At 46.1% G+C, this 55,798-nt stretch overlaps 2 protein-coding genes and 1 long non-coding RNA gene across 11 annotated transcripts; 2 read left to right on the forward strand and 1 right to left on the reverse strand.

Moving 5' to 3' along the window:
- Positions 1-12,136: 12,136 nt before the first annotated feature.
- On the forward strand, positions 12,137-13,607 carry LOC138224605 (uncharacterized). The gene is made up of 2 exons (XR_011183077.1): positions 12,137-13,234; positions 13,363-13,607. It is a non-coding gene; the product is annotated as an uncharacterized lncRNA (long non-coding RNA).
- A 2,840-nt stretch (positions 13,608-16,447) lies between these two features.
- Positions 16,448-32,375, forward strand: LOC138224602 (CD209 antigen-like protein E). Of its 4 annotated transcripts, XM_069182549.1 has the most exons (9): positions 16,448-16,842; positions 17,541-17,824; positions 19,729-19,815; positions 23,075-23,233; positions 25,162-25,310; positions 26,363-26,475; positions 27,697-28,408; positions 28,575-31,030; positions 31,201-32,375. In XM_069182549.1, the coding sequence occupies exons 2-7, from the start codon at positions 17,722-17,724 to the stop codon at positions 27,842-27,844; spliced, it is 759 nt and encodes a 252-aa protein (XP_069038650.1). In that variant the 5' UTR covers positions 16,448-16,842; positions 17,541-17,721; the 3' UTR covers positions 27,845-28,408; positions 28,575-31,030; positions 31,201-32,375. The 4 variants fall into 4 exon arrangements, with proteins under 4 accessions (XP_069038650.1, XP_069038649.1, XP_069038652.1 ...); XM_069182548.1 differs by lacking the exons at positions 16,448-16,842; positions 17,541-17,824; positions 19,729-19,815 and adding exons at positions 20,032-20,663; positions 21,461-21,550; XM_069182551.1 differs by lacking the exons at positions 16,448-16,842; positions 17,541-17,824; positions 19,729-19,815 and adding an exon at positions 20,032-20,663.
- A 6,533-nt stretch (positions 32,376-38,908) lies between these two features.
- On the reverse strand, positions 38,909-51,524 carry LOC138224809 (C-type lectin domain family 1 member A-like). Of its 6 annotated transcripts, none has more exons than XM_069182884.1 (7): positions 51,394-51,524; positions 50,701-50,888; positions 48,074-48,160; positions 44,424-44,624; positions 42,283-42,431; positions 41,152-41,264; positions 38,909-39,926 (listed from the first exon to the last, which is right to left on the reverse strand). In XM_069182884.1, exons 2-7 carry the CDS (start codon positions 50,801-50,803, stop codon positions 39,782-39,784), a joined length of 798 nt encoding a protein of 265 aa, XP_069038985.1. In that variant the 5' UTR covers positions 50,804-50,888; positions 51,394-51,524; the 3' UTR covers positions 38,909-39,781. The 6 variants fall into 6 exon arrangements, 5 of the variants coding, with proteins under 5 accessions (XP_069038985.1, XP_069038984.1, XP_069038983.1 ...); XR_011183244.1 differs by lacking the exons at positions 48,074-48,160; positions 50,701-50,888; positions 51,394-51,524 and adding exons at positions 40,373-40,454; positions 46,264-46,353; positions 47,208-47,636 and having other exon boundaries at positions 39,871-39,926; XM_069182883.1 differs by lacking the exon at positions 51,394-51,524 and having other exon boundaries at positions 50,701-51,100.
- Between the last annotated feature and the right edge of the window lie 4,274 nt (positions 51,525-55,798).

A 55,798-nucleotide genomic window follows, 5' to 3' on the forward strand; every position in this document is an offset into this window, starting at 1 on the left:
CAGCTGCCCTGGGGACGACTGGAGAAGCAGCAGGAAGGTCAACAACTCCTCCTCCCTCTAGAGACCCAGCCAGCGGCTCTTCCCTGGGGAGGCTGAGCCCCCTCTGCTTGGCCAGGAGAAGCCTCTGGGATGCCCTCTGCTGGGCTGACAGCTCTGGCCTCTGCAGACAGTCCTTCCTCTCCTTCTCCAGGGGTGCTGGGCAGGACCCCACTGGGCCTCTGGGGCACCACTGTCCACCCTCCTCTCTGGGACACAGAGATACTCCCACACCACTTCTAGACACTGGGCTCTGAGCTCCCCACTGCACTGGAGACCCTGGGCTCCCAGCAGACTCCTTCCTCTCCCCCTGCTGACCCTGACCTGGGACAGGCCAGCCCCTCAACAGCCCTGAGCTCAGGGTCCTGCAGGCTGGAGCCAGTCCTGTCCAGAGCACCAGCAGCTGCCACACCAGCTGGGCTCCTGGTGCAGAGAGACCCCCACACCAGTCCCACCAGCAGCAGGGTGACTGGGCCACAGCCCCACACTCACCTGCAGGGCTCCTGTCTCCTCCCTCTCAGACAGGCTGGGCTCCAGCACGCTGCTGGCTCTCTGCTTCAGGCCCGACTCCCTCTCCTGAGCCCCTGTGGGTCAGCTGTCCAGTCACAGGGCTCCAGGCTGCAGTATTGCACATGACCACTAGAGGCACTGTCCCACTGCACCACCACACAGGGTGGATCCTGGCTCTGGAAAAGGACAATTCTAAATCATAACTTATTGCAACTCGCTATACGATCGTTTTAAAATGGGATATTTCGATATCGGCGGTTACTCTGGATATTATATTAACTACATTTACTGCATCTTTAATTATGGACATTTATTATAAACGGTCTTAAATTGTTTGGTTAATTCTATTATAATTTTATTATAAAGCATGTTATTAACTGTCATTATTGTGACTCGTCCTTCAAAAATACAATTTACGTTTGAATATGTGGACTTCGGGATGTTTTTGGATATTAAAGTGAAAACGTAAGAAAGCCCGCAGTGTCAGTGAATTCGAAGTAAAATAACAATAAAATAAAGCCTATTGATCGGGCTACAGCAGGGGGTGTCGATTCCGATAACTGTCCGCCGGCGGCGGTGGTGATACACGAGTCTATGGAGGGCTGGTTTACAGTGCAGTAGTGAGGGTCTGGTGTGTATTAAACACCCGGGTCATGTGACTGGGGGTCTGTACTCTCTGTTTATGAATAAGAAGATCCACAGCCAATCAGATCCCTGGATTGAGCCCAGCGATGTTGCGATTGGTCACTGGGAATTATTGCTGATTGGCAGTAAATTTTCCCAATTATAGACGAGACTTGGTCCAGTTGCCCAATAAACGCCGAGTTCTATGAGAGGGGCGGGTATTTTAAATGTTTTGTTGTTCCTGTCCGTCTAAGAAACAGAAAAGATTTATTTTTTAGCCAGAAGTAACATTTAATCGGTGGCGCCTTTCTTTGTGAAAAATCCGATGCGGCTTTTCGTGCTGTAGCTGTAAACTGTTGCTGCTTGTCTTGTATTTTGTTCGTCTGAACACATGAAATCACGGCGCTACGTTACACGAGTTGCTGTGGAAACTTTATTTCTGCTTCTGACACGTTGAGCCTCAGTGATCGTGAACCTTCGTGCAGATGATGATGAAGATGATGATGATGAAGAAGACGATGATGGTGAGACCCTCGTGTGTCAGAGTGTGTCTTCTACCTGTTACTGGAGAAACAAGACTGAAGCTCAGACCTTTCCAGTCCCTGAGCTGTGAGGATCATGAGGACCAGCTGGACAGTCCACTGTCCACTCCACAGCCCTGAGGAAGGAGGTAGGCAGGACAAGAGCTCCTCTTTAACAGAAGCTGTGAGAACTGTGGGGAGATTTTACTTTATATATTTATTCTCATCGTATATTTTATCAATAGGATCTTGTTGTGTTAAATGTGCTGTGTATTGTGTTGTGTCTTTTACCAGCCTGCAAAAACACTTTCCCCTCTGGGACAATAAAATAAGTAAGAGGTGTCCAGTCCTGGAGGGGTCAGTGTGTGTCTGCAGCAGGGCTGTCCAGTCCTGGTCCTGGAGGGGTCAGTGTGTGTCTGCAGCAGGGCTGTCCAGTCCTGGTCCTGGAGGGGTCAGTGTGTGCCTGCAGCAGGGCTGTCCAATCCTGGTCCTGGAGGGGTCAGTGTGTGTCTGCAGCAGGGCTGTCCAGTCCTGGTCCTGGAGGGGTCAGTGTGTCTGCAGATGATCCAGATGTTTTATATCAGCAGGAGCTGAAGAGCTGGGAAAAGGTGTTTGTTTGGTCCAGTTAAACCAGTAACCAGCTTGTTTAGTACCAGCCTCTCTCCTCTGTAGCTCTATACTGTGTCCATGAGAGATATAGAATACAGACACAGATTCCATGTTGATTTGTCTGAGCTGAAAAATTAGTTGTTACATTATTAAAATTTTATTTTGGAAGCCATAGAAAAGATATTGAGAGAATACAGATTGTAGTTTAATCTTTATTTAAAAAGAATTGCCTGAACATCATAATTTACATGTTAATGTTTCCGGAAACATCATTGAATATTCATGTTCAGAGACATAATGTTTTAAATATCTGTTGAATATATGTTGCTCTATATATATACACATATACCTGTACAGATCTTACACCAGTCTCTGGTGGATCTCTTCAGTTTGCTGTGTGTTATGTTTGTATTGTCTCTCTCTCTGTTCAATCTTATAACTGCTATCATGATGTGGAATAGTGTTGTCAGTTGTTGTATTGAAAGGAGATGATCTCTGTTGTAGTAAACTGTGTTGTGCTCTTTGATCCCTCCGTCTGAGCTGCTCCTACACTGCTGTGGGTATTTTCTCAGGGACGGCCTCTGGAGAATCTGTACCAGCCTCAGGAATGGACACCGATATCAGCTGACTGTTCCTTCACTCCTTTGTTCTGATAATTCACTACACTGATGTCCTGTTTTAACATAAAACACTCCTGAGCAAACTTTTAGTCACTTGTTTTTATCTTATTTTTTTAGTTAATTAAACACCAGGTTTGCTCTTGGGTTTTATTTCCAGTGTCTGTGAAGGAAACTGTGGTCTTCGTGGTGATGAGAGAGCTCTCTGCTAGTCATTATATCGAAGAGTTTCGGGGGAACTTCTGATATGAGCTCTGTACCTTGTGAGGGGTGAGATTCTCATGGAGAACAGTGGAAAGGTGAAGCCTGATTGTCCACATGTATAATTCAAGTCTAATTCCATCATACTGTCAAACTCAGAGCTGCTCAATACACACAGATGGAGTCACACTGTCTCACTGCAACACCTTTCACAGTGAAGCAGAGTCCTGTGCAACAGGCAGGACTGACAGCCCCTCTGAACACTGTGCAGGATTCAGCGCAGCTCCAACTCTCCTCCATCTTCACAAACATCATCAACTCACTTCATCTGAGCTGCAGTTGTGCAGTGGCTCCTGCAGTCCAGCTGTGCTTCTGCTCTGTCTTTATTACAGAAGGGGCTCCTGCTCTCGGCCGGGGGGCGAATCGCAGTTTTAAAGCTTTTATATTTGGCGGCGCTGAAATATCTGCGTGTCTCTGTGGCTCATCGTGCAAAACCTCTGCAGGTGGTGAGAGTCCGGGTTCAAATCCCCAGACTAGTGTGCTGTCAATGCAGATCTGGGTTCAAGCCCGCAAGGAAAAGCTTTTGTAAAACCCGAAACACAGTAGATGAACAGAGATACTATTTTACAATTGCGAGAACAGGATACCTTGTGTTTTAGATTCTTTCGAGTAGCGAAGATAAGTATGACCGCGGAGTTATTCCAGATTTGGCAGGAAGTATAGCTCACTCAGCTGAACCCCGGAGCCCCGGGTTCGAGACCCGCCTGGCTCAGCTGATATCCACACCCCCTGTCTCAGTCACCAGCGGCTCCCGACTCTAATCGAGGCCGGGGGTGAGGCTGCAGTCTAGGCCCAGACCAGCGGCTCCCGACTCCCCGACCACGACAGCCCGGTGCCCGGAGGCTGTAGCGCTGCGAGCCGCTTGGTGTGGCTGCTCACAGGGGGACCCGATTCACGGTTCTCTACACCCCTGTACCCCACCCTCCCACACCCCAGAATAATCAATTAACCAATTAACACTCACAGCAGTTTATTACAGCAAATAAGGATATTACAGCAAATAAGGATATAAAGCATAAAACAATGACACTATACAGCAGTGTTATTAAGCAGATATCCACACATTTCCATCTCGGTCCCCGCTGTCTCTTATTTTGCTACCTCTGTTGTCCTTTTCGCGCTCATCAGGGGTTCACGTTATAAATAGGGGCGGGTCTGTGCTCCAGGCCCGTGCAGGCTGGGGTCAGGGGAGGTGGGGGGACTCCGGCGGCTCGCTGGCTGGGAGAGAGGCGGCTGGTACCCCGCTGCTCTCCGGTACAGGCGCTTTGCTCGGCTGCAGGGGGGCGAAACATGACAAAAGCAGCAACGTTTTCTACGAGAAATGCATTTTAAATGTTTTAACTCTCTCGCTTTAACCTTCACAAACCTTTAAACCGCCGTTTAAAGCCCAGAGCCGCGCCAGGATCCTGCAGAAGCCTGGAATACAAACGAGAAAAAGCGTAATTGTGCAGGTAAAAACACAAAATACAACCTAAGCAGTTTAAAGAAGCTGAAGCACAATTTTAATACCATGTTTCTACGAAGAGTCGAAGCCACAAGTCCTACAGCCCGTCCGGCAGCTCCGACAAAAGTAAGTCTCGAAATTCATTGACTTCTCAAGCCCCATTTTATAACATTTTCCATTTGGACCGAGAAAAGCCGACAGCCGTCGCCCAGGATCCCGCTCCAGCTAAACGGTAAATTTCAGAAACTTTCTTTGTTTGCAAACTCGCTATTTAAAGGCAGAGAAGCGACTCGGGCGTCGGAACCGCTAAACAGCCGCGGATTGAAGTCTAATTGCAGACTGACCGCACCTGCCTTCTCATTCAGACTCGGCCAATAGGGGCGGCGGATCCCGGAGCTGCTCGTCTCTGCTGCTAAACAGCGCGTTTTCAAACAGGGACACGAGAGACCAAAAATCCCCTAACAGGGACAGTGAAACAAACAAACAAACAAAAAAAAAACCTAATCTGAGGTTAAAAATAGGTTTTAGTCTGAGCTACTCAGCTTGCAGCCCTTCCAGTGCACTCCACTGCAGTAATCTGACTCAACCAGCTGTTTAATTACTGCTGATCCTGCTAATTATCAATTCAACAGCACTGGGTGCAGCTACACTGTAATGCAGTGGACTGGAGAGGCTGCAAGTAGCTCTGATTCCAGTATCAAGGTCCCACCTTCATACTACAATACCCTGAGACAGGATGGGCTCCCACACTGACACTACACTGCCCACTCATGCTCTTTATTCACCTCAAGACAATGCTGCTCACAGGGAACACAAATAAGGAACAAGCAGGTGTCGACTCCACACTGGAAAGGAAACAGGAAAATGGTTCTGGCTGTGGAGTGGTGTCTGTGTGTCGGGAGGCCATCAGGCTGCAGAGAAACAGGACACCTTGAGACAGAACAGGAGTCTGGAGAGGCTCTGAGACTGAAAGCAATCACTTCTACACCTGTGCTCAACCCATTACCTCACCACATCAAGCCCAAACAGTTAATAAACCTCATTCTCAGCACTCATTACTAAACCAGTTTAGTTACTCTGGTTTATACACTCTCCTGTGATGAATGTTAATGGTTCCTGCCCCTTGCCTGCTTTCTGACAGCATCCAAACCACACAGCAGCTCTCCTGCGCTTGTGTTGGGGTGAACTCGACTCTCGCAGGGGAAGGACATGTTTTCTGATGTGGAGTGAGTCTGAATCCTGCAGTTAGTATGTGAACATGATTCAGATATCAGGACTCTGCAGTAACAGTGTTAAGGACAATTGTAGCTGTTGTCTCACACATGAAGAAAACTCCAGAGCCAGAATAAATGTTCTTCTCAGTGTGGAAGTCTCCCCTACTTGTTCCTCTGCAGCTCCCACACTGACACTCCTCTCCACTCGGAGTACATTCAAACAGGCAGGCTTTTCCTACAGCTGAACAATCTCCTTTCACCAACAGCCTCAGCTGCACTCCCACCCAAAGACACTCAGATCTTTTTCATGGTCCAGTGGAAGAATTCTAACAGCCCAGAACATGAACAAAGCACATTAATTCATGTCACTGGCCCTGTCAGTCAGCCCCTCCTGTCAAGGTGTATTGATACTGTGGGACACTTGAAAATGCAGGTTTTCATTGGAAAGGTACAGTGTCCTCTATCAGTACTGGAAGGAGTCAACTTTACAGTCAAGCAACTTGGTCTTGTGATCAGAACAGAAATATTCCCTGGTTTTATTCTGTGGTAGTTCTCTGCATACATTTGATCATATTAGAATAAACAATGTTCAACTTTCTATTGTGACGTTACTGGGACACATTCACTTTAAATACATTTCAGAGTGTGGAAGAGGATGTGCTTGTATATCCCTCTGAGACAGTAACTGCATGAGGTCTGAGACCCATTGTGCTCACTGCCCTCTGTAATCATCTGAGATGCTTTGCTGTTGCCACCAAGTTCTTATTTAGTCTTCAGGTGGTCATACTTCAATTGTTTATCCTTCTGTCAATAGGGTTGAAATCCAGGCATTAGACCCAACAAGTTAAGGTGTTTCTACAGTTATTCTCCTGATGACCTCCTTGGTTGCATTATAAACTGACTCAAAGCTACAGCACCTGAATATTTGATGTGTGTCCTCTGATCTGAGATGTAGATGACATGTATGGTCCCTAACTAACACCACCTCTAATCCTACTCCTGTACATGTGATCTCCATCTGAGCTCAGAGGGAGCGCAGAGGACATTGAGGTGTTGCTGGAGCTCTCAGCTCTGAGTCCACAGCCTTCAGGTTTGAGCTTCAGTGACCCAGTACACTAGTGCTGATGGAGACAGACAGGTGAAGGAGTCTCCTCATGATCTCCCCAGGCCAGGCCATGACCCTCACAGGAGGTGCTGTTCTCTGGAGCATCTGCAGCTCCTTTCTTTCTCCACACTTGAACCTGTCATCTCTGTCCTCTGAGCGCATGCTGAAGCCTGGTGGAGGGAATGTCATGGCCTGGGGATGCAGGAATGTCTCAGACTGGGTCACTCATCTTCATTGAGGATGTAGCTAATGATGGCAGCAGCAGAGTGATTTCTGAAGTTTACAGAAACAGGGGCTCTGATGCAGCAGAAAAGGCTTCCATACTTATTGGACAGTGCTGCACCATGCAGCATGACAATGACCCAAAGCATCCAGTCAGTGCAACCAAAGAGCTCATCAGGAGAAAATAGAAACTGGTCAAGTGTGTCTGCAGATCTCAATCCAACTCGAAGTCACTACTTTAGCATGATACAAAGTAAAAGCATCTCAAGAACAGGTGATACCTCATCTTCAATGATGACATGGAGTACAGTGAGCTCATTTACTGGTTTACACTCTGAAATGCACGTAATAATAATATAATAATAATAATAAACTTTATTTTATATAGCGCCTTTAAAGGTGGCTTCTCAAAGCGCTTTACAGGATGACAATAAACAATAAATAAGAAGACTACAACAATAAATAAGAAAATTTCACAAGATAGGACACAATAATTACAACAATACAACAATAATAGAGGAGACCGTGGAAGATGGTATTAAGAAGAGCAGAGGGGTGAAGAATGGAACCAGTTCAGTAAAGGCTTTTCTGAAGAAGAAGGTTTTGAGTCTGGATTGGAAGGAGTTTAGAGAAGGTGACTCTCTAATATCCTTGGGCAAAGAGTTCCAGAGCTTGGGGGCATAGCAGGAGAAGGCCCTGTCGCCCATACAATGTAGACGGACTTGGGGGACAGTAAGGACGGCAGAATTTGAAGAGCGGAGGTTGCGAGGTGGGGAGTAGGGCGATAAAAGTTCAGACAGGTATTGAGGTGCCAAGCCATGTAAAGCCTTGTAGGTGAGCATGAGGATTTTAAAGTCTACGCGGAATTTGACCGGAAGCCAGTGCAAGGACTCCAGGATAGGAGTAATGTGAACACTTGCACTAGACCTGGTCAGGATTCTGGCTGCTGAATTTTGGACATACTGCAGCTTGTTCAGAGTAGATTTAGATACCCCAGCGAGTAGAGCATTGCAGTAGTCAATTCGAGAGAATACAAATATGTTGATCAGCTTTTCAGCCACAGTTAATGATAGCATAGGGCGTAGTCTTGCGATATTTCTAAGGTGAAAAAAAGATGTTTTGACAGTATGCTGTACATGTGGGTCGAATGTTAAGCCAGAATCAAATATAACCCCAAGGTTTTTCAATTTTGATTGGAGCTCAAGTACAGAGCCATCTACAGACAGGGTTACAGGACTGGCTTTACGAAGTTGATGGGGGGTACCAATAAGCATGACTTCAGTCTTGTTACAGTTAAGATGAAGGAAGTTTTGAGTCATCCAAATTTTTATGTCAGAGATGCAATTAGATAGAATAGAGACAGCCACATCAGTGTCGGGTTTGGTATGGATGTATATTTGAGTATCATCAGCGTAAAAATGAAAGCTGAGGCCATGTGATCTTAAAAGCTGACCAAGTGGGAACATGTAAATGCTGAAGAGCAAGGGGCCCAGTATTGAGCCCTGGGGGACACCAGACTTGACAAGACCAATTTCAGACCTGTACCCATTGAGAGAGACAAAGTGACAGCGATCAGTGAGGTAAGACTTAAACCATTTGAGGGCAGTGTCAGAGACTCCAAACGTAGTCTCGAGACGAGAAAGTAAGATGTTATGGTCAACAGTGTCAAAGGCAGCACTGAGATCAAGAAGGATGAGTATGGAAAGAGAACCAGAATCAGAAGCTATTAGGAGATCGTTGGTGACTTTGACCAGGGCGGTTTCTGTGCTGTGAAGTTGACGGAAGCCAGATTGGAGGGGTTCGAAAAGGTTGTTTGTCATGAGGTGGTTATGTAACTGAAGTGTGACAGCACGTTCTAGAATTTTAGAGAGAAAGGGTCAGTTGGAGATGGGGCGAAAGTTGTTAAGATTGTCGAGAGCCATGTTAGGCTTCTTTGGCACGGGGGTAATGGCTGCAGTTTTGAGGACCGATGGTACAATGCCGGTGCTCAAGGATTCATGTATAATATTGACGACAATGGGACAGAGAGAAGAGAAACAGGACTGGAATAAAGTGGTGGGAATGGGATCTAAAATAGATGTGGTGGGTTTCATGCGCGTAACTAGTTTGTTTAGGGATGCAAACTAGTTACGCGCTAATGTAATGTGAATGTGTCCCAATAAGTCAGACCATATGACATGATGAGGATTAATTCACCACTATTCCTGCTGCCTCCTGGTTTTCATCCACACTCACAGAGGTCTGCGATTATGATTTCCAAATTGAGGAGAATCTGATTGACAGGGTGAGTTGGCTTAGACCTCCACACCCTGACATCACACTGACACTTCTTCACTACAGCTGCAGCACTGAAGTGATCTGCACTAATGTGGAAGTCTGACATGTACAATTCATCAAGCATATTCTGTACTTGTCTAGAACTCCATCTTGTATACAATACACTCCTGTCACGGTGTATTGATACTGTGGGACACTTGAAAATGCAGGTTTTCATTGGAAAGGTACAGTGTTCTCCATCAGTACTGCAATGAGTCAACTTTAACGTCAAGCAATTAGTACGTGTGATCAGAAATATGAATAATCCTGGTATTAATCTGCAGTAATTGTCTGCATACATTTGATCATATTAAAATACAAATATCCTTTGTGTTGATCTCTGCATTTTGACATTACAATCAAGCAATTTGTTCTTGTGATCAGAACAGAAATATTATCCTGGTTTTATTCTGTGGTAATTCTCCGCAGACATTTGATCATATTGGAACAAAAAATGTTCAGCTTTCTAAGGTGACGTTACTGGGACACATTCACTTTAAATACATTTCAGAGTGTGGAAGAGGATGTGCTTGTATATCCCTCTGAGACAGTAACTGCATGAGGTCTGAGACCCATTGAGCTCACTGTCCTCTGTAATCATCTGAGATGCTTTGCTGTTGCCACCAAGTTCTTATTTAGTCTTCAGATGATCATACTTCAATTTTATCCAACCGCTCATTAGCATTGAAATCTAGGCATTAGACCCAACAAGTTAAGGTGTTTCTACAGTTATTCTCCTGATGACCTCCTTGGTTGCATTATAAACTGACTCAAAGCTACAGCACCTGAATATTTGATGTGTGTCCTCTGAGCTGAGATGTAGATGACATGTACAGTATGGTCCCTAACTAACACCACCTCTAATCCTACTCCTGTACATGTGATCTCCATCTGAGCGCAGAGGACATTGAGGTGTTGCTGGAGCTCTCAGCTCTGAGTCCACAGCCTTCAGGTTTGAGCTTCAGTGACCCAGTACACTAGTGCTGATGGAGACAGACAGGTGAAGGAGTCTCCTCATGATCTCCCCAGGCCAGGCCATGACTCTCACAGGAGGTGCTGTTCTCTGGAGCATCTGCAGCTCCTTTCTTTCTCCACACTTGAACCTGTCATCTCTGTCCTCTGAGCGCATGCTGAAGCCTGGTGGAGGGAATGTCATGGCCTGGGGATGCAGGAATGTCTCAGACTGGGTCACTTGTTATTGAGGATGTAGCTAATGATGGCGGCAGCAGAGTTATTTCTGAAGTTTACAGAAACGGGGGCTCTGATGCAGCAGAAAAGGCTTCAATACTTATTGGACAGTGCTGCACCATGCAGCATGACAATGACCCAAAGCATCCAGTCAGTGCAACCAAAGAGCTCATCAGGAGAAAACAGAAACTGGTCAAGTGTGTCTGTAGATCTCAATCCAACTCAAAGCCACTGCTTTAGCATGATGCAAAGTAAAAGCATCTCAAGAACAGGTGATACCTCATCTTCATTGATGACATGGAGTACAGTGAGCTCATTTACTGGTTTACACTCTGAAATGCACGTAATGTGAATGTGTCCCAATAAGTCAGACCATATGACATGGTGAGGATTAATTCACCACTATTCCTGCTGCTTCCTGGTGTTCATCCACACTCACAGAGGTCTGAGATTATGATTTCCAAATTGAGGAGAATCTGATTGATTGTAATTGTCTAGAACTCCATCTTGTATACTTGTACCTGTATCAATACTGATATTCTCAATCATTTAAGATGTAAAACCAGAACACTGAACTTTGAGCTGTTCCTGCAGAAGACAGTGAGGTGTAGCTGACAAGTCCAGCACCGTCAGGAGGTCAGCAGGAGGAAACAGTGGACAGTCTTGTACTGACCAGGCCAGTCTCCACATTTAAATCCTCCTGAGCAGCATTTTACAGGCTGAAGAAAATCAAAACCACAAGAATAGACAACTTGAGCTGCTAAGAATACTGAGCTGACTGTGTCCAGACTGCAGGCAGTTACTGGCTCAAAGGCAGCTTCACCCACATGTTTCCCAGTCTTTACTGTCACTTGATATTACAGCATTGAACTAGTCTGCTTGAATATGATCAAATGTATGCAATTCCGAAAATCAACTGTATGTTTTATTCTGTTTGTTACTCGTCTCCTGTTCATGAATAAACATTGCTTGACTGTAAAGTTGTGGCTCATTGCTGGGGTACTGGGTGCAGATCTAGGACGAGTCTTGCTGTATTTAACAGTGCAGGGGGTTGACATGATTTGCTGTGGAGCTGAGGGACCTGTGCTCAGGGGCAAACTGAGAACTAGATCTAGTTATGGGAAGCACTTGATTAGTAGTAACACCCTATTCAGTGGAGTGCTCTGCACTCGGGTTTTAACTGTACAACAGGCTAGAGCCCCTTCAGTGATCTAGTGCTCAGTATCCCGCACTGTCCCGGGACAGATGTGATGGCAGTACTGTACAGCAAACCTCGCTCTGCGTGACCCCAGATCATACACATTCCTTAGAGTGGTAAGTTCTTTTTAAAAAGCCAAGACGAACCCAGAACGAGTTAAAATATAAAAGCAACATACGGGTGAGAGAGTTTAAAAAGCACAACCCAGCTCAGACCAACAGATCGCGTCTCTGTTGGCGCTGCAGCTCGATGTGAACAAACCGCGTCTTGGTCAACTTCCTGACGCCTGTTTAGTGATTGAACGTTGAAATTAATAAAACTTCATATGGTTCCTAAATCTGAATCTGAATTTCAAATAAAGGCTGATAATTCACAGTGATCTCTGACCATCACAGGAATCCTGAGTGTCTTCAGCTCCTCCTCTGAGTTCAGATGCTGATGGCATGTCCACTCCCTAACCCCACTACTAACCCCACTCCTCACTCTTCTACATGTGATCATCATCCCAGCTCAGAGGAGGAGCTGAAGACACTCAGGATTCCTGTGATGATCAGAGATATACAGTATATTTTCAACACATGACACAATGATCTTGTCTGTTACAATCAAAAATACAAAGGAATAAGTTTCTTTTACTACTGATCTAAATTGTTAAAAAGACGTGAAAAGATCCAGAGAGCATCTATATAATTGTATAGTTTTTCATATAATAGTGTTTTGGGGACAAAACAGATGATGCTTTAATTAACGGACATTCAGCAAAAACAAACATCTTTTCCTCCTGTTACTCTATTAAACTGAGGGTTTCCTGTATTTCTCTTTAATGTTTTCTTACTTCATAAAAGGTTTGTTTCTGTTAATCATGCTTCTGCTGTCTGTTCTTTTACAGTTTCTGATCCTCTGACTGTCTGTAACTCGTCTGTCTTGAACAGATTTCTAGATTTCAGTTTGTCTTTAATTCTGCTGTGGCCAGTGTTCTCACTCAGTGTGAGCTGACTGAATCAATACTCTAGTGGAGAGAGGGGTAGATTCTGTATTATTGTCAATGTGTTGTTATTGCCCTGCTGGGATCTTCTCCGGCTCTCAGCCCCTCTTGCCCCTCTCTGTCAGCTCCTGTCCTCCTGTCAGGATGTTCACCTTCCCTCCTGCACTGCTGTCACCCTGAGCTCCCAGACACAGGCGCTCTTACCTCCCTCCCTGTCCAGCCAGAGTCTGCTCCTCTTCTCCGTGAGCAGGCACACAGTCTGCCTCTTCCTTTCCTTGCTGATCCCAGCACGGACATTCCCGAGTCCTGGAGAAGACAGCACAGGGGAAAGACTGGAAAGGCTGGTGCTGGGAGAGGTGATTCTGACAACATCGAGGGGACCAGGTGATGTTTTACTGTGTGGCTCCACTGTGCCTGTAGATGAATACCTGGGACAGGATGAGGCTCAGAATTCCTTCATGCTGGAGTCAGCTGAACACATCACTGACCTTTCCTGCTCTGTTTACCTCAAGGCGACACAAATACGGAACAAGCAGGTGTCGACTCCACTCTGGGAAGGAAACAAGAAACTGGTTCTGGCTGTGGAGTGGTGTCTGTGTGTCGGGAGACCATCAGGTTGCAGAGAAACAGGACACCTTGAGACAGAACAGGAGTCTGAAGAGGCTCTGAGGCTGGAAGCAACAACTTCTACACTTGTGTTCAACTGTTTGATTACTGTGGCATTGTGGAAAAACTGAAAATAAAACCATTAAGATCACTAATACTCTCATTCTCTTTTTATATTTCTATTTATCATTCTTGTGTTTGTTTAGACAGTCTTCTCTGACCAGCTGGTCACAGGTCAGGCAGTGACCAGACCCAAGACAGCGGGTCAGTCAGTATTTCAGCTGGAAATTAGGGCTCTAGATCACAGTTCAGCAGAGAAGGCAAAATATTTGCAAAGGAAAATGTAAAGATGCAGTTTAACACTGAACAGCCTGCAATAATCTAGCACCCGTTTCCCACTGACTGTTTTCAGTAACTTGTGTTTCAGGGTCAGGAGAGCAGGAGTATGAAGAAAGGGGTACAGAGAGAATTCGGGGAGGTGAATTCCGGGGGGAGTGTGGGAGGCAGGAATCTGTAAAGGATCAGACAGATTTCTTTCTTCTAGTCGATGGAGAGCTGGAGGAAGGGGTCATGCTGGTTTAACACTTGCTCTGGGACACTTGAAGATCAGATCCCCACAAGAGTCACTTCTCCACAAAACATCGTGGATTTTCTTTTTAACTGATCAGTTTTATTCTAAGCTAAATCAAACTGAAACTGAACCCCAATGTATTTTATATATATGTAGGAGATGAATATCAGTAAAAGGTTTTCTCTGCACACAGATCTGTATTCTGATTTCTAGCTGAATTACTCGTGTGTAACGGGCCGTGACCACAAGCTCAGACACCAACATGTGTGAACGAGAAAACCATTACAGGTCCCTGGAAGTCATTCGTAAGATAATAATAATAATAATAATAATAATAATAATAATAATTGCTTTAACTTATATAGTGCTTTTCTGGACACTCCACTCAAAGCGCTTTACAGGTAATGGGGATCCCCTCCACCACCACCAGTGTGCAGCCCCACCTGGATGATGCGACAGCAGCCATAGTGCGCCAGAACGCTCCCCACACACCAGCTCTCAGTGGGGAGGAGAGCAGAGTAATGAAGCCAATTCACAGAGGGGGATTATTAGGAGGCCATGATTGGTAAGGGCCAATGGGAAATTTGGCCAGGACATCGGGGTTACACCCCTACTCTTTTCGAGAAACACCCTGGGATTTTTAATGACCACAGAGAGTCAGGACCTCGGTTTGACGTCTCATCCGAAGGACGGCACCTGTTTACAGTATAGTTTCCCCGTCACTATACTGGGGCATTAGGACCCACATGGACCACAGGGTGAGCGCCCCCTGCTGGCCCCACTAACACCTCTTCCAGCAGCAGCCTTAGTTTTTCCCAGTGGTCTCTCATCCAGGTACTGGCCAGGCTCACACCTGCTGAGCTTCAGTGGGTTACCAGTTTCAGAGCGATATGGCTGCTGGAAAGATGTTGCCTATTGTTCAAATTTATAATAAATAACCTATTCTGTACTTAATGTGTTACTTAAAGCAATACGAAAACTTAAAATGAGAACGTTGTGAATAATGCATTAGTTCACGGATAACTAATAAAGTAAACAATTGCAGCGATAATGAACTCACCTGCGGCCGGTGAGCGTCTCCTCTGCGCATGTGTGGGTCTCGGCTCGCCTGGCGCAGGTGAGGCTACTGTCTATGACGTCACGCAAACGCGACCATGCAGTTAGAGTGTGGGAGTTTGATTCAGTAAAATACCTTTTGTAATTGGCTTTGGTAATTGTAATCCGGAGACGAAACCTCTGCAGCTCCGACCTCGAACCGTAATAAAATGACTAGTGTGTTTTCACTTGGGCGATACGTTTTACGTTGGAATTTGTAAAATAGAAAAAAAACACGTATTTATAATGAATCTGATGTTCATACTGCGTAGTTATCATGTCCACAGAATGTTCCAGTGCGACTCCCTCCTTTAATGTTTATAAGAGGCTTGAGGTCTTCAGGTTTGTAATGATCTCTGGTAAGAGATTGTTCAGTATTTTCACTGTTTGCCCTTTACCTGTATTATTTGATTTTCAGTAAACCTTGGAAAAGAAATAACTAGTTTGTTTCTACAAAACTTTCATTAACAAAAAAGAGCCTAAATTACACCCCCAAGTCAAAAATCCCCATTATTCTAGTGGAAGAATTCATGGAAGGACTACAAACACATTTACTTTAAACAAATCAAAATTTCCTGAAACAAATTCTGTTTTTGTCAAATTAATTTGACACAGACAGTCGTCTCCGCACACTAATCCTGTAAGCAGTGTGAAAGCTATGCTCAGTGGTGCTCAACTCTCTTAGAACACATCCCAGGACTCTGGACACTGGACTGTGAGCAGTACTGACCCCTCCTCCAGACTCTGGACACTGGACTGTGAGCAGTACTGACCCCTCCTCCAGACTCTGGACACTGGACTGTGAGCAGTACTGACCCCTCCTCCAGAGTCTGGACACTGGACTGTGAGCAGTACTGACCCCTCCTCCAGACTCTGGACGCTGGACTGTTATTAGTAGTAACAGTGTCACTTCACTGTGCTGACGCTCAGTTTAAATTGCAAAACACATCTACAGAGGCCTAGAGAGCACTCTGTGACACAGAGCTCAGTAGCTCCAGTGTCCAGGGACAGATGTCATTCAATGTTTTTCAATTTGCATCTAATTTGCACATTGTTCCCTTAACTTGAGAATGTTCTGCTCACAATGTGTTTATGACTTGTCTCTTACTCTTTCTCTGAAATACTGAGACTGCACTGCTCATCAGTAACCCCAGAGTGAAGGTGCTCAGTGCTGTCTGCCCTGCTTCACACAGGTGGGTCATTCTGCTGCTCTCTCTTAGACTGACAGGCAGCTTTACTCAACTGTCCACTTGTCTGCTTCTTTGTATCACAAATATATTTATATCCTGTTTGTTGGCTTGTGAGTCTTCACAGAGCAGTGGGGGGGTAGGCCAGTCCCTGAGACGTCAGCCTGTCTTGTGCAGAAGATCACAGAGGGTCTTCACAGGAAACAGGCCTGGGGTTGTAACACTGTTTAGAAACTGGGAAGTGAGCAGGACCAGCAGTACTTACTCTCGAGTCACTGAGGGCTATGAGGTGCTTTTCTGCTGGCTGTGTCCTTTAAACATGTTTTATTTCAAGAGAAGTAAGATCCTGTTGTCTGTGCTCTGTGTCAGAGTCACTGGCGATGGGACAGGACTCCTCTGACTGTCTGAACCTGTCTGGATTGTTATACCTTTATTTCAGTGTGATCACTTACATGCAGTGTTTTATCAGAGATGTGCTACCCTAGAAGATTAACTCTACATCACCCCTGAGACTGCAGTTAGTTCACCAACAGGTGAGATCACTGACTGTACTTGTCTGTAAAGCAGAGAACAGCCTGTCTAGTGATGAGAGGAGGAGGCTGGTTGTCAGAAGACATTTTCTCAAAATGAACAGCTGATGGTGAAGATCGAGATCTAAAAACTTTAACAGGCTCTTCTGTAAAGTAGAGGCTCACCTGTGTGGAAATCAGATACTGGGGACCAGTCAGCACAGATTCAGAAGAGGCAGGACTTGTCTGAGCAACTTCCTAGAGATCTTCACACAGCCAGCATCGGGAATGGACACACAGAGAGGATGATCTGGTCTGGTTAGATTTTCAGAAGGCTTTTGATAAAGTTCAGCATAAAAGATTCATTCTCATTTCCCAGGTGTTAGAAATTCCAGGAAAGGATTGTGTTTGGATTGAGAATTGGTTATTAAACAGAGAGCACAGATGAGAGGTCAGTTCTCTTATTAGGATGATGTAATTGATGGACTTTCTGCTGGTCTTCCTGATTTATGTCAGTGATCTACTTTCTGGTCCAGTTAGTAAACTAGTCAGGTTGCCCATGATACCAAACTAATAGGATTAGTAAACACTGTAGAAGCAGCAAAATATTTTCAAAAAGTATTGGATCTGTCTAAATAGACCTAATCTATTATGTTAACATGCAGAATCAAATGTATGGAACTTAAATGGAGGATATTTTATGTTCCAACTGTATGTTACAGGATTAGAACTGCAGAAAGGTTTGAAATGAGAAGGGGGCATTGAGTCACAACAACAGGAACTGAGAAAACTCCTCCTTCTGACTCTTCCTCGTTCAGTACCCTTCCTTCTGTCTCTGTGCGGAGAGGCAGTCCAGCGTGACGAGAAAGAGACATTTTAAAGACGCTGAGACAGTGAGACACCATGGCTGAAGATGTGACCTACGCTGACATCAAATTCACTAACATACAGGGACAGAGGAGCCCAACCATCACCACTATTCCAGCACAGCCAGGATCCCCCCACAGTGAGTACAGACCCCCACAGCTGCCTCTGACACTGGAACACTGTGATACCGTCTGTCTGCTAGACTGTAACACTGTGATACTGTCTGTCTGCTGCACTGTAACACTGTGATACTGTCTGTCTGCTGCACTGGAACACTGTGATGCTGTCTGCTGCACTGGAACACTGTGATACTGTCTGTCTGCTACACTGTAACACTTTGATACTGTCTGCTGCATTGTAACACTGTGATACTGTCTGTCTGCTGCACTGGAACACTATGATACTGTCTGTCTGCTGTACTGTAACAATGTGATACTGTCTGTCTGCTAGACTTTTACACCATGATACTGTCTGCTGCACTGGAACACTGTGATGCTGTCTGCTGCACTGTAACACTATGATACTGTATATCTGCTACACTGTAACACTGTGATACTGTCTGTCTGCTGCACTGGAACACTGTGATACTGTCTGTCTGCTGCACTGTAACACTATGATACTGTCTGCTGCACTGTAACACTATGATACTGTATATCTGCTATGCTGTAACACTGTGAGTCGGTCTGTCTGCTGCACTGTAACATTATGATACTGTCTGTCTGCTGCACTGTAACACTATGATACTGTCTGCTGCACTGGAAACTGCGATACTGTCTGCTGCACTGTAACTCTGTGATACTGTCTGTCTGCTGCACTGTAAAACTATGATACTGTCTGCTGCAATGGAAACTATGATTCTGTATATCTGCTATGCTATAACACTGTGATACTGTCTGCTGCACTGGAACATTGTGATACTGTCTGTTTGCTGCACTGGAACACTGAGATATTGTAAAGGGTTTTGGTTCTTTAGCATTAGTTATGAACTGTGATGTCATGACAGTATGTGTTACAAGTAGTTCGCAATTTGAGTTTTCATGAAAGTTTAGGAGGCCGGACAACAGTCCAGATCTCCCTCACCTCTGCTAATCTGTGCTCTAATTCTCCATGATGTCATTTCCTGAAAAAGCAGGAATGATAGCCTGTTACTGTAGTGAGCGATCAGGTCATATTGTAGAGATGTCTGACATCTTCACAAGAAGATTCCACTGAATTTAAACAGTTAGTCCTGGCAGATCTGTATTTCCCAGTCCAGAAAGTGGTCTCTGGTGAGGAACACCTGACACAGAGTCCATGAGATCTTATTTGTGGGTTTGATGGTTGAGCTACTCACACTTAACACTGGCAGCTCGTGTGCAGGTGACCTTGAGATGTGATCAGGTGTTTGACTGCACATTCCAAGCTGGGTTTCTTCCCTCCCAAACTCAGCTGTATTATTAACAGTCGAAGCTCTTCTGACTCCAGAGCAGCTGTGGGAGTCTGGGATGAGCTGTCCTGCTGTGGTGTTGAAGCCGATACCCTGGCTTCTCTCAGGACACAGCTGGGTGAGCTCCTGGATCAGTGAGCTCCTAACTACTGAACTGCTCTCCTTTCTCACTGTTCTTCTGTGTGGATGTGTTTTATACAGTAAGAAACCTGTGGAGTCTCTAAGTGAAGATGCTCAGAACAGACATATCCTGTAACTCCTCAGTGTGTCTAAGATGCCTTAAACTTGTGCACAACCAGTAGTTTCTTAATTACATTGCACAAATTTTTATAGAGACAAATAAATGTGACTGCACATAAATACTTTTAAATCATATATCTGTTTGTAACCCTTCTTCTATAGAAATCTGACAAGACTGTAGTTTCCTGTTTATTGTCTTGTGGTTTGGTTTTCTGCAGTATTTTCTCTCTCACTGCCCAGAGCTATCGTTCATGTGAAGTCTGACCCCACTCGGACCACAGCGCAGGACGGGAGCTGTGTCTCCTCCTCACCCTCCCCAGCTGTGTGCCAGGCGGTCAGAGTTTCTACATTAACCCGTCTCTCTCTCTGTGTCTCAGCCCAGCCCAGGTGCAGGAGGGGTCTGCTCATTGCTCTGGGAGTCACAGTGTGCGTCTTGCTGGCTGCAGTCGCTGTCGTGGGGATCTGTAAGTCTAACAGTCCATCATGTCCTTCTTACAGGGAAAAGAGTGTGTTTGAGAGTCACCTTCTTCATTCTCATCTCTTCAAGAACAAGAGACTCTTACCACTGGTGCTCACTCTCTCTTAGTGTGACTGTCAGTGTGCAGGCAGCCTGGCCTGAGACTTACAGCTGATCACAGTGTTTGCAGGCTGCAGAGGAACAGGTAAAGGTTATTTCCTGCTGAAAGAGAAGAGAAGAAACACAACGTTTTGGCTGTGGAGTCTCAGGTGTCTCTTGTTCCTGCGCATGCTGACACAGCTCCCTGCTGGAGTCGGGACTGGATCTGACTGTCAGCCTCACAGACACTATCCAGGAACACACTGGGAACACACCTCCTGCTACTGGGCTGGACAGAGTCCAGAGAGACAGGTTGTGCTGCTGGGCAGTACAGGACACTGACGCTGCACTGGGAGAGTGGCCAGACACTGTCTTTCTCCTGCTGTCTCTCTGCCTCTCTCACTCTGTGCCTCTGTGAGTGTGATGGTGTCTCTCTGTCCTTCTCCCTCTCCCTCTCAGTCTAGTGTGTCTGGAGATGTTCCTCTGTCTCAGAGGGTTAGAGAGAGAGAGAATGAGCAAGAAGGAGAGGAGGAGGAGGGGTTTCTGAGTTCCTGTTTGCTGTCCAGTGCTTTAGTGTCACTCTGACCTGGCAGAGACTCAGTGTGACTCAGTGTCCAAACGTCTCACTGGACCCTGCTAATACAGTCAGAACTATGGACACAGACAGCGTTTACACTGGGCTACAGAAACCAGCACAGGACGTGTACGAGACTGTGACCAGGAGAGCAGAGAGAGAGCCAGGAGGAGAGCAGACCAGTGAGTACAGAGCTGATGCACTGAGACACTGAGAGACTGAGAGACACTGAGACACTGAGAGACTGAGACACTGAGACACTGAGACACTGAGAGACCAAGACACTGAGACACTCATATACTGAGATACTGAGACAGTAGCACAGTAGCACTCTGATACACTGATACACTCACACAGTTATACTCTGATACACTGGTTCTGTAACACACTGACAAACTCTGACTTACTGTCATCTGTCTGTGACTCTGACAGTGACTCACTGATACACAACAAGACAGAATGAAAGACCTGATCAGCTAACTGACACAGTGAAAGGTCAACACACCTGCATACTGACAGTGTGTGTCTGCTCTGCTGCACTATTTCACCTTTATATCTGATCTGTTCATGTCTGACATTTTATTCTTTGTGTTTCCTGGTCTCCTTGGCTGTTTCTATCTGACTCTCTTTGTGATCTCTCTCAGTCAGTCAGTCTGCACCAGTTGGTCTTCACTCTGACTACGGTGTATTTTCACTCCTCAGTGGTCAGTCTTACTGGCCGCCCCTGTCAGAGTGTGAGAGTTCAGTCACATGACCTCTTCACAGCTCTGGTGTGAGGAGACGCCTCTGTCAGTCCCCCTCCTGAAGTGTCTCACTCTGAGCCTTCAGCTGCTCACACCCCTCCTCCACAGTCAGTCCCAGTGACACCCTGCAGCTCCAGTCAGGGTGTCTGCTTGAGCTCCACTTCCCCGGCCACTCAGAGTCCTGCTGTGTCCAGTCCGTGGGGAGAATTCACCTGTCTCCCTCTCTCCCTGGCCAGGACAGTCCAGGAGTAGGAGCTGTGTGTCCATCAGCCTGGGAGTCACAGTGTGTGTCTTACTGGTCACAGTCATTGCCCTGGGGACAGTCTGTAAGTCTGATAGTCGCTCCTGTCATTTCATATGGACCTGTGTGAATCTGTGTCTAATCTTACAGTGATCAAATGGCTTTGATGTCTGAGCAGCAAGAGTGGCTACACACAGTCACCCTTCTCTTTTATATGTGTCTGTGAAGCAATACCAGATATTCTGGGCTCTGATCAGCCTCTGGATATCTGCTGTTCAGGACTGTGGCTTCAGGCTGTGAGCTGCTGGGCTCAAGCTGTTCTCTTACTGCCTGAGACAGGAAGAGACTACAAGTCACATGACCTGAAAGTCCTAATTGCACAAAGCCAGTGAAGTGTTTAATTTCTCAAAGTATTTTTAACACCACAGTTGTGTTTCCTGAAGGGCTGTAGCAGTGTGAAGTGTTGAGGTTTCTGTATTTGAGCTCTGTTGCCATGGTGATGTTCCTCTGGTCATTCAGAGCTTCTCTGTGGGGAAGGTTGTGGTTTTGTCTTCAGAAGGTAAAACAGAAAATAGCAGTGAACAAGACTCATGATTATAGAGAATAGAGGTACAAACACACTATAAAAACACAGAAAATGTTGAGAAACATATAGTATTATTAATGAGAGTGAGAATATATGTACGAACAGGATTATAACTGATCTATCTACAGTATGTATGTAATTACAGACCCTAGTGTGTTGGGAATGTCCTCATTCAGAAATGATGTCATATAATACAGTATAATTAAAATAATGTTTACAGAGAGTTACAATTCAATATTCAATACAATGATTTAATTTAAATTGTTCACGTGTTGAATCTGTGTTCATGATCTTGAATTACCAGCAGGTCTCAGGGCTCTGGATAGTCCTGTCTGCACAGAGCAACACCTGAGAGCAGGAATCAGTCTCTCTCCTCTTCCTTGAGCTCCTGCTGAGGCTGTTGTGTCCTTCCAGCAGTGTGCTGACCATAGCTGAGCACAGTGTCTTATAGGGGGTTTCCCCAGTGTGCTGACCAGAGCTGAGCACAGTGTCCTACAGGGGGTTCACCAGTGTGCTGACCAGAGCTGAGCACAGTGTCCTACAGGGGGTTCACCAGTGAGCTGTAAACCCTCATTACAACCTCCCTGGGTTTCAGCCCCACTCTCTGTACACATCCCAGCAGGCTGTGCCCAGGCTGTCTGGATGAGGACAGAAGACTCTGCAGGAACACACAGGTCCTCTCAGGCGGAGCTTCCTGCAGCTCCCAGTCCCCCAGGAGAGCTGTCTGCTGTAGCTCCTGCTTCCTGTGTGGATCGCTGTGCTCTTATCTGTCCTCATCCAGACACACACCCTTTCTCAACTAGCACTGAAATACTCATGATATTAATTGTAAATCATTAGTTTAATTAAATAATAAAGATCAGAGATGCACAGACCAGGAGATGATAATACTACTGAAGTGGATCATTCCTGTGATTGATAGATCAGGCAGACAGAGACGGACAGCTGATATACAGATGACAGGCAGACAGATGAATCTTGTTAATTAAATGATGTTGTGTGTTCTGGGGCTGTGACCTGCAGTGTGGAAACAGAACAGCTCAGACTGGGAGAGAAGACTGGAGAAGATGAAGTCGGAGCTGGAGGGAAACCAGAATAAATCTGAGAAACACAGGAGTGAAGCTGAGAGATACAGGAAACAGCTGGAGAAGGTCTGTGTGGACCCATCTACTGGAAAGACAAGTAAGTGTGTGTGTGGGAGTGAGAGTTGAGTGTGTGTGTGGGAGTGAGAGTGTGTGTGTGTGTTGAGTGTGTGTGTGGGAGTGAGAATTGAGTGTGTGTGTGGAAGTGAGAGTTGAGTGTGTGTAGGAGTGAGAGTTGAGTGTGTGTGTGGGAGTGAGAGTGAAGTGTGTGTGTGTGTAGGAGTGAGAGTTGAGTGTGTGTGGGAGTGAGAGTTGAGTGTGTGTGTGTGTGTGTAGGAGTGAGAGTTGAGTGTGTGTGGGAGTGAGAGTTGAGTGTGTGTGTGTGTAGGAGTGAGAGTTGAGTGTGTGTGGGAGTGAGAGTTGAGTGTGTGTGTGTAGGAGTGAGAGTTGAGTGTGTGTGTGGGAGTGAGAGTTGAGTGTGTGTGTAGGAGTGAGAGTTGAGTGTGAATGTAGGAGTGAGAGTTGAGTGTGTGTGGGAGTGAGAGTGAAGTGTGTGTGTGTAGGAGTGAGAGTTGAGTGTGTGTGGGAGTGAGAGTTGAGTGTGTGTAGGAGTGACAGGTCTGCAGGGTGAAACAGCAGCAGAGAGGAGAGAGAAGACCTGTTTCTTGGACAGAGCTGGTCTTCAGGTTGGTCTGGAGCTGCACTGACAGAGCAGACGGGTCTTCAGCAGGACTGTGAGCAGGGAGGGGTCTGGTCTGTCAGAGGAGTGAGAGGGTGACAGCAAGAGCTCTCTCCCTTTCTGTTTCTACATGAACATGTCGAGAATTTATAACCATCAGGACAGCTGGACTAGTGACTCCTCTGACCCAGAACTGTGTTGAGATCTTTCAGAAAGCAGCAGCAGTGATATCTGAGCTCAGTTCTTGATGATGCTTTTGGAAACAGGTGTTTTTTTATAATAATGGTCTTGATTTCTGGACACAATGAGCTGTAGCTGGTGAACTGGCAGCTGTTCTGTCTGTGAGGAGCCCAGCTGTGCTCTGTAGGACTACAGGAGAGGAGACTGAGTGTGGAGACTGATGGTTTAGTGTGTGATCAGCCCTGAGAGTCCTGTGGTGTAGTGAGTGTGAGGGGTTGTGTCTGCTGGCTGTAGAAAATGTCTGTCCTTTTAACTCTACATGTGAGCTTCAGTGACAGTGAGTTACAGTGCTCTGCTCCAGCCTACAGAGCCCTCTGTACACACCTGTACACACCTGTAACATCTGTACACACCTGTGCACATCTGCACACATCAGGGCACCTCTTCCACCAGCACACAGGGGGCGCTGTCTCATACACTGGTAGTGATGGAGACAGAATTCTCACCTCATGTGTGTAACTGAGACACAGAACAGTCCTGTCATGTTGATGTTCTACACTGTGATTGTGAAGGTAAAGGAAGTGACTCTACTGCAGTGTGTGGCGAGAGCTGTGACTCCTGGGAAGGTAAGATCACATGACGAGGGTGTAGAAACCCCAGTCTCAGCTGGTGCAGGACTCTCCTGAGACAGACTGCAGCCTGACTCCAGGTCTCAGCAGGAGCTGGAGCTGCTGCTGTTGGTAAGAGACGTGTTTGAGAAGACAGACAGACTCTCAGACATGAGGATAAGAGCCTCAGGGCTGTTCTCTACACAGTCAGTGACGATCAGGTGGAGACTCACTACTGACCCGTCTGTCAGTGTGAGTCTCAGTGCTGCAGGACTCCCGGAGAAACAGTACAGGAGCTCAGTGGTTGAGTGTCACTGAACTGAACTGAGAGAGTCTGTACAGAGGAGAGTCCTGAGGAATCCCTGAGGCTCAGTCAGTATTAATCCAGGTGATTCCTGTGTGTCTGTCTGTACAGAGGAGAGTCCTGAGGAATCCCTGAGGCTCAGTCAGTATTAATCCAGGTGATTCCTGTGTGTCTGTCTGTACAGAGGAGAGTCCTGAGGAGTCCCTGAGGCTCAGTCAGTATTAATCCAGGTGATTCCTGTGTGTCTGTCTGTACAGAGCAGCAGTGCTGTCCAGAGGGATGGAAGGGGGGAGACAGTGGAAGATGTTACTACGTCTCTACAGACCAGAGATCCTGGAAGTCTGCGAATCAGTCCTGCTCGTCAGTGGGAGCTCAGCTGCTGGTGATTAATGACAAGAGTGAACTGGTGAGAACAAGAGATTCACTGCTGTCACTCTGAGTGAGACAGACTTTTTAAAACACTCCACTGAAAAGCCATTCAAGAATACAAGGAGCGACTTAATATTTCAAATAAAATTATAATCTCTTCATTATTCCTCTCAAATAAACGTTCCTCATCAGTCCCCTTATGAGCCCTTCATCAGTGTCCTCACCTTCAGAGTTTGAAAAGCAGTGACTGTTTCCCCTGTACAGCCTGTGTGTGAACAGAGCAGAGTGAGCAGCAGTGTGAGAGATGAGAGTGTGGGGATGGATCTCTGCTCTACAGCTCACAGGCAGTGCTGCCCAACACCAGGCACAGTGAGATCATGCCCACTGTGTGCTCAGATACAGTTTCTGATCTCAGACCAGCCCTGTCCCAGGAGACACACTGCCCAGCTGACACCAGACCCACAACCTCCTTTCCTGCTGCTCTCACTGGCATGAAGGGCTGTGACAGTGTGGAACCAGCTACCCAGACAAGCCCCATCAGCGGGACGTTTAACTCTCAGGAAAAACAGCTGTTTCCTGCTCAGAGCTGCACGTTTCCAAGGAAACTCAGACACAGAGAGAGAAAATATCTGGTTAGAAGAGGAACTGATGGAGTTGAATTATTAATCAAGAAATGGCTGAGGTACTGTAATGAAGAGATGTTTATACATCCCAAACTGCCCTTGATGGTTACTGTCTGGAACAGTAGAAATGAAACGTCTCTAGTAAAGACGTCTAACCTGGTCTTGACTCTCAGTGATGATGGGAAACACACGTTCTGATTGTCTCTGAATCCAGCTAATGAGGCTGGATATGTGAGCTGAGGTCACTCTGTATGTGTTCACTGTGAGTCTGTTCTCTTTTGTGAGGAGTAGGAAGATGTGTTCAGGTTCAGGTGTTCAGGCAGCTGGACTGAGTGTGGGTGTCCAGGGTGAGCTGACCCAGAGTCCAGCTGGACTGGTGCTGGTGTCCAGGGTGAGCTGACCTGGAGTCCAGCTGGACTGGTGCTGGTGTCCAGGGTGAGCTGACCTGCTCTGTGTGTCTCTGCAGGAGCTCCTGGGACATCTAGTAAAGGACAACACTATCTACTGGATTGGTCTGAGCAGGAAGGACTGGGGATCTGAGTGGAGATGGGTTGATGGAACAGTCCTGGACAGTAAAGTGTAAGTGTGTGTGTTGTGTGTGTGTTGTGTGTTTGTCAAGCCCACTTGATACTAGATGGTACATAAGCAGTTTCAAGGGTGACACTGGGTCACTATTAATGATGAAACATGGTTTAGATACTGGAAAAATAGAATGTGGATTCTTACAGAACGTTAATCCACAGCACTGAGTCAGAATACACAGCCAGAGATGATGACGTTCCAATTATGCCATTAAAACAGATTACAGACCCCAGTGTATTTCACAATAAGAGTAAAAAAATGCAATTTTTAGGAAAAGCTAGAACATCGCATGTCAGAAATTCTCTCTCAGTGTTGTCATGCAGGAGGACTGGACTTCAGCCACACGTTTCAGTCCAGGTCTCTGCAGACAAGAGTCTCCTGAACATCACAGCTGTAGCTCCTCCCAGCTGTGTCACTTCAACCCCATCGAGAGACTCTCCAGCACTTTGTCTTCTGGAAATAATCTCAGAGACATAACAGCCTAGACTCACCTGTGATTCACATACACTCCTGCAGGAGACATGAGAGAGAAACCTCAGGCACACGTCTCACAACATCACAAGTTTAAGATCATGTCTCCACTGAAGTCAGATACTGTCTGACTGCTCTCTTCTCACTCACAGCCTGTCTGTCTGCAGCTCTGAGTCTCTTCTCTGAGTAGTGAAATTCACTCTGTTTTCCCTACAGACAGATGGTCTGAAACAGGTTGACAATCCTAATTCACAAAGCAAAGGGACTTTTTATTCAGGAGCAGAATCTCCCACAGTCAGTGAGTAATTCAGGGGGCCTGAAGGAAGAAGCAGCTCTAAAGTGCTCAGAATGAGAACAAACTGAGCCCCTGCAGTGATCAGTCCCACTGACCTGTACTGCACTGCTGGTGTTTTATTGGTACTGTGGTGGAATCACTGCTCTGACTGTGTTGTGTCTCAGGTCCACTGACTGTGTTTTCAGAGTCTCTAACTGTGTGGCAGGAAGTAAGTCAAACAGACAAGTAAATATGATCTAACTTGTAAGAAACTGTAACTTGCTGAGTAAATCTTATTGATCAAAGAGAAAAGTTAACATGAGCTCCTATGTGTCAACAGCAATGTGAGGAATAACAGGACAGTTTTCACAGGAGGTCTTCTCTGAGACAGCAGAGGGAGCTGGAGAGAGAGGTGCTGGTGTGTTGAGGTGAGCAGACTGGCTCAGTGACTCTGATCTCCTTCTCTCTCACAGGGTCACAGCTGGTTCAGGTTACTCTGGGAACTGTGGATATTGGAGTCTGGATTGGAAAACTGTATATCCACGAAAATGTGAAGAGACTCACTGCTGGATCTGTGAGGGGGATGCTGTGAGAGTCTGGCCGCCCCCCTCTCTGTCCTGAGGAGGAGGAGAGACCTGAGAGAGAGAGACAGTGTGTCTGCTGGGGCTCCTCTGCCGATTCCTGGAGACGATCCTGGTCTCTTGTCTCTCCACTGGTCCTCACTCTGTCTCTCCTTCTGTCCTCCAGGCAGGGGACACAGACAGACAGCAACATGGGGATTTTATTCCAACTTTTTAAAATTTGTTGCATTTTTGTATTTTGAAATTATTTTTGTTTTGTTTATTTCTCAAAGGTAAAATTTCTGTTGTGTATTTTACAGATTATATTGTTCATATTTTGTATTTGAGACAATCCAGCCTGTGTGAAGATGTCTGGGCTGTGTCTTGCTGTGTCCAGGGGGACTCTGTGTGTCTGTTGTCTCCTCTGGACTGTCAGTGTTAATGGATTGAGGATCAGTTTAGTCAGTATTAATGGAGTGAGGATCAGTTCAGTCAGTGTTAATGGAGTGAGGATCAGTTCAGTCAGTGTTAATGGAGTGAGGATCAGTTCAGTCAGTATTAATGGATAAAGGGAGCTTGGTCGTCTTCAGCCAGGGAGTTTCACAGAGCTGTGTCCAGCACCAGTGTGGGACTCGTCTGTCCAGCCAGGTTCAGCTGAAAGACAGGACTCAGCCCCTTGCACAGAGCTGGAGTGGAGCTCTACAGCCTGGGCAGTGTTTCAGGTCACAGGGGGACATGGACACTCTCCTCACACACAGGGGACCAGCAGGGTCCAGCCTCCTCACACACAGGATTCAGGTTACCAGACTGAAAGGAGAGTTGAGATATTACTAATGTTCATAACCAGCCTTGTGGAACACAGAACCTTAACTGCATCTTTCAGTTGAATTGTTGCCTTTTCTTCTGTGCTGAATAGTGACCTGTAGTCCCAGCGTCCACTGAGGCTCCAGCTGACATACTGACTGACCTGCTGTCTGGTCAGTGCAGGACCTGTGAACAGCTGGTCAGAGAACAACTATAGAAACAAATGAGAAGTGAATAATGACACACAAGTCTGGATAGTGGCACTGATCATTCTGGGGTTTATTTTCATCACTCAGTTCACACAGCAGTAGAGGTTGTTGCTCTCAGACTCTGTTCTGTCTCAGGGGCTCCTGTGTCTCTTGGGCTGATGGGCTCTTTCCCTGCTGATGAGAATCGGCCCCCCAGCCCCCAGGCCTGACAGTCTTGAGCCAGAGATCACAGGGTGTAAAGGGGTAGAAGACACAGGTCCAGGCCAGACTGGCCCAGGAGAAACCCAGTCAGTGAAGCAGTGGGAAGTCAGAATGAACACAGTGACACTGAGAGGCAGCCCTGCTGATGGGAATGGGGAGGATGAGCTGAAGCAGGCAGGGACACAGGGCAGTTTAGTTTAAAGCTCCACAGGCATCATTGTCAGCAAACAGCCACACAGGGAGTGTTCAGGAACAGCCAGAGAGGCAGAATGAGGGGCTCAGGAGCAGCACTGGTGCTGCTGGATACTAACAGGACAGCTGCCCTGGGGACGAGTGGAGAAGCAGCAGGGAGGTCAACAGCTCCTCCTCCCTCTAGAGACCCAGCCAGCGGCTCTTCCCTGGGGAGGCTGAGCCCCCTCTGCTTGGCCAGGAGAAGCCTCTGGGATGCCCTCTGCTGGACTGGCAGCTCTGGCCTCTGCAGACAGTCCTTCCTCTCCTTCTCCAGGGGTGCTGGGCAGGACCCCACTGGGCCTCTGGGGCACCACTGTCCACCCTCCTCTCTGGGACACAGAGATACTCCCAAACCACTTCTAGACACTGGGCTCTGAGCTCCCCACTGCACTGGAGACCCTGGGCTCCCAGCAGACTCCTTCCTCTCCCCCTGCTGACCCTGACCTGGGACAGGCCAGCCCCTCCACAGCCCTGAGCTCAGGGTCCTCACTCACCTCCAGGGCTCCTGTCTCCTCCCTCTCAGACAGGCTGGGCTCCAGCACACTGCTGGCTCTCTGCTTCAGGCCCGACTCCCTCTCCTGAGCCCCTGTGGGTCAGCTGTCCAGTCACAGGGCTCCAGGCTGCAGTATTGTACATGACCACTAGAGGCACTGTCCCACTGCACCACCACACAGGGAAGATCCTGGCTCTGGAAAAGGACACATGACGACTATAATTCTGAATCATAACTGATTGCAACTCGCTATACGATCGTTTTAAAATGGGATATTTCGATATTGGCGGTTACTCTGGATATTAAATTAACTACATTTACTACATCTTTAAATATGGACCTTTATTTTAAACGGTCTTAAATTGTTTGGTTAATTCTATTATAAAGCATGTTATTAATGTGTTTAGGTGTCTGGAGTCTGGAAAACTGTCATTATTGTGACTCGTCCTTCAAAAATACAATTTACGTTTGAATATGTGGACTTCAGGATGTCTTTGGATATTAAAGTGAAAACGTAAGAAAGCACGCAGTGTCAGTGAATTCGAAGTAAAATAACAATAAAATGAAGCCTATTGATCGGGCTACAGCAGGGGGTGTCGATTCCGATAACTGTCCGCCGGTGGCGGTGGTGATACACGAGTCTATGGAGGGCTGGTTTACAGTGCAGTAGTGAGGGTCTGGTGTGTATTAAACACCCCGATCATGTGACTGGGGTCTGTACTCTCTGTTTATGAATAAGAAGATCCACAGCCAATCAGATCCCTGGATTGAGCCCAGCGATGTTGCGATTGGTGAGTAAAATTTCCCAAATATAGATGAGACTTGGTCCAGTTGCCCAATAAACGCCGAGTATTATGAGAGGGGCGGGAATTTTAAATGTGTTGTTGTTCCTGTACGTCTAAGAAACAGAAAAAATTTATTTTTTAGCCAGAAGTAACATTTAATCGGTGGCGCCTTTCTTTGTGAAAAATCAAAGGTGGCTTTTAGTGCTGTAGCTGTAAACTGTTGCTGTTTGTCTCGTATTTTGTTCGTCTGAACACATGAGATCACGGCGCTACGTTACACGAGTTACTGTGGAAACTTTATTTCAGACACGTTGAGCCTCAGTGATCGTGAACCTTCGTGCAGATGAAGATGATGATGAAGACGATGATGGTGAGACCCTCGTGTGTCAGAGCGCGTCTTCTACCTGTTCCTGGAGAAACAAGACTGAAGCTCAGACCTTTCCAAAGGCTGAGTCCCTGAGCTGTGAGGATCATGAGGACCAGCTGGACAGTCCACTGTCCACTCCACAGCCCTGAGGAAGGAGGTAGGCAGGACAAGAGCTCCTCTTTAACAGAAGCTGTGAGAACTGTGGGGAGATTTTACTTTATATATTTATTCTCATCGTATATTTTATCAATAGGATCTTGTTGTGTTAAATGTGCTGTGTATTGTGTTGTGTCTTTTACCAGCCTGCAAAAACACTTTCCCCTCTAGGGCAATAAAATAAGCAAGAGGTGTCCAGTGCTGGAGGGGTCAGTGTGTCTGCAGCAGGGGTGTCCAGTCCGGGTCCAGTGTGTGTCTGCAGCAGGGCTGTCCAGTCCTGGTCCTGGAGGGGTCAGTGTGTCTGCAGCAGGGCTGTCCAGTCCTGGACCTGGAGGGGTCAGTGTGCGTCTGCAGCAGGGCTGTCCAGTCCTGGTCCTGGAGGGGTCAGTGTGTGTCTGCAGCAGGGCTGTCCAGTCCTGGTCCTGGAGGGGTCAGTGTGTGTCTGCAGCAGGGCTTTCCAGTCCTGGAGGGGTCAGTGTGTGTCTGTAGATGATCCAGATGTTTTATATCAGCAGCAGATGAAGAGCTGGGAAAAGGTGTTTGTTTGGTCCAGTTAAACCAGTAACCAGCTTGTTTAGTACCAGCCTCTCTCCTCTGTAGCTCTATACTGTGTCCATGAGAGATATAGAATACAGACACAGATTCCATGTTGATTTGTCTGACATGAAAATTTAGTTGTTACATTATTAAAATTTTATTTTGGAAGCCATAGAAAAGATATTGAGAGAATACAGATTGTAGTTTAATCTTTATTTTAGAAGAATTGCCTGAACATCATAATTTACATGTTAATGTTTCCGGAAACATCATTGAATATTCATGTTCAGAGACATAATGTTTTAAATATATGTTGAATATATGTTGCTCTATATATACACATATAGCTGTACAGATCTTACACCAGTCTCTGCTGGATCTCTTCAGTTTGCTGTGTGTTATGTTTGTATTGTCTCTCTATTCAATCTTATAACTGCTATCGTGATGTGGAATAGTGTTGTCAGCTGTTCTGTTTAAAGGAGATGATCTCTGTTGTAATAAACTGTGTTGTGCTCTTTGATCCCTCTGTCTGAGCTGCTCCTACACTGCTGTGGGTATTTTCTCAGGGACGGCCTCTGGAGAATCTGTACCAGCCTCAGGAATGGACACCGATATCAGCTGACTGTTCCTTCACTCCTTCATTCTGATAATTCACTACACTGATGTCCTGTTTTAACATAATAAAACACATGAGCAAAGTTTTAGTCACTTGTTTTTATCTTGTTTATGTTCTTTAATTAAACACCAGGTTGTGAACACCTCTTCCATGCTCTTGGGTTTTATTTCCAGTGTCTGTGGGGGAAACTGTGGTCTTCGTGGTGATGAGAGAGCTCTCTGCTAGTCATTATATCGAGTTTCAGGGGAACTTCTGACATGAGCTCTGTGCCTTGTGAGGGGTGAGATTCTCATGGAGAACAGTGGAAAGGTGAAGCCTGATTGTCCACATGTATAATTCAAGTCTCATTCCATCATACTGTCAAACTCCGAGCTGCTCAATACACACAGATGGAGTCACACTGTCTCACTGCAACACCTTTCACAGTGAAGCAGAGTCCTGTGCAACAGGCAGGACTGACAGCCCCTCTGAACACTGTGCAGGATCACAGCAGCTCCAGATCACTGCAGGATTCAGCGCAGCTCCAACTCTCCTCCATCTTCACAAACTCTCTGGCTCTTTTGACTTCTTTTCAACAATTGAGATCAGTAGTCAAAGAAACTCATTCCTTTGTATTTTTATGATAACAGACAAGCTGTTGATGTCATGTGTTGAAAATGTACTACAGCATACAAAACAATAACGCCTATTGTTAGCAATTTGCCTATTGTTATCGCATGGAAAGTCCAGTGTTGACAGTTTCACAGACAGAGTTCCCTTCAGCAGATTGTGTCTGTTAAACTGAGCGTTTACTGTAGTTCCCTTCAGTCACACAGCCTGCAGGTATTCTAGAACCTCATACAGCACTGAGGACACCTGGAGACTGAAATCTGTTTTTACATCAAGCAGAAGTATTCAAGGAGAGCAACCAAAAAGTATTACATAGTTCTGGACAAAATTAATTGAAATCAAAGCTCTTGAACTTTTTTTGAACAGAATTAAGTTCAAAATTGATCAAGATGACAGTTCTCCCCAGTAAGGAAGGTGGCCACAGTTGTATCTTGGTAATAAATACAAATCATATCTCAACACTGCTGGAGTAGGACAGGGGCTCTACTGTCTTCAGCTCCTCCTCTGAGCTGGGATGATGATCACATGTAGAAGAGTGAGGAGTGGGGTTAGTAGTGGGGTTGGGGAGGAGGAGCTGAAGACACTCAGGATTCCTGTGATGATCTGAGATCACTGGGAATTATCAGCCTTGAAGCAGAAACACACTGAGGAGTCATTACCTGAGCATTCAGACAGTTTACAATAAAGATCACATACCTGTAAAGTGCAATATAGCTCATAGTTCAACAAAGTGACAAGTGTGAGATTTAGTTCTAACTGTGGGGTTGCTGAGGTGTCTTTGGGAGAAGCTGCTGTAGGAAACAGGAGAAACTGTGCAGAGCTCACCTGGAGATCTGGGGGATATGAGTCTCTTTTCAGTTTTCAACAAAGCTTGTGAATTCACTCCAGCCTGGTTCCAGTCTGTCAACCTGTGATAAATAAACACTCAACATAAATATACTTGAAGCCTGAAGAGCAAACCTTCTTGAATAGTGTGTGTGAAAGGCAGAGCTGGGGTGCCAGTAACACACAGAGCAGCAGGCAGAGAAGGAGAGAGGCAGGACAGTGCAGAGAGAGGGCAGGGGGAGACGCAGTCAGTTCTGAAGAGACACAGCAGAGCACAAGTCAGCACATCCAGGCAGAGCTCTAGATCAACACCAACAGGAAGGACAGATACAGGAGAGAGGAGCAGACACTCACTGGTGGACATGAAGACTAGACAGAGAGAGATGAGGACAGGCAGAGAGTCTAATTCCCCAGTCACTGTCCACTCCTGAAGCAGAGTGCAGACTGCTCTGCAGTGGGAGAGACAGACTATTGTAGCAACAGGAGGCTAGTGGTGACAGAGATACAGGTAAAGCAGCAACAGAAGATGGAGCTCTAGACAGTTACAGACTAGGAGAGAGGAGCTGTACATGTGAGATTTCCAGGAGATCAACACCAGGGACTTCAGTGCTGCAGCTGTAGTGAAGGAGTGTCAGTGTGATGTCAGGGTGTAGAGATCTAAACCAACTCACCCTGTCAATCCCAGAGCCAGATTCTGACTCTTCACAGTCTGTAAGAGTGTGCTCTTCAACAGCGCCTGTACTTCCTAAGACAGTTGAAGAAGGCTAAGATGTGTCCCCAGATCCTCACTAACTTTTACAGATGCACTACAGAAAGCACACTGACAGGCTGCATCACAGTGTGGTGTGGCAACTGCAGTGCTGCTGACCGCAGAGCCCTACAGCGGGTGGTGAAAACTGCCCAGTCCATCACTGGGGTTACCCTCCCATCTATCCAGGACATTGATGACAGACGGTGCTTGAGGAAAGCTCTAAGCATCATCAAAGACCCCACACACCCCAGCTACAGACTTTATGATCTGCTACCATCTGGAAAACGGTACCGGAGCATTCGGGCCCGGACCACCAGACTCAGAGACAGTTTTTACCCCTGCACTATCAAAGTGTTAAACTCCCAGGTCTCTCACTCTCACCTATGATCTGAACCTCACAGTGCCTTCTTCCTTTCTTTCTAACCAAAACCCAAACACACATTGAAAATCTACCTCTACCACACATGTCAAAAGTTCACTCCCCATCATTTCTATCCCCTTATTTCATTCTGTTGATGCATATTTGTGCACATAACCTGTTACCTTTTTGTTGTTTTGCACACTGCTTGTTGTCTCTGCCTTTCTTTTGCTACACAATTGTATTGTTGTTGTTATTTGTTTCTCTCTTTGTACTACTTATGTCCGAGAGCTAGCTAAATAGCATTTCGTTATACCATATACCAGGTATATGAGTGTAATGACAATAAACTTGAAACTTGAAACAAGTTATGGCTATTCATATAAAAAAAGATGTGTTTCAGGGTATTCAAATACAGGATAGAGAGATTAAGTTTTCCCAATTAGCTGATGACACAACGCTATTTTTAAGAAACCATGCAGAGATTGAGAAGGCAATTAAGTGTATCAATGTTTTTTCCTCTGTTTCTGGTCTTTCTCTTAATTTAAAAAAATGTGAACTGATGGCTCTTGGGAACTGTGATGTTTCATCTGTATGTAATATTCCTGTAAAAGATGTAGTTAAATATCTAGGTATTAAGATTTCCAAAAATCAAAAAATTAGAAATGATCTAAACTTTTCTCCAATTATGCATTCATTTGAAAAAAAAAAGACCTTTCTTGAAATGGTCGAATACTTTTGTCTAAATCTGAGGGTTTATCTAGATTAGTTTATGCTTCACTGGTTCTGGATGTACCACCTGCAACTATTACGAAAATTGACTCCAAACTTTTCAAATTTATCTGGAGGAATAAACCCCATTATCTTAAAAGAGAAATTATTTGTCGTCCACAGGCAGAAGGGGGCTTAAATGCTTTAGACTTTAGGACATCTAATGCTATTTTTAACATTAAATGGATACAAAACTATTTAAAAAATAAGCAAAGTGTATGGCATATAATCCCCAATCTGATATTTCAAGAAGTAGGGGTCTAGAGTTTTTACTAAAGTGTAACTTTGACATTGGAAAAATCCCCTTGAAACTTGCCAGTTTTCATAAACAAGTACTTCTGACGTGGTCACTTATGTATAAACATAACTTTTCCCCACATAGATTTACTATCTGGAACAACAAATAGATAAAAATCTGAAATAAAACCTTATTTTTTTAAAACTGGGTCAAGAATGATATAATTTGGATTAAACAATTAATCAAGGCTGATGGTAAAATATATAGTTACACCGAGTTTGTTAATAGATATAATATTTCTATTACTTTGGATCAGTATTTTACTGTAATTAATGTGATTTCTGGGGAAATATTAACTCTTTTAAGGAGTTGTAATAGTAGTCCTTTAGAAACATTGGAAGAATTTACAGCTCATATTAGACTACAAGGAAAGGATATTGTGAGTTGTGGATGTAATAACCAATTTTTGAGATCCCTGTTAAAAAAATGATAATTTACTTGCGATTACAATATATTGGAATTCCACATTTGGAAAGCGCATTGATTGGAGAAAAATTTGGATGATGCCCAATAAATATTGTATAACCAATAAAATTAAGGAGGTTTCATACAAAATAATTCATTGAATTTACCCAGTTAAAACTCTTGTTACCCAATGATTTAAAATTAATATAGATGACAAATGTGTGTTTTGTGACAATAGCCCTGAAACTATTCAGCATTTGTTTTGGTTATGTCCCAGGGTAAAAATGTTCTGGACTAAGTTGCAGAATTATATTAAAAAAGAAACCAATATTGATATTTGTTTTGTTGAAAAATATATTATGTTAAGTTTCAGCCCCAGTGAAAACAATATAAAAATTTCCTTTGAAATAAATTTAATTATTATACTGGCACGCTATCACATACATAAAATGAAGTGGTCTGGGAGGTACCCTGTGTTTGAGTAGTTTAAAATGGAAGTAAAGGGGTATTTGCAGACTATTTCGAAATGCAAAAATATGAAAGCAGTGCAGACATTATTATTTAATTTGTTTAATCATTTTTCATGACTTGAATCTTATGTAGTAGTATGTACCCCTGACGATATTTTTGTTTGGAATTGTTATATTTACTCTTGTTTGTATTGTAATTTTTGTTCTTTTGTTAAGCATAAATAACTTTTTTAAAAAACAAAAAAACATTTAAAATTCCCGCCCCTCTCATGAAACTCTGAGTTTATTGGGCAACTGGACCGAGGCATCTGATTGGCTGTGGATCTTCTTATTCAAAAACAGAGAGTACAGACCCCAGTCACATGATCTGGGTGTTTAATACACACCAGACCCTCACTACTGCACTGTGAACCAGCCCTCCATAGACTCGTGTATCACCACCGCCGCCGGCGGACAGTTATCGGAATCGACACCCCCTGCTGTAGCCCGATCAATAGGCTTCATTTTATTATTTTTTTTTTAATTCACTGACTTTGCGGGCTTTCTTACGTTTTCACTTTAATATCCAAAAACATCTCCGAAGTCCACATATTCAAACGTAAATTGTATTTTTGAAGAACAAGTCACAACAATGACAGTTAATAACATGCTTTATAATAGACTTGTAATAGAATTTATAATAGAATTAACCAAACAATTTAAGACCATTTAAAATAAATGTCCATATTTAAAGATGTAGTAAATGTGGTTAATTTAATATCCAGAGGAACCGCCGATATCGAAATATCCCATTTTAAAACGATCGTATAGCGAGTTGCAATAAGTTATGATTTAGAATTATACTGGTCATGTGTCCTTTTCCAGAGCCAGGATCTACCCTGTGTGGTGGTGCAGTGGGACAGTGCCTCTAGTGGTCATGTACAATACTGCAGCCTGGAGCCCTGTGACTGGACAGCTCACCCACAGGGGCTCAGGAGAGGGAGTCGGGCCTGAAGCAGAGAGCCAGCAGTGTGCTGGAGCCCAGCCTGTCTGAGAGGGAGGAGACAGGAGCCCTGCAGGTGAGTGTGGGGCTGTGGCCCAGTCATCCTGCTGCTGGTGGGACTGGTGTGGGGGTCTCTCTGCACCAGGAGCCCAGCTGGTGTGGCAGCTGCTGGTGCTCTGGACAGGACTGGCTCCAGCCTGCAGGACCCTGAGCTCAGGGCTGTGGAGGGGCTGGCCTCTCCCAGGTCAGGGCCAGCAGGGGGAGAGGAAGGAGTCTGCTGGGAGCCCAGGGTCTCCAGTGCAGTGGGGAGCTCAGAGCCCAGTGTCTAGAAGTGGTGTGGGAGTATCTCTGTGTCCCAGAGAGGAGGGTGGACAGTGGTGCCCCAGAGGCCCAGTGGGGTCCTGCCCAGCGCCCCTGGAGAAAGAGAGGAAGGACTGTCTGCAGAGGCCAGAGCTGTCAGCCCAGCAGAGGGCATCCCAGAGGCTTCTCCTGGCCAAGCAGAGGGGGCTCAGCCTCCCCAGGGAAGAGCCGCTGGCTGGGTCTCTAGAGGGAGGAGGAGCTGTTGACCTTCCTGCTGCTTCTCCACTCGTCCCCAGGGCAGCTGTCCTGTTAGTATCCAGCAGCACCAGTGCTGCTCCTGAGACCCTCATTCTGCCTCTCTGGCTGTTCCTGAACACTCCCTGTGTGGCTGTTTGCTGACAATGATGCCTGTGGAGCTTTAAACTAAACTGCCCTGTGTCCCTGCCTGCTTCAGCTCATACTCCCCATTCCCATCAGCAGGGCTGCCTCTCGGTGTCACTGTGTTCATTCTGACTTCCCACTGCTTCACTGACTGGGTTTCTCCTGGGCCAGTCTGGCCTGGACTTGTGTCTTCTATCCCTTTACACCCTGTGATCTCTGGCTCAAGACTGTCAGGCCTGGGGGCTGGGGGGCGATTCTCATCAGCAGGGAAAGAGCCCATCAGCCCCAGAGACACAGGAGCCCCAGAGACAGAACAGAGTCTGAGAGCAACAACCTCTACTGCTGTGTGAACTGAGTGATGAAAATAAACTCCAGAATGATCAGTGCCACTATCCAGACTTGTCTGTCATTATTCACTTCTCATTTGTTTCTATAGTTTTTCTCTGACCAGCTGTCCACAGGTCCTGTACTGACCAGACAGCAGGTCAGTCAGTATGTCAGCTGGAGCCTCAGTGCACGCTGGGACTACAGGTCACTATTCAGCACCGAAGAAAAGGCAGCAATTCAACTGAAAGATGCAGTTTAGGTTCTGTATTCCACAAGGCTGGTTATGAACATTAGTAATATCTCAACTCTCCTTTCAGTCTGGTAACCTGGATCCTGTGTGGGAGGAGGCTGGACCCTGCTGGTCCCCTGTGTGTGAGGAGAGTGTCCATGTCCCCCTGTGACCTGAAACACTGCCCAGGCTGTAGAGCTCCACTCCGGCTCTGTGCAAGGGGCTGAGCCCTGTCTTTCATCTGAACCTGGCTGGACAGACGCGTCCCACACTGGTGCTGGACACAGCTCTGTGAAACTCCCTGGCTGAAGACGACCAAGCTCCCTTTATCCATTAATACTGACTGAACTAATCCTCACTCCATTAATACTGACTGAACTGATCCTCAGTCCATTAATACTGACTGAACTGATCCTCGCTCCATTAATACTGACTGAACTGCTCCTCAGTCCATTAATACTGACTGAACTGATCTTCACTCCATTAATACTGACTGAACTGATCCTCGCTCCATTAATACTGACTGAACTGATCCTCACTCCATGAACACTGACAGTCCAGAGGAGACAACAGACACACAGAGTCCCATTGGACACAGCAAGACAGCCCAGACATCTTCACACAGGCTGGATTGTCTCAAATACAAAATATTAACAATATAATCTGTAAAATACACAACAGAAATTTTACCTTTGAGAAATAAGCATTGACAAAAATAATTTCAAAATTCAAAAATGCAAAAAAATTAAAAACGTTGGAATAAAATCCCCAAGTTGGTGTCCCCAGCCTGGAGGACAGAAGGAGAGACAGAGTGAGGACCAGTGGAGAGACAGGAGACCAGGATCGTCTCCAGGAATCAGCAGAGGAGTCCCAGCAGACACACTGTCTCTCTCTCAAGGGGGCGGCCAGACTGTCACAGCATCCCCCTCACAGATCCAGAGAAGAGGTATTTCACAGGTTCCTGAATACACAGTAAATGAACCCTGGCTTCTGTATCCACTGGCACAGTACCCAGAGAAACTCATATCAGCTGTGACCCTGTGAGAGAGAAGGAGATCAGAGTCACTGAGCCAGTCTGCTCACCTCAACACACCAGCACCTCTCTCTCCAGCTCCCTCTGCTGTCTCAGAGAAGACCTTCTGTGAAAACTGTCCTGTTATTCCTCACATTGCTGTTGACACATAGGAGCTCATGTTAACTTTTCTCTTTGATCAATAAGATTTACTCAGCAAGTTACAGTTTCTTACAAGTTAGATCATATTTACTTGTCTGTTTGAATTACTTCCTGCCACACAGTTAGAGACTCTGAAAACACAGTCAGTGGACCTGAGACACAACACAGTCAGAGCAGTGATTCCACCACAGTACCAATAAAACACCAGCAGTGTACAGGTCAGTGGGACTGATCACTGCAGGGGCTCAGTTTGTTCTCATTCTGAGCACTTTAGAGCTGCTTCTTCCTTCAGGCCCCCTGAATTACTCACTGACTGTGGGAGATTCTGCTCCTGAATAAAAAGTCCCTTTGCTTTGTGAATTAGGATTGTCAACCTGATTCAGGCCATCTGTCTGTAGGGAAAACAGAGTGAATTTCACTACTCAGAGAACAGACTCAGAGCTGCAGACAGACAGGCTGTGTGTGAGATGAGAGCAGTCAGACAGTATCTGACTTCAGTGGAGACATGATCTTAAACTTGTGATGTTGTGAGACGTGTGCCTGGGGTTTCTCTCTCATGTCTCCTGCAGGAGTGTATGTGAATCACAGGTGAGTCCAGGCTGTTATGTCTCTGAGATTATTTCCAGAAGACAAAGTGCTGGAGAGTCTCTCGATGGGGTTGAAGTGACACAGCTGGGAGGAGCTACAGCTGTGATGTTCAGGAGACTCTTGTCTGCAGAGACCTGGACTGAAACGTGTGGCTGAAGTCCAGTCCTCCTGCATGACAACACTGAGAGAGAATTTCTGCCATGGGATGTTCTGGCTTTTCCTAAAAATTGCATTTTTTTTACTCTTATTGTGAAATACACTGGGGTCTGTAATCTGTTTTAATGGCAGTAATTGGAACTTCATCATCTCTGGCTGTGTATTCTGACTAAGTGCTGTGGGTTAATGTTCTGTAAGAATCCACATTCTATTTTTCCAGTATCTAAACCATGTTTCTGTAATAGTGACCCAGTGACACCCTTGAAACTGCTTATGTACCATCCAGTATCAAGTGGGCTTGACAAACAAACAACACAAGACACAACACACAACACACACACTTACACTTCACTGTCCAGGACTGTTCCATCAACCCATCTCCACTGAGATCCCCATTCCTTCCTGCTCAGACCAATCCAGTAGTAACTGTTGTCCTTTACTAGACGTCCCAGGAGCTCCTGCAGAGAAACATGGAGAAACACCAGCACCAGTCCAGCTACCCGAACACCTGAACCTGAACACATCTTCCTTCTCCTCACGAAAGAGAACAGACTCACAGTGAACACATACAGAGTGACCTCAGCTCACATATCCAGCCTCATTAGCTGGATTCAGAGACAATCAGAACGTGTGTTTCCCATCATCACTGAGAGTCAAGACCAGGTTAGAGGTCTTTACTAGAGACCTTTCATTTCTACTGTTCCAGACAGTAACCATCAAGGGCAGTTTGGGATGTATAAACATCTCTTCATTACAGTACCTCAGCCATTTCTTGATTAATAATTCAACTCCATCAGTTCCTCTTCTAACCAAATATTTTCTATCTCTGTGTCTGACTGGGTTTCCTTGAAAACGTGCAGCTGTGAGCAGGAAACAGCTGCTTTTCCAGATTTAAACGTCCCGCTGATGGGGCTTGTCTGGGTAGCTGGTTCCACACTGTCACAGCCCTTCATGCCAGTGAGAGCAGCAGGAAAGGAGGTTGTGGGTCTGGTGTCAGCTGGGCAGTGTGTCTCCTGGGACAGGGCTGGTCTGAGATCAGAAACTGTATCTGAGCACACAGTGGGCATGATCTCACTGTGCCTGGTGTTGGGCAGCACTGCCTATGAGCTGTAGAGCAGAGATCCATCCCCACACTCTCATCTCTCACACTGCTGCTCACTCTGCTCTGTTCACACACAGGCTGTACAGGGGAAATAGTCACTGCTTTTCAAACTCTGGAAGTGGAAACACAGATTAACCTCTTTTTTGAAGGGGTGATGGGGAAAATGTTTCAGGGGGATTGGTAAAGTCTTAGGTGCTGCAGTGGTCAGCAGTGTGGCCCTGGGTTCAGTTCAGCATATTTTTGGAGGATTAAAAACCTATTTAGACCATTAAAACTCTCCTTGTATTTTTGGAATGGCTTTTCAGTGTAGTGTTTCATGAATGTAAACTAAACTCTCTCCCTCAGTGAGACTATGGTGAATCTCTTGTTCTCACCAGTTCACTCTTGTCATTAATCACCAGCAGCTGAGCTCCCGCTGACGAGCAGGACTGATTTGCAGATGTCCAGGATCTCTGGTCTGTAGAGACGTAGTAACATCTTCCACTGTCTCCCTCCTTCCATCCCTCTGGACAGCACTGCTGCTCTGTACAGACAGACACACAGGAATCACCTGGATTAATACTGACTGAGCCTCAGGGACTCCTCAGGACTCTCCTCTGTACAGACAGACACACAGGAATCACATGGATTAATACTGACTGAGCCTCAGGGATTCCTCAGGACTCTCCTCTGTACAGACAGACACACAGGGATCACCTGGATTAATACTGACTGAGCCTCAGGGATTCCTCAGGACTCTCCTCTGTACAGACAGACACACAGGAATCACCTGGATTAATACTGACTGAGCCTCAGGGATTCCTCAGGACTCTCCTCTGTACAGACTCTCTCAGTTCAGTTCAGTGACACTGAACCACTGAGCTCCTGTACTGTTTCTCCTGGAGTCCTGCAGCACTGAGACTCACACTGACAGACGGGTCAGTAGTGAGTCTCCACCTGATTGTCACTGACTGTGTAGAGAACAGCCCTGAGGCTCTTATCCTCATGTCTGAGAGTCTGTCTGTCTTCTCAAACACGTCTCTTACCAACAGCAGAAGCTCCAGCTCCTGCTGAGACCTGGAGTCAGGCTGCAGTCTGTCTCAGGAGAGTCCCGCACCAGCTGAGACTGGGGTTTCTACACCCTCGTCATGTGATCTTACCTTCCCAGGAGTCTTAGCTCTCGCCACACACTGCAGTAGAGTCACTTCCTGTACCTTCACAATCACAGTGTAGAACATCAACATCACAGGACTGTTCTGTGTCTCAGTTACACACATGAGGTGAGAATTCTGTCTCCATCACTACCAGTGTATGAGACAGCGCCCCCTGTGTGTTGGTGGAAGAGGTGCCCTGATGTGTGCAGATGTTAAGGTGTGTACAGATGTTACAGGTGTGTACAGGTGTGTACAGAGGGCTCTGTAGGCTGGAGCAGAGCACTGTCACTCACTGTCACTGAAGCTCATATGTAGAGTTAAACGGACAGACGTTTTCTACAGCCAGCAGACACAACCCCTCACACTCACTACACCACAGGACTCTCAGGGCTGATCACACACTAAACCATCAGTCTCCACACTCAGTCTCCTCTCCTATAGTCCTACAGAGCACAGCTGGGCTCCTCACAGACAGAACAGCTGCTAGTTCACCAGCTACAGCTCATTGTGTCCAGAAATCAAGACCATTATTATAAAAAAACACCTGTTTCCAAAAGCAGCACCAAGAACTGAGCTCAGATATCACTGCTGCTGCTTTCTGAAAGATCTCAACACAGTTCTGGGTCAGAGCAGTCACTAGTCCAGCTGTCCTGATGGTTATAAATTCTCGACATGTTCATGTAGAAACAGAAAGGGAGAGAGCTCTTGCTGTCACCCTCTCACTCCTCTGACAGACCAGACCCCTCCCTGCTCACAGTCCTGCTGAAGACCCGTCTGCTCTGTCAGTGCAGCTCCAGACCAACCTGAAGACCAGCTCTGTCCAAGAAACAGGTCTTCTCTCTCCTCTCTGCTGCTGTTTCACCCTGCAGACCTGTCACTCCTACACACACTCAACTCTCACTCCTACACACACTCAACTCTCACTCCTACACACACTCAACTCTCACTCCCACACACACACTCAACTCTCACTCCCACACACACACTCAACTCTCACTCCCACACACACTCAACTCTCACTCCTACACACACACACTCAACTCTCACTCCTACACACACACTTCACTCTCACTCCCACACACACACACTTCACTCTCACTCCCACACACACACTTCACTCTCACTCCTACACACACTCAACTCTCACTCCCACACACACTCAACTCTCACTCCTACACACACTCAACTCTCACTCCTACACACACACTCAACTCTCACTCCCACACACACTCAACTCTCACACCCACACACACACTCAACTCTCACTCCTACACACACACTTCACTCTCGCTCCCACACACACTCAATTCTCACTCCCACACACACACACACTCTCTCACTCCCACACACACACACACTCTCACTCCCACACACACACTTACTTGTCTTCCCAGTAAAGGGCTCCACACAGAACTTCTCCAGCTGTTTCCTGTATCTCTCAGCTTCACTCCTGTATCTCTCAGCTTCACTCCAGTGTGTCGCAGATTTATTCTGGTTTCTCTCCAGCTCCGACTTCATCTTCTCCAGCTCCTCCTCCTTCTTCTCCAGTCTTCTCTCCCAGTCTGAGCTGTTCTGTTTCCACACTGCAGGTCACAGCCCCAGAACACACAACATCATTTAATTAACCAGATTCATCTGTCTCCCTGTCATCTGTATATCAGCTGTCCGTCTCTGTCTGCCTGATCTATCAATCACAGGAATGATCCACTTCAGTAGTATTATCATCTCCTGGTCTGTGCATCTCTGATCTTAATTATTTAATTAAACTAATGATTTACAATTAATATCATGAGTATTTCAGTGCTAGTTGAGAAAGGGTGTGTGTCTGGATGAGGACAGATAAGAGCACAGCGATCCACACAGGAAGCAGGAGCTACAGCAGACAGCTCTCCTGGGGGACTGGGAGCTGCAGGAAGCTCCGCCTGAGAGGACCTGTGTGTTCCTGCAGAGTCTTCTGTCCTCATCCAGACAGCCTGGGCACAGCCTGCTGGGATGTGTACAGAGAGTGGGGCTGAAACCCAGGGAGGTTGTGATGAGGGTTTACAGCTCACTGGTGAACCCCCTGTAGGACACTGTGCTTAGCTCTGGTCAGCACACTGGTGAACCCCCTGTAGGACACTGTGCTCAGCTCTGGTCAGCACACTGGTGAACCCCCTGTAGGACACTGTGCTCAGCTCTGGTCAGCACACTGGTGAACCCCCTGTAGGACACTGTGCTCAGCTCTGGTCAGCACACTGGTGAACCCCCTGTAGGACACTGTGCTCAGCTCTGGTCAGCACACTGGTGAACCCCCTGTAGGACACTGTGCTCAGCTCTGGTCAGCACACTGCTGGAAGGACACAACAGCCTCAGCAGGAGCTCAAGGAAGAGGAGAGAGACTGATTCCTGCTCTCAGGTGTTGCTCTGTGCAGACAGGACTCTCCAGAGTCCTGAGACCTGCTGGTAATTCAAGATCATGAACACAGATTGAACACGTGAACAATGTAAATTAAATCATTATATTGAATATTGAATTGTAACTCTCTGTAAACATTATTTTAATTATACTGTATTATATGACATCATTTCTGAATGAGGACTTCCCAACACACTAGGCTCTGTAATTACATACATACTGTAGAAAGATCAGTTAAAATCCTGCTCGTAATAACACTATATCTTTCTCAACCTTTTCTGTGTGTTTATAGTGTGTTTATACCTCTATTCTCTATAATCATGAGTCTTGTTCACTGCTATTTTCTGTTTTAGCTTGTGAAGACAAAACCACAACCTTCCCCACAGAGAAGCTCTGAATGACCAGAGGAACGTCACCATAGCAACAGAGCTGAAATACAGAAACCTCAACACTTCACACTGCTACAGCCCTTCAGGAAACACAACTGTGGTGTTAAAAATACTTTGAGAAATTAAACACTTCACTGGCTTTGTGCAATTAGGACTTTCAGGTCATGTGACTTGTAGTCTCTTCCTGTCTCATGCAGTAAGAGAGCAGCTTGAGCCCAGCAGCTCACAGCCTGGAGCCACAGTCCTGAACAGCAGATATCCAGAGGCTGATCAGAGCCCAGAATATCTGGTATTGCTTCACAGACACATATAAAAGAGAAGGGTGACTGTGTGTAGCCACTCTTGCTGTTCAGACATCAAAGCCATTTGATCACTGTAAGATTAGACACAGATTCACACAGGTCCATATGAAATGACAGGAGCGACTATCAGACTTACAGACTTTCCCCAGGGCAATGACTGTGACCAGTAAGACACACACTGTGACTCCCAGGCTGATGGACACACAGCTCCTACTCCTGGACTGTCCTGGCCAGGGAGAGAGGGAGACAGGTGAATTCTCCCCACAGACTGGACACAGCAGGACTCTGAGTGGCCGGAGAAGTGGAGCTCAAGCAGACACCCTGACTGGAGCTGCAGGGTGTCACTGGGACTGACTGTGGAGGAGGGGTGTGAGCAGCTGAAGGCTCAGAGTGAGACACTTCAGGAGGGGGGCTGACAGAGGCGTCTCCTCACACCAGAGCTGTGAAGAGGTCATGTGACTGACCACTGAGGAGTGAAAATACACTGTGGTCAGAGTGAAGACCCACCGGTGCAGACTGACTGACTGAGAGAGATCACAAAGAGAGTCAGATAGAAACAGCCAAGGAGACCAGGAAACACAAAGAATAAAATGTCAGACATGAACAGATCAGATATAAAGGTGAAATAGTGCAGCAGAGCAGACACACACTGTCAGTATGCAGGTGTGTTGACCTTTCACTGTGTCAGTTAGCTGATCAGGTCTTTCATTCTGTCTTGTTGTGTATCAGTGAGTCGCTGTCAGAGTCACAGACAGACGACAGTAAGTCAGAGTTTATCAGTGTGTTACAGAACCAGTGTATCAGAGTATAACTGTGTGAGTGTATCAGTGTATCAGAGTGTTATTGTGCTAGAGTCTCAGTGTCTCAGTGTCTCAGTCTCTCAGTATATCAGTGTCTCAGTGTCTCAGTGTCTCAGTATCTCAGTGTCTCAGTGTCTCAGTGTCTCAGTGTCTCGGTCTCTCAGTGTCTCAATGTCTCAGTGTCTCAGTGTCTCAGTCTCTCAGTATATCAGTGTCTCAGTGTCTCAGTCTCTCAGTGTCTCAGTGTCTCAGTGTCTCAGTGCATCAGCTCTGTACTCACTGGTCTGCTCTCCTCCTGGCTCTCTCTCTGCTCTCCTGGTCACAGTCTCGTACACGTCCTGTGCTGGTTTCTGTAGCCCAGTGTAAACACTGTCTGTGTCCATAGATCTGACTGTATTAGCAGGGTCCAGTGAGACGTTTGGACACTGAGTCACACTGAGTCTCTGCCAGGTCAGAGTGACACTAAAACACTGGACAGCAAACAGGAACTCAGAAACCCCTCCTCCTCCTCTCCTTCTTGCTCATTCTCTCTCTCTCTAACCCTCTGAGAGACGCTGGCACAGCCTGAGACAGAGGAACATCTGCAGACACACTAGACTGAGAGGGAGAGGGAGAAGGACAGAGAGACACCATCACACTCACAGAGGCACAGAGTGAGAGAGGCAGAGAGACAGCAGGAGAAAGACAGTGTCTGGTCACTCTCCCAGCGCAGCGTCAGTTTCCTGTACTGCACAGCAGCACAACCTGTCTCTGGACTCTGTCCAGCCCAGTAGCAGGAGGTGTGTTCCCAGTGTGTTCCTGGATAGTGTCTGTGAGGCTGACAGTCAGATCCAGTCCCGACTCCAGCAGGGAGCTGTGTCAGCATGCACAGGAACAAGAGACACCTGAGACTCCACAGCCAAAACGTTGTGTTTCTTCTCTTCTCTTTCAGCAGGAATAAACCTTTACCTGTTCCTCTGCAGCCTGCAAACACTGTGATCAGCTGTAAGTCTCAGGCCAGGCTGCCTGCACACTGACAGTCACACTAAGAGAGAGTGAGCACCAGTGGTGAGAGTCTCTTGTTCTTGAAGAGATGAGAATGAAGAAGGTGACTCTCAAACACACTCTTTTCCCTGTGAGAAGGACATGATGGACTGTTAGACTTACAGATCCCCACGACAGCGACTGCAGCCAGCAAGAGGCACACTGTGACTCCCAGAGCAATGAGCAGACCCCTCCTGCTCCTGGGCTGGGCTGAGACAGAGAGAGAGAGAGACGGGTTAATAAAGAAACTCTGACCGCCTGGCACACAGCTGGGGAGGGTGAGGAGGAGACACAGCTCCCGTCCTGCGCTGTGGTCAGAGTGGGGTCAGAGTGGGGTCAGACTTCACATGAACGAGAGCTCTGGGCAGTAAGAGAGAAAATACTGCAGAAAACCAAACCACAAGACAACAAACAGGAAACTACAGTCGTGTCAGCTTTATATAGAAGAAGGGTTACAAACAGATATATGATTTAAAAGTATTTATGTGCAGTCACATTTATTTGTCTCTATAACAATATGTGCAATGTAATTTAGAAACTAGTTGTTGTGCACAAGTTTAAGGCATCTTAGACACACTAAGGAGTTACAGGATATGTCTGTTCTGAGCATCTTCACTCAGAGACTCCACAGGTTTCTTACTGTATAAAACACATCCACACAGAAGAACAGTGAGAAACGAGAGCAGTTCAGTAGTTAGGAGCTCACTGATCCAGGAGCTCACCCAGCTGTGTCCTGAGAGAAGCCAGGGTATCGGCTTCAACACCACAGCAGGACAGCTCATCCCAGACTCCCACAGCTGCTCTGGAGTCAGAAGAGCTTCGACTGTTAATAATACAGCTGAGTTTGGGAGGGAAGAAACCCAGCTTGGAATGTGCAGTCAAACACCTGATCACATCTCAAGGTCACCTGTACACGAGCTGCCAGTGTTAAGTGTGAGTAGCTCAACCATCAAACCCACAAATAAGATCTCATGGACTCTGTGTCAGGTGTTCCTCACCAGAGACCACTTTCTGGACTGGGAAACACAGATCTGCCAGGACTAACTGTTTAAATTCAGTGGAATCTTCCTGTGAAGAACTCAGACATCTCTACAATATGACCTGATCGCACACTACAATGACAGGCTACAGTATCATTCCTGCTTTTTCAGGAAATGACATCATGGAGAATTAGAGCACAGATTAGCAGAGGAGAGGGAGATCTGGACTGTTGTCCGGCCTCCTAAACTTTCATGAAAATTCAAATTCTGAACTACTTGTAACAAATACTGTCATGACATCACAGTTCATAACTAATGCTAAACAACCGAGACCCTTTACAATATCTCAGTGTTACAGTCTAGCAGACAGACAGTATCACAGTGTTACAGTGCAGCAGACAGACAGTATCACAGTGTTACAGTGCAGCAGACAGTATCACAGTGTTACAGTCTAGCTGACAGACAGTATCACAGTGTTACAGTGCAGCAGACAGACAGCATCACAGTGTTACAGTGCAGCAGACAGTATCACAGTGTTACAGTCTAGCAGACAGACAGTATCACAGTGTTACAGTGCAGCAGACAGACAGTATCACAGTGTTCCAGTGCAGCACACAGACAGTATCACAGTGTTCCAGTGCAGCAGACAGCATCACAGTATTACAGTCTAGCAGACAGTATCACAGTTTTACAGCCTAGCAGACAGACAGTATCACAGTGTTACAGTCTAGCAGACAGACAGTATCACAGTGTTCCAGTGCAGCAGACAGTATCACAGTGTTACAGCCTAGCAGACAGACAGTATCACAGTGTTACAGTGCAGCAGACAGACAGTATCACAGTGTTACAGTGCAGAAGACAGACAGTATCACAGTGTTGCAGTGCAGCAGACAGCATCACAGTGTTACAGTGCAGCAGACAGACAGTATCACAGTGTTCCAGTGCAGCAGACAGCATCACAGTATTACAGTGTTACAGCCTAGCAGACAGACAGTATCACAGTGTTACAGTGCAGCAGACAGACAGTATCACAGTGTTACAGTGCAGAAAACAGACAGTATCACAGTGTTCCAGTGCAGCAGACAGCATCACAGTATTACAGTCTAGCAGACAGACAGTATCACAGTGTTACAGTGCAGCAGACAGTATCACGGTATTACAGTCTAGCAGACAGACAGTATCACAGTGTTACAGTGCAGCAGACAGTATCACAATGTTACAGTGCAGCAGACAGACAGTATCACAGTGTTCCAGTGCAGCAGACAGCATCACAGTGTTACAGTGCAGCAGACAGACAGTATCACAGTGTTGCAGTGCAGCAGACAGCATCACAGTATTACAGTCTAGCAGACAGACAGTATCACAGTGTTCCAGTGCAGCAGACAGCATCACAGTATTACAGTCTAGCAGACAGACAGTATCACAGTGTTCCAGTGCAGCAGACAGCATCACAGTATTACAGTCTAGCAGACAGACAGTATCACAGTGTTACAGTGCAGCAGACAGTATCACGGTATTACAGTCTAGCAGACAGACAGTATCACAGTGTTCCAGTGCAGCAGACAGCATCACAGTGTTACAGTACAGCAGACAGACAGTATCACAGTGTTACAGTGCAGAAGACAGACAATATCACAGTGTTACAGTGCAGTAGACAGTATCACAGGGTTCTAGTTTAGCAGACAGACAGTATCACAGTGTTCCAGTGCAGCAGACAGACGGTATCACATTGTTCCAGTGTCAGAGGCAGCTGTGGGGGTCTGTACTCACTGTGGGGGGATCCTGGCTGTGCTGGAATAGTGGTGATGGTTGGCCTCTCCTGTCCCTGTATGTTAGTGAATTTGATGTCAGCGTAGGTCACATCTTCAGCCATGGTGTCTCACTGTCTCAGCGTCTTTAAAATGTCTCTTTCTCGTCACGCTGGACTGCCTCTCCGCACAGAGACAGAAGGAAGGGTACTGAACGAGGAAGAGTCAGAAGGAGGAGTTTTCTCAGTTCCTGTTGTTGTGACTCAATGCCCCCTTCTCATTTCAAACCTTTCTGCAGTTCTAATCATGTAACATACAGTTGGAACATAAAATATCCTCCATTTAAGTTCCACACGTTTGATTCTACATGTTAACATAATAGATTACTTATATTTAGACAGATCCAAGACTTTTTGAAAATCATTTGCTGCTTCTACAGTGTTTACTAATCCTATTAGTTTGGTATCTTGGGCAACCTGACTAGTTTACTAACTGGACCAGAAAGTAGATCACTGACATAAATCAGGAAGACCAGCAGAAACTCCACTAGTTATATCATCCTAATAAGAGAACTGACCTCTCATCTGTGCTCTCTGTTTAATAACCAATTCTCAGTCCAAACACAATCCTTTCCTGGAATTTCTAACACCTGTGAAATGAGAATGAACCTTTTATGCTAAACTTTATCAAAAGCCTTCTGAAAATCTAACCATACCAGATCATCCTCTCTGTGTGTCCATTCCCGATGCTGGCTGTGTGAAGATCTCTAGGAAGTTGCTCAGACAAGTCCTGCCTCTTCTGAATCTGTGCTGACTGGTCCCCAGTATCTGATTTCCACACAGGTGAGCCTCTACTTTAGAGAAGAGCCTGTTAAAGTTTTTAGATCTCGATCTTCAGCATCAGCTGTTCATTTTGAGAATATGACTTCTGACAACCAGCCTCCTCCTCTCATCACTAGACAGGCTGTTCTCTGCTTTACAGACAAGTACAGTCAGTGATCTCACCTGTTGGTGAACTAACTGCATGTCTCAGGGGTGATGTAGAGTTAATCTTCTAGGGCAGCACATCTCTGATAAAACACTGCGTGTAAGTGATCACACTGAAATAAAGGTATAACAATCCAGACAGGTTCAGACAGTCAGAGGAGTCCTGTCCCATTGCCAGTGACTCTGACACAGAGCACAGACAAAAGGATCTTACTTCTCTTTAAATAAAACAGGTTAAAATGACACAGCAAGCAGAAAAGCACCTTATAACCTTAAAACCCCAGACCTGTTTCCTGTGAAGGCCCTCTGTGATCTTCTGCACAAGACAGGCTGACGTCTCAGGGACTGGCCTACCCCCCACTGCTCTGTGAAGACTCACAAGCCAACAAACAGGATAGAAATATATTAGTGATACAAAGAAGCAGAAAAGTGGACAGTTGAGTAAAGCTGCCTGTCAGTCTATGAGAGAGCAGCAGAATGACCCACCTGTGTGAAGCAGGGCAGACAGCACTGAGCACCTTCACTCCGGGGTTACTGATGAGCAGTGCAGTCTCAGTATTTCAGAGAAAGAGTAAGAGACAAGTCATAAACACATTGTGAGTAGAACATTGTCAACTAAAGGGAACAATGTGCAAATTAGATGCAAATTGACAAACATTAAATGACATCTGTCCCTGGACACTTGAGCTACTGAGCTCTGTGTCACAGAGTGCTCTCTAGGCCTCTGTAGATGTGTTTTGCAATTTAAACTGAGCTTCACAGCACAGTGGAGTGACACTGTTACTACTAATTACAGTCCAGCGTCCAGAGTCTGGAGGAGGGGTCAGTACTGCTCACAGTCCAGTGTCCAGAGTCTGGAGGAGGGGTCAGTACTGCTCACAGTCCAGTGTCCAGAGTCTGGAGGAGGGGTCAGTACTGCTCACAGTCCAGTGTCCAGAGTCTGGAGGAGGGGTCAGTACTGCTCACAGTCCAGTGTCCAGAGTCTGGAGGAGGGGCCAGTACTGCTCACAGTCCAGCGTCCAGAGTCTGGAGGAGGGGTCAGTATTTGTACTGTTCTTGTATTTTTTGAAACTGTGTTTGTGTGTAAAATAAAGCTGCTTGGATGCAAAACACATTTCTGAGACGTCGGACAACGGGGTATTGTCTGTATAATATTGTAATAAAGAATTAACTGCTGCTTAAGTGTATTTTATTGAGTCTTCTGTATGCCCCTCAGCATACAGAACCATTTAAACATACCATTTAAACTTTGTAGAAACAAAGTAGTTATTTATTTTCCAAGGTTTACTGAAAATTAAATAATACAAGTAAAGGGCAAACAGTGAAAATACTGAACAATCTCTTACCAGAGATCATTACAAACCTGAAGACCTCAAGCCTCTTATAAACATTAAAGGAGGGAGTCGCACTGGAACATTTTGTGGACGTGATAACTACGTCATAGACAGTAGCCTCACCTGCGCCAGGCGAGCCGAGTCCCACACATGCTCAGAGGAGACGCTCACCGGCCGCAGGTGAGTTCATTATCGCTGCAATTGTTTACTTTATTAGTTATCCGTGAACTAATGCATAATTCACAACGTTCTCATTTTACGTTTTCGTATTGCTTTAAGTAACACATTAAGTACAGAATAGGTTATTTATTATAAATTTGAACATTAGGCAACATCTTGCCAGCAGCCATATCGCTCTTCAGTGAAGCTCAGCAGGTGTGAGCCTGGTCAGTACCTGGAGGGGAGACTCCTGGGAAAAACTAAGGCTGCTGCTGGAAGAGGTGTTAGTGGGGCCAGCAGGGGGTGCTCACCCTGTGGAACACATGGGTCCTAATGCCCCAGTATAGTGACGGGGACACTATACTGTAAACAGGTGCTGTCCTTTGGATGAGACGTAAAACCGAGGTCCTGACTCTTTGTGGTCATTAAAAATCCCAGGGCGCTTCTCGAAAAATGTAGGGGTGTAACCCTGGCATCCTGGCCAAATTTCCCATTGGCCCTTACCAATCATGGCCTCCTAATAATCCCCCTCTGTGAATTGGCTACATTACTCTGCTCTCCTCCCCACTGAGAGCTGATGTGTGGGGAGTGTTCTGGCGCACTATGGCTGCCGTCGCATCATCCAGGTGGGGCTGCACACAGGTGGTGGTGGAGGGGATCCCCATTACCTGTAAAGCGCTTTGAGTGGAGTGTCCAGAAAAGCGCTATATAATTGTAAGCAATTATTAATTATCTTACGAGTGACTTCCAGGGACCTGTAATTGTTTTCTCGTTCACACATGTTGTCGGTGTCTGAGCTTGTGGTCTCGACCCGTTACACACGAGTAATTCAGCTAGAAATCTGAGTACAGATCTGTGTGCAGAGAATATATTTTACTAATATTCATCTCCTACATATCTAAAATACATTGGGGTTCAGTTTGATTTAGCTTAGAATAAAACTGATCAGTTTAAAAGAAAATCCACTATGTTTTGTGAAGAAGTGACTCTTGTGGGGATCTGATCTTCAAGTGTCCCAGAGCAAGTGTTAAACCAGCATCACCCCTTCCTCCAGCTCTCCATCGACTAGGAGAAAGAAATCGGTCTGATCCTTTACAGATTCCTGCCTCCCACACTCCCCCCGGAATTCACCTCCCCGAATTCTCTCTGTACCCCTTTCTTCATACTCCTGCTCTCCTGACCCTGAAACACAAGTTACTGAAAACAGTCAGTGGGAAACGGGTGCTAGATTAACTTGAACTTAAACTTTATTGCCATATGTAACCGGTACTGGTACAATGGAATTCTTACTTACAGAAAGTCTCTCGTTTGTAAAACAAGTGTAAATAACAAAACAAAGTGCAAACAGTGCATCAAGACAATGTACAAACAAACAATAGACAATGTGCAAGTAAACATGCAGACCATTTGAATGTAAACAATACAGACGTGTAAACAATGACTGGAGACGTACAATAAATAAATTACAATGAGGTAGATGGTGATGGTGTAGGTGTGGTCCGAGGGGGATGGCTAAATGTGTTCGCCAGTCTCACTGCTTGTGGATAGAAGCTATTGAAGAATCTGGTGGTAAGTGTCCGTATGCTCTTATATCTCTTGCCTGAGGGCAGTGGGGTGAAGAGCTCATGCCCGGGGTGGTGACTGTCCTCTGTGATGGCCAGAATTCTACCACGGCAGCGGTCCTCATAGATCTGTTTAATCTCGGTGAGACCGCAGCCGATGATCTTCTGGGCCATATTGACCATTCTCTGCAGTGCCTTTTTTTCTCGCGAAGAGGTGTTGCCATACCACACGGTGATCCCGTTGGTGAGGACGCTCTCGATAGTGCAGCGGTAGAAGTTCACCAACACATGTATTGGCATCCCCCATCGCTTGAGGCACCTCAAGAAATAAAGGCGCTGCTGAGCCTTCTTCATGATAGAGTCAGTGTTCACAGTCCAGGTTAGATCTTTAGAGATGTGAATTCCCAAAAACCTAAAGCTGGTGACTGTTTCCACTTCCGTTCCATCAATACTGAGTGGGCTGTGAGTGTGTGGCCTGTGTCTCCGAAAGTCCACTATTAGCTCTTTCGTTTTCTTTATGTTCAGGTCCAGGTTATTGCTATGACACCACCTAAGCAGCTGTACGACTTCATCCCTGTAAGTGGACTCGTCATCATCACTGATCAGGCCTATTATAGTGGTGTCATCCGCAAACTTGATGATGCGGTTATTGCTGTGTCTTGCTGTGCAGTCGTGAGTGAACAGGGAGTACAACCTTGGACTCAGACAGCAGCCTTGTGGGGTTCCAGTGCTCAGGGTGAGTGGTGTTGATGTTTTATTGCCTATCCGCACCACCTGTGGTCTCTCGATAAGAAAGTCCAGCAGCCAGTTGCAGACAGAGTTGCACAGTCCTAATCCCCTGAGCTTTGTCACCAGTTGACTGGGTATGATGGAATTGAATGCTGAACTGTAGTCCACAAACAGCATTCTCACATACGAGTTCTTAGTGTCCAGGTGTTCCAAGGCTGTATGCAGAGTCAGGGAGACAGCATCATCTACTGATCTGTTGTTCTGGTAGGCGAACTGCAGGGGGTCCAGGGACTCTGTGATGGAGGAGTTGATGTGTGACAACACAGCGTGTGACAACACGTGTGACAACA

The sequence above is a fragment of the Lepisosteus oculatus genome, chromosome 23 (genome assembly GCF_040954835.1).
Source record: "Lepisosteus oculatus isolate fLepOcu1 chromosome 23, fLepOcu1.hap2, whole genome shotgun sequence".
Taxonomy (NCBI): Eukaryota; Metazoa; Chordata; class Actinopteri; order Semionotiformes; family Lepisosteidae; genus Lepisosteus; species Lepisosteus oculatus.

Coding starts and splice junctions, on each gene's coding strand:
- LOC138224809 (XM_069182882.1), bottom strand. CDS start 47,310: ATGGACACAGACAGTGTTTACACTGGGCTACAGAAACCAGCACAGGAC. Junction 44,625..46,263: donor CATTGCCCTGGGGAAAGTCT/GTAAGTCTGATA, acceptor TGTGACCTGCAG/TGTGGAAACAGAACAGCTCA. Junction 39,927..41,151: donor ACAGTCCTGGACAGTGAAGT/GTAAGTGTGTGT, acceptor TCTCTCTCACAG/GGTCACAGCTGATATGAGTT.
- LOC138224602 (XM_069182548.1), top strand. CDS start 20,561: ATGGACACAGACAGCGTTTACACTGGGCTACAGAAACCAGCACAGGAC. Junction 20,664..21,460: donor GCCAGGAGGAGAGCAGACCA/GTGAGTACAGAG, acceptor CTCCCTGGCCAG/GACAGTCCAGGAGTAGGAGC. Junction 26,476..27,696: donor ACAGTCCTGGACAGTAAAGT/GTAAGTGTGTGT, acceptor TCTCTCTCACAG/GGTCACAGCTGGTTCAGGTT.